General features: G+C 33.4%; 8 protein-coding genes across 10 annotated transcripts; 4 read left to right on the forward strand and 4 right to left on the reverse strand.

The window, feature by feature from the left end:
* The first annotated feature begins 6,841 nt into the window (after window positions 1-6,841).
* LOC107403267 (cellulose synthase-like protein D3) lies at window positions 6,842-11,981 on the forward strand. Its single transcript, XM_016010134.4, has 4 exons — window positions 6,842-7,302; window positions 7,605-8,398; window positions 8,907-9,714; window positions 9,974-11,981. The coding sequence occupies exons 2-4, from the start codon at window positions 7,623-7,625 to the stop codon at window positions 11,735-11,737; spliced, it is 3,348 nt and encodes a 1,115-aa protein (XP_015865620.2). The 5' UTR covers window positions 6,842-7,302; window positions 7,605-7,622; the 3' UTR covers window positions 11,738-11,981.
* A 1,731-nt stretch (window positions 11,982-13,712) lies between these two features.
* LOC107403271 (probable xyloglucan endotransglucosylase/hydrolase protein 30) lies at window positions 13,713-16,779 on the reverse strand. The gene is made up of 4 exons (XM_048464625.2): window positions 16,482-16,779; window positions 16,259-16,359; window positions 15,718-15,926; window positions 13,713-14,401 (listed from the first exon to the last, which is right to left on the reverse strand). Exons 1-4 carry the CDS (start codon window positions 16,699-16,701, stop codon window positions 13,873-13,875), a joined length of 1,059 nt encoding a protein of 352 aa, XP_048320582.2. The 5' UTR covers window positions 16,702-16,779; the 3' UTR covers window positions 13,713-13,872.
* A 5,016-nt stretch (window positions 16,780-21,795) lies between these two features.
* LOC107403269 (UV-B-induced protein At3g17800, chloroplastic) lies at window positions 21,796-25,060 on the reverse strand. The gene is made up of 3 exons (XM_016010138.4): window positions 24,832-25,060; window positions 23,738-24,015; window positions 21,796-22,727 (listed from the first exon to the last, which is right to left on the reverse strand). The coding sequence occupies exons 1-3, from the start codon at window positions 24,970-24,972 to the stop codon at window positions 21,932-21,934; spliced, it is 1,215 nt and encodes a 404-aa protein (XP_015865624.1). The 5' UTR covers window positions 24,973-25,060; the 3' UTR covers window positions 21,796-21,931.
* Window positions 25,061-25,772: 712 nt separating this feature from the next.
* LOC107403268 (bZIP transcription factor 16) lies at window positions 25,773-32,574 on the reverse strand. 2 transcript variants are annotated; one of them, XM_048463668.2, is made up of 13 exons: window positions 32,180-32,574; window positions 31,645-31,754; window positions 31,490-31,546; window positions 31,312-31,386; window positions 30,996-31,082; window positions 30,824-30,883; window positions 30,515-30,687; window positions 29,876-29,930; window positions 28,971-29,013; window positions 28,612-28,769; window positions 27,086-27,163; window positions 26,857-26,982; window positions 25,773-26,232 (listed from the first exon to the last, which is right to left on the reverse strand). In XM_048463668.2, the coding sequence occupies exons 2-13, from the start codon at window positions 31,717-31,719 to the stop codon at window positions 26,116-26,118; spliced, it is 1,104 nt and encodes a 367-aa protein (XP_048319625.1). In that variant the 5' UTR covers window positions 31,720-31,754; window positions 32,180-32,574; the 3' UTR covers window positions 25,773-26,115. The 2 variants fall into 2 exon arrangements, with proteins under 2 accessions (XP_048319625.1, XP_048319624.1); XM_048463667.2 differs by having other exon boundaries at window positions 28,612-28,895; window positions 32,180-32,573.
* A 10,591-nt stretch (window positions 32,575-43,165) lies between these two features.
* On the forward strand, window positions 43,166-50,485 carry LOC107403270 (ATP-dependent zinc metalloprotease FTSH 11, chloroplastic/mitochondrial). The gene is made up of 17 exons (XM_016010139.4): window positions 43,166-44,114; window positions 44,396-44,549; window positions 44,804-44,896; window positions 45,242-45,327; window positions 45,460-45,583; window positions 45,956-46,075; window positions 46,296-46,346; window positions 46,450-46,511; window positions 47,152-47,209; window positions 47,945-48,070; window positions 48,151-48,231; window positions 48,630-48,759; window positions 48,885-49,033; window positions 49,132-49,413; window positions 49,621-49,710; window positions 49,795-49,848; window positions 49,944-50,485. The coding sequence occupies exons 1-17, from the start codon at window positions 43,360-43,362 to the stop codon at window positions 50,100-50,102; spliced, it is 2,574 nt and encodes an 857-aa protein (XP_015865625.1). The 5' UTR covers window positions 43,166-43,359; the 3' UTR covers window positions 50,103-50,485.
* An 806-nt stretch (window positions 50,486-51,291) lies between these two features.
* LOC107403264 (uncharacterized) lies at window positions 51,292-53,823 on the forward strand. The gene has a single exon (XM_016010132.4). The coding sequence runs from the start codon at window positions 51,462-51,464 to the stop codon at window positions 53,391-53,393; it is 1,932 nt and encodes a 643-aa protein (XP_015865618.3). The 5' UTR covers window positions 51,292-51,461; the 3' UTR covers window positions 53,394-53,823.
* Window positions 53,824-54,040: 217 nt separating this feature from the next.
* LOC107403272 (putative disease resistance protein RGA3) lies at window positions 54,041-58,108 on the reverse strand. Of its 2 annotated transcripts, none has more exons than XM_016010141.4 (2): window positions 54,406-58,108; window positions 54,041-54,297 (listed from the first exon to the last, which is right to left on the reverse strand). In XM_016010141.4, exon 1 carries the CDS (start codon window positions 57,891-57,893, stop codon window positions 55,179-55,181), a length of 2,715 nt encoding a protein of 904 aa, XP_015865627.3. In that variant the 5' UTR covers window positions 57,894-58,108; the 3' UTR covers window positions 54,041-54,297; window positions 54,406-55,178. The 2 variants fall into 2 exon arrangements, with proteins under 2 accessions (XP_015865627.3, XP_015865628.3); XM_016010142.4 differs by having other exon boundaries at window positions 54,380-58,108.
* An 8,713-nt stretch (window positions 58,109-66,821) lies between these two features.
* LOC107403262 (uncharacterized) lies at window positions 66,822-68,336 on the forward strand. The gene has a single exon (XM_016010130.3). The coding sequence runs from the start codon at window positions 66,822-66,824 to the stop codon at window positions 68,334-68,336; it is 1,515 nt and encodes a 504-aa protein (XP_015865616.3).
* The last annotated feature ends 2,594 nt before the right edge of the window (window positions 68,337-70,930 follow it).

The raw sequence follows: 70,930 nt of genomic DNA on the forward strand, positions 1-70,930 counted from the left end.
AGATTCTGCAATGAAGCCCAGTTTTAGCCCAATCTAGTTTTACTTCAATGCAACAGTATCATACCGAATTTTGGCACTTGACCAATTTCATCATGCATAAATCAATACCTTTTTAAAATAAATAATAATAATAAATTTTCATTTATTTATTTCAACCAAAAATAAGTGTTCACACACTCACACTATTGAATGGTTTACAAACTAGATAATTTTGATCATAAAACAAAATAAAAACTATGTCCAAAAACAAACTGAAAACTATGTATGTCCTCCTAAGCAATATTTTTTAACAACTTTTATTTCCTTTTTTGTTAGGATGTAAAGAAGATTTTGTTTTTGTTTTGTTTTTATTTTTGCTATTGTTTTTCTATTTTTATTTTTGTACATTATATATATATATATATATATATAGATAATCATAATATCAAGATTAACTGATGATTTTAATATCAGATTTTTCTTTATTAATATTGAAATGCATTAAGAATAAGATTTAAAATTTAAATGATCAAATATAAATCTAATGATATATTAAAATATTTAAAAAATAAATCCTATTAAAATTCTATGACTAATAAATATAATTAATTTTAATGTTAATTGAGATATTAAAGATTTAATTTTAATATTTTAATATTTATATGTGCATATATATATATATATATATATATAGTAGCGGAAATTCTATGGTGAGGACGGTCTGCATGAGGACCGCAGTATTAGTGATGGTTTTTCATAGTATTAACGATAGTTTCTTAAAAAATCGCCACCAATACTATGAAAAATCGTCACCAATACTCTGGTCCGCATGAGGACCGTCCGCATCATAAACGGATTGTATATAGTAGTTCTACTGTAAGGGCAGCATCAAAAGTCGATATTTTTTCAAAAAAAATACTGATTTTGCTGTATACGCTGTATATATATATACAGCAAAACTGATTTTTTTTTTTTAATAAAAATATCAATTTTTTATACAGTCTCATGTAGATAATTCGCACCATAAAATTTCTATATGTATTATATGTGTCATCTAATGACTCAACGACACGCTCTCCACCCTGACCATTTAGCTAAGGATCCGGTCCTTACATTTTCTTATGCATCTCATGACTCAACGACACGCTCTCCACCTTGACCATTTAGCCAAGGATCCAGTCCTTACATTTTCTTCTTAGCCATGAATTATTCCTTGTTTCCTCAATCATGAATCATGCACAGCTTTAATATCTTAAAATATTATTCACTTTTGACGCCGTATTTTAGTAAGTCTATATATATAAAAAATAAGAACGAAAAATAATGAAAGAAGGTAATTGGGTAATACGGAAGTTTTTAAAGAACAATACTGAGGCATATATAAGTGTACCAGAATATGAAATCGGAAATTAAGAAATTGATTTCTTTTACATTTAGTAATAGTAATAATTGTAAGATGTTTTGGTTGATAGTAATTTGCTACTTCAAATCACGTTTAATTCTCTCTTTTATTATTATTATTGGACTTCTGGGTTTCTGAAGCCAAAACCTTCCATTTGGAAGACTGCAGGAAATACAATACCGGTCTTAGGAAACAATATTCTAATGGCGGTTCAAACATATTATATATTTTTTTTAGATTTTGAGTTTAAATTTAAAGGACACAGGAAAAAGAAATCGAAATTAGAATTCAATTAAATTGATATGTAATTAGTAGCAATTATAGAATAAACGCACCAACAAGTTGGTGGGGTGGTTGTCGAGTTTTTCAACATCAGTCTTTAGGTTTCACATGAATTATGGTAAAAGCATTTGTAATCATCACTTTTTAATTTTAGTCAGTTATTAATTCTATACTTTTTTTTTTTTTCCCCATCTTCTTTCCAAAAGTGAGAATGAAGGAGAGGTGTGAATGATTTTGGTGAATGGGAGGGACACACTCAATTAAGAAAGTGACTTCTATATTATTAAATGATATTGACAAAATAATGAATATCCTATACAAATAATTAAACTTTCCAAATCCACTCAACAAATCACACTTATTACATAATTATGAACAAATCAGTAATAAAATTTGGAAAAAGAAAAAAAAAAGTTCAAACTGCTTGAGTTTTACTATTTACCAACATTGTTAATGGATTTTAATAGAACTTATAGGCTGAAATGATAAATTCTAATAGAATGCATTAAATAATTTATTGATTTTCTACGTTAAAAATCTAATATGAAAAAAAAAATGAAAATTTGTGAGACAACCAATTCAATTATCACAATGTATCATGATTTCTACTATATAGAATCATTATTTTCTTATACAATAATAATCTCAATCCCTAAATCAATAAGAAAAAAAAATAATTCCTGCATAATGCAAACATCTATATATACACATTTCAAGGCATAATAACAAATATTATTAAAATCATATACGGAAGAAAAAAAAAATCAATTAATTTGTATCTGTACGCACACTAGAAGGGATGCAAATTGAACCAAAAAAAAAAAAAACATCTCTACTATCTTGTACATGCAACTCCCAATTGTTAGCAATGTCAGTAGGGCAAAACGGAATTAGTTTTTAAAATTCTATTTTCGTTTCCGTGAAAAATTTTTCATCCCATATTTGTAGCTTTTTCCATATCTTTACAGACGAGATGGGAACGAAGATTTTTCAATTGAAGATGGAGCAAACCCATACCGCCATCTTTTTTTTATAGTTAATATATATATATATATATATATAAATTTTTTTTTTGAGAAATTTATATAAAAAAATTTTCTTTTATGAATGCCCATGTATGGCTAACTAAAAAAGTTAAAAGAATCAAAAAAGAAAAATGTAAATAAAAAAATATTAAATTTAATTACATAAATGAAATTAAAAAAATAAATATAATTAAATGAAATTATTAAAAAAAATAAATATATATCCACCGGGTTCGGACCATAATTGTTATTCTTCGGTCCCGACTCAATCCTGATTTGGGCTTTATAATTTTGCTTCAAGCCCATCTCGCAACCTTTATTTTTTGGGAAAGAACCTCCTCATCAAGGGTGATACAATGTAAATTTCAAATTATACGAATAAATTGTCATCCCTACCGGTTGTCCTAGTACAGGCATAAAAAAAAATTCAAAAAACAAAAAGAAAAAGAAAAAAGGTATTGATTAAGAGAGTGGAAAAAGAGCAACCGAAATACCGGACAGGAAAAAGCAACGTGGTGCACCTTCTTTGCCTTCCCACGGGTGTTGCCCAAAATCACGGCTGGCCGCCCGGCCCAAAGAAATGAAACCAAACTTCATTCCCGCAATTCACATGGGGAAATGACTAGGTGGACCTCACGCGGTCAATTTGGGGCCCACCAAACATGCCGGGCACGAATCGAATCTTTTTGTCTGGATACATATTCTAGTCCCCAACACGACTTCGTTTTGGATTCACGTTGCCCATGTGCTTGTTGCCACGCGGTTGGATCGAATATTCTCTCTCTCTCTCTCTCTCATGCGAACGACATTCCCACGCCGTTTTTGGCATTTGATTTTCTTTTATAATAATTACATCATTTTAAAACCAATATTAAATTTATTTATTTATTTATTTCTGTATGGAATAAATTTATTTGTTTTTTCAGAGGACCAAATCGAATCTTAAACCGTGTCTGTCTTTTTTCTCTTTGAAAAAATTAAATTTAAGGAAAAAATATTATGTAAGTTTATGTACGATCATCACAAATTAAGTCACATCTAATATGTTTACAATATTTTTATTCTTCATAAAATATTTTTATTACATGATATAATTGTTTGTTGTCAGTATTATTCTTTGTGTACATTTGTCCAAACAAAAAAATTATTGTTTTAGATTTCGGTCTCAGTGCTCTCCAAAAAAAAAAAAAAAAAACATTTCGGTCTTAGTTTTTATTGATTGTTATTATTTTTATCTTGAAATTTATTGACCGGGACTAATTTCTTTATATTTTTTGCAATGAAAACATTACTCCTCGAAAATCCTCAACTTGGGGATAAAAATAAAATAAAATAAAAAATTAAGGATAAAAATGCCATTTTGTCACAGATTGCATCTCATATATCCTATTAAATAAAGAATGTTTCTCTTATGTCCATATGCAAAAATGATTGCATTGAAGTAACATTCACACCACCTAGATTTGACACATTCACAAATTATTTATTTATTAAATCCTGATAGGGATCCTAAGCTCAATATATATGTATATCAGAATTTAATGATTCATTCTACATTGGCTGCTAGTGCCTCCTCGTTTATATATATTGACTGAACTTTTTCTTGTTGGTACTTTTTCCCTTTTGATCTTCTTCTTAAATTGTATCTTTGTTTGTGCTCCTAGTTTTTGACATAATATATAGACAAAATAAATATGGATGCAAAAGAAAGAGACAATAAAACCATGGAGCATTAGAAGAGGCAGTGCAAAATCATTTAAATTTATGAAAACAACAAAATAAGGGAAAATTTGATATTGTATTTCATGGCTCAATCACACATTATTATTATTATTATTTTTTATTGACCAGTACATTAAATGTTTTTGGATTTTTATCTGTACCAACAATAATAAATTGACAACAACAAATTAAAACGAGGAAATAATTTTTACACCCTCTTTTGCCTTTATAAATGTTAATTTCTTATTTTTATTTTATTTTATTTACAATTCATTAAATATTTAAAACTATAAAATATTAAATATGCTATGATCACCTTGAGAAGGAAACAAGTACATTGAAAAGTAGAATAAAAGAAAACAAAGAATTGATCTAAATGAAATATAAATAGAGGCTGCTGTATGTGACCCAGCTGTAGATTTCAAACCACACGTTTATGATTTTTGGACTTCAACTTGAAAATTGTAATAATGGCTTCCATTTCTATGTACTTCCTAAACACTGAACCAAAACCAAAACCAAAGTACACCATTTTGATTTGGCTTCTGGTCAAAATGTGTGTTTGGCTGGCCTAAGTTTCATCCAATATATTTTTGTTTGTTTTTTTTTTTAAAAAAAAAAAAAAATTTGCTAAACAACATTGTGGAAAACTTTTACCAAGGACCTAAATTTGTTGGTTTTAAGAAGTTCCAATTAGATTAGGGACAAATTAAGGTCAGAATTAAATATTAATCAATTTGCTAAGACCCAAGTTCGAAAATTTGCAAGATTAGGATTGTTGCACCCTAAGAAACAGAAGGTCAACAATCATGATATTATTTCCTTGTTTTAGGAAAAGGATCAAATTCCTGGAAAAATCGCACACTGAACATAGCTTAATTTTTTGAATTTGGTACGTCCCAACTTTTAGTAGCTAGAACATTGGAATTGATGATTTCCATGAAGGAAAAGAAAAGGGCAAGTGGGTTTCCATAATAATTAATGTGTATCTTGTAGGATAAAATTAATACCACCAACATTGAATTTGAACAAGAAAAAAAAAAAATGGTTGACCAGATTTTATTTAAAAAAAAAAAAAAAACAGAAAGAAAGAAAGAAAGAAAACCAGAGACTTCTAGCAAGGTGGTTTATTCACCCAATTTTTGCAAGACCACACTTGATAAGGGCAGGCATAGGATAGTTACAATACGAAGAAAGATTTTGTGACCACATATACACAAATACCTTCCATATCAAGTTTGAATGTTACACAATGTTTTGACCCTTTTTTTTTTTTTTTTTAAGTTTCAGTACCATATAAAATATAATAATTTCCTAATGATTTTCTTTCCATGATGAGTTGTTTTTCTTCATTGAAAATACATCTTTTCAAACACGGTAACTTTTTATAGATATTCTTCTACATTTTTCAAAAATTACAGTGTATCCCAAACATTCGGAATTCGTTTCATTTTTTGTACAAATGATATATAAGCAACTAACATTTTTTTTTTTTATTTTTTAATTAATTTACCCTTTATTTAATTGAATAAATTTATTTAAAAGTTATCCTTCTACAATATTTTCTTAAATTAAAGCTAAGAAATCTTAACATAGCACTATTTGTAATCATTATATATAATACCAAAATTAAAACAATATACACGGTGCATGTTATTTATTCACTTCTATATTTTGCACCCGGAATCTTTTATTTCTTAGTTGAAAAAATTAGTTTAATTCTCAAATTCTTTACTTAAATTGATATATATATATATATATATATTTTTTTTTTTCATCTTAATAACTTTTTTAGTTGTAAAAATATTAATTTTATATCTTTTTATGGCTAAATTCCGTGTATATTTTTATGGGGATATATATAGATTCGTTCTTATTCTGAGAATTTATTTACCATAAACGAAAAGAGAGAGAGAGAGAGAGAGTGAGAAGGCAAGTCGATGTAATTAAATAAAAAAGTAAATCAAATCTCCTAGAAAAGAAAAAAGAAAAAAAAAAAAAGTGGCAAAGTAGCCGTAGATAAAACCGAAATTAAGGGCATTTTTGGAATTGAAGTGTATTGGACAGCCTTTCAAGTGAAAGGCGTGAAGCAGTGTACATACAGTGTGCGAAACAACACGAAACAGCTCACACAGTTTGCCGCGTCAAGGATACTCTATGGCGTCAAAACAAAACAATCAGGAATCAGAGCCATTCAGTAACTGACACGTCATCGTTGAAAACATTTCCTTGTCTTTTAGTTGGCAAAAAGACAAAATAGTTTGGAATACAAACCGATTGTAGCATATGAGAATGTTCAAGCCGCAGCATAATATATTTTCACCACCGCGTAAGCAGATCTTTGGAATTCCCGAAATATCCTTTCTAAATTCTCAAATCTCCAGAGTGAACCATATATATATATACAACACAAAACTTGTACACTTTCTCTGTGTGATCTCTCTGCCTTCTGTCAACTAAAAAAACAAAAAAAAAAAAAAAAAAACTCAAAAGGTCTTCGCAGAGAAACCAAGAAGGCTCATTGTCTTCCTTTTTTCTCTTTCTCTTTCTTTAAAAAAAATTTACAAACCCAGAAAGATCGTACTGTCAAAATCGTAAATTTACTGCTACTTCCATTGGTGTACAGTCAAGCTCTACACCAAGGCCTCCATGAGAGAACTTAGTAAAAATTATTTTCTTTATACATATATAAAATTGTGAAAGAGAAGCTTGTTGAAGAGCCGGCATTGGTAACTGGGTCTGCGTTGGAATTGTTAAAAGGGTTTGAAATATTGTGGATTGAAGCTGGACTTGGTCCTTTTGTTTTTTTGTTTATTGGATTTCTCTTGTTTGGTGGGGATTTTGAAAGCGTCAGAAACATTTTTTTGTCTTTGAGAGTTGGTATTGAAATAGGTACGCTTCCGAAGAAACTTTGTCACCCTCTCTCTTTCAATTTGCTTTTATTTATTTCATCAATTTTCTTCTCTATCCCTGAATGAGAGGAACATATTCTGTATCTATATTCTAAACGATTTCCAAAGTTTTGCTCTTTTTTTTCTTTTTTTTTTTTTTTTTCAATTGGAAAAAAAAAAAGGAAAATGAAACTTTTCGTAATGTAAGTGTTTGAGAGATAAAAATACTACAAAAGGGTTGGATTTTCGAACTCTTTTGATTTATTTGGTCTTTTTTTGGTTTTCTTTATGTGAAAATTTCAGGTTCTAAGCTTCACAACAATGGCGTCCGGATCAAAGCCAACTTCCAGAGTACCTACGGTTCATCACATGAGTGAAGCAAGCAATGACCTTGACAGTGAGATGGGGAGTATTGAATTTGCTTCATATACAGTTCACATACCTCCAACACCAGACAACCAGCCCACAGAAATCTCCATGGATCTAAGATCAGCTTCGCAGAGAGTTGAGGACCAATACGCTTCGAGTTCTTTGTTTACAGGAGGTTTTAACTGTGTTACGCGGGCCCATTTGAAGGAAAAAATGATTGAGTCAGAAACCAGCCATCCACAGATGACTGGTGCAAAAGGCTCTTCTTGTTCAATTCCTGGTTGTGATTGTAGGGTCATGACTGATGGGAGGGGAATAGATATAGTCCCTTGTGAATGTGATTTCAAGATCTGTAGAGATTGTTATAGGGATGCTTTAAGAACTGGTGATGGGATTTGTCCTGGTTGTAAAGAACCTTATAGAGAGACTGATTCGAATGAGTATGCTGTGGCTTTGTCTTCTGCTTCGATGTCGAAGATGGATAGGAGGTTGTCGTTGATGAAATCGAAATCTATACAATCGAAATCGATCGTAAGGAATCAGAGCAATGAGTTTGATCATGCGAAATGGTTGTTCGAGACGAAAGGAAGTTACGGATATGGAAATGCTATGTGGCCTGTCGATGGTATGAATGGTATTGAAGGTGATCCTAAAGTGTTTCATGAGAAGCCATGGAGGCCATTGACTCGCAGATTGAATATCTCTGCTGCAATTATTAGTCCTTATAGGTAAACTGTTTTTCCTATTTCCTTCTATTCATTATTATTTTGATTTACCATTTTTTACCACTTTATTATTATATTTTTCAACGAGAGTTTTACCACTTCCTTTATTCATCTCTATAGACCCCTTTTGTGAGATGATTATATTCAAGTACATTGTACACTAATTTAAGTTAGATCAGATATATGCTTGAATAAAATTAAAGTTTTATTGTCGTAGACAAACTGAATTAGCCTAATTATTTGGTTTTTTTCATATGATCATCAGTGTGAATAATTCTTCTGTTACTAATTTTATTGACCGTTCATAATCACTTTTTTGTAAAATCTGGTTCCCATTTGACCAATCATCTTTGGAACAATAGTTTCACTATCAACTTTTTCTTTAAGCATGTCTGATCGCCAATTTACTATTTTGTTCTCTTTGTAATTGCCATTTGTTACTTGTTTGTCATGTGATTGTTACTAATAATTGTATTTTGACATTCCTTTGCCTTTTCTTATAATCACTCAGGCTCTTGGTATTAGTTCGAATGGTAGTTCTTGCACTTTTTCTGCAGTGGAGAATCAGAAATCCTAATGATGACGCAATCTGGCTGTGGCTTTTGTCTGTGATTTGTGAAATCTGGTTTGCCTTCTCTTGGCTTCTCGATCAACTTCCGAAGCTCTGCCCCATCAATCGAAGTGCTGAACTTGATGTTTTGAGGGAGAAGTTTGAAATCCCTACACCAAGCAATCCTTATGGGAAATCTGATCTTCCGGGCGTTGATGTTTTTGTGTCTACTGCGGACCCAGAGAAAGAGCCTCCTCTTGTCACTGCAAATACAATTCTCTCTATTCTTGCAGCTGACTACCCTGTTGAGAAGCTTGCGTGTTATGTTTCTGACGATGGAGGGGCACTTTTAACCTTCGAAGCTATGGCAGAAGCTGCTAGTTTTGCTAACTTGTGGGTACCATTTTGTCGTAAGCATAACGTTGAGCCAAGGAATCCAGAATCTTATTTCAATTTGAAGAGAGACCCATACAAGGATAAGGTACGACCAGATTTTGTTAGAGACCGGAGGCGCTTAAAGCGTGAATATGATGAGTTTAAGGTTCGGATTAATGGTCTTCCTGATTCTATTCGAAGACGCTCTGATGCCTATAACAGTAGGGAGGAGTTGAAGATTTTGAAACGTAGGAGACAGGCTGGAGATGATGAGCCTTTGGAGAGTTTAAAGGTCCCAAAGGCTACTTGGATGGCTGATGAAACCCACTGGCCTGGAACATGGACAATTCCTGCACCTGAACACTCCAGGGGTGATCATGCTAGCATCATTCAGGTAGTTATTTATGCTTACAAATTCCAATTGATTTTGATTACTTTTTTATTGTTATTATTACTTATTTATATATTTTTTGTCTTCAAAAAGTTATTTTAAAACTTGATTGTTATCTGTAAAATATCAGTTCAAGTGCCTATTGATTTTATTTTTAAGAACTATCTTTTTAAAAAAAAAAAAATTTTTTTGTAATAATTTTTTATAATTTTTTTAAATGAGCTTAAATGCTGGTTAACTAACTCATCTCTTTCTAATGTAGGTGATGGTGAAACCTCCTAGTGATGAACCTCTTAAAGGTGCAGAAGGGGATTCAAATTTCATGGATCTAACTGAAGTTGATATCCGTCTTCCTTTGCTTGTTTATGTTTCCCGTGAGAAGCGACCTGGTTATGATCACAACAAGAAAGCCGGTGCAATGAATGCCTTGGTTCGAGCCTCAGCAATCCTATCCAATGGCCCATTCATTCTCAATCTCGACTGCGACCACTATATCTACAATTCCCAGGCAATCAGAGAAGGAATGTGCTTCATGATGGATCGTGGTGGGGAGCGCATTTGTTATGTCCAGTTTCCTCAGAGATTCGAAGGAATTGATCCTTCTGACCGATATGCCAATCACAATACAGTTTTCTTTGATGTCAACATGCGCGCCCTTGATGAGGTTCAAGGTCCTGTGTATGTTGGAACTGGGTGCCTTTTTCGTAGGACAGCACTCTATGGCTTTGATCCTCCTAGATTCAAAGAACGTAATGGTTGTTTTGGTCGTTTCTTTGCTGGTCGTAAGAAGGCTGCTTCTGTTGCTTCTGCCTCTGATATTTCCTCACTGGAGGGCCAATCAGCTATGGAAGACTATGACGATGAAGAAATGCATATTGCCCTTATTCCTAAAAGTTTTGGAAACTCAAGCATATTGATTGATTCCATCAAGGTGGCAGAATTTCAAGGCAGACCCCTTGCTGATCATTCATCTGTCAAAAATGGGCGGCCACCAGGTGCTCTCACTCTTCCTCGTGATCTTCTTGATGCATCTACAGTTGCAGAGGCAATCAGTGTCATCTCATGCTGGTATGAAGATAAGACAGAATGGGGAGGACGAATTGGGTGGATTTATGGGTCAGTGACAGAGGATGTTGTAACAGGATATAGGATGCACAACCGTGGATGGAAATCTGTGTATTGTGTGACCAAGAGGGATGCTTTCCGTGGTACAGCACCCATCAATCTCACTGACCGGCTTCACCAGGTTCTTCGTTGGGCCACTGGTTCAGTTGAGATTTTCTTTTCTCGTAACAATGCTCTTCTTGCCAGCTCTAGGATGAAGTTTCTTCAAAGGATAGCTTACCTAAATGTTGGAATATACCCTTTCACTTCCCTTTTTCTCATTGTGTATTGCTTCCTGCCAGCACTTTCACTCTTTTCTGGTCAGTTTATTGTTCAGTCCCTCAACATAACCTTCCTTATATACCTTTTGGGCATCACATTGTCCCTCATAGCTCTCGCTGTGCTTGAGATCAAGTGGTCTGGCGTTGCATTGGAAGACTGGTGGAGGAATGAGCAATTTTGGTTGATTGGTGGCACAAGTGCTCATCTTGCTGCGGTGCTCCAGGGTCTCTTAAAGGTAATAGCAGGCATTGAGATCTCATTCACTTTGACATCAAAATCAGGAGGAGATGATGAAAACGATGAATTTGCCGATCTATATATCTTCAAATGGACATCTCTAATGGTTCCACCCATCACCATTATGATGATAAACTTGATTGGGATAGCGGTTGCAGTTTGTCGAACAATATACAGTGTCATACCAGAATGGAGCAGCTTGATTGGAGGTGTGTTCTTTAGTTTTTGGGTCTTGGTCCATCTTTATCCTTTCGCAAAAGGTCTAATGGGAAGACGGGGAAGAACACCGACGATTGTATTTGTATGGTCTGGTCTTATTTCAATCACCATTTCCCTGCTTTGGGTAGCTATCAACCCTCCGTCAGGTAATAATGAAATTGGAGGGTCATTCCAGTTCCCATGATACAATTTTTTTAGAAAGTTATTGAAGAATGTGGATAGGAGTGTGCCTCTTCTGAGATGTTCATATTACAGGGATAGGATTTTCTTGTTATTCTTGTGAGGCCTCAATTGAAAGTTTGATTCATTACGGGGAAATATAATAGTTTAGTATGTTCATATCATTCATTCTTTTCAAAATTCTACTTGTAAGTACACAACTGGAGCTGAGCAGTTCAATTTATTGAATCCTCTGATTTCATTTCTAATTGTCTGAATATCTGAAAAGCATTATGCATGAGATCCATTTTCGGGACTTTGGCTACTTTGAGGTTGAAGTTTTCAGCAAATGTTGTGTTTCATTGGAAACGTTCAACTTCTAGAAACTAGAGACCAAAATACATGGATGAATTGTATTTTTTATACTCTTCTATTTTAAAAATCAGTGAAACACGTTGAGAAACATGAAGGAAAAAAGAGACTATATCTTGTATAATTCGTTTGATTCAAGAATTAATACATCATTTTTTTATTTCCTCGACCAATAAAAGAAAAATAATTATCTTATAGATGGATTGCTATGTATGGTATAATCAATATTAGAACATATATTTAAATTTATTACCAAGAGTGCCAAAACAATTGCTCAATTTTTTATATTTTAAAATCTTAACGATTGACAAACAAGTAAAGTATTAGTTATTTTTATTATTGTTATTATGAATTTATATTGTGATGAAGCTGTTTAATCAAAATGAAGAGTGTCAACCTTGTTATTTATTTATTTTTCTGTGGAAAAATGTGTCCTGGGGAATATCTTTGGTGCATGGTGGTTGGACCAAATAAGTACCTAACTTTTGGGTCATGTGAATATTTTTTTTTGGTACATTAGTTGAACTATAGAAATTTATTATTGCAGATTAAACCAAATTGTGCATGCAAACTGAAAATGATGAGGGATGTTCTGGCATTTCACACCCCTTTACTCTCCTCTCAAGTTTCAACCTTCCACGCTCCCCTCTTTCTAATTTTCTAAACAAATTCAAAACAGGGGTCTAGCTTTCCAGTTCAAAATTTTGTACTTTAAAATAATATCAATTAAATATAACTTCTAGATTCAAGACGATGACTTTAATATATGCCAGCAAGTTGAGAGAGTTGATCAAGTCAGGTTTATTAGAACCAATTAAGAAGATAGCCCCAAAACATCACTTTCTATATATGATTAACCACTTAATATATAGTTGTATTGATAACTTCAAAGTTCTAATCCATTTTGTGCTTGTTTACATTTCAATTAATAATTAAAAAAAAGTGATAATGAGTCTAATAGATGCGACACAATTGAAATAAAAATCTGTCTATACGTACTCAAGTGACATTATACAGAAGTAGATAAATGTCTATTTAAGCACATTAAATTATGATTAATACTGATCTGACTGATTGCTAAATAATTAAAGATTTTCATGCAAAGGCAGAAAAAAATTGAAAGTTCAAAGAAATGAATCAAATTATAAAATATTCGGAAAGCAAAGAGGCATAGAAGAAAATCCAAAATACATAGAAAATACAGAATAACTTTCATCAGCAAAATAAATATTCGAAATTCAGCACCACCGGTATCATTATCAAAAAACAATTTGCTCCTCCATAATTGGTCTTAAAACATCATCATTAAAAATTATCGAAGCCATCGAGTCATCAAGTTCATGGTCCCAAAAACTTGATGACAATTGCCACTCTGTTTGTGAATTATATGTTTAACTAAGAAATTCATTGTCCCTTTGGAAACGGCTTTTCTCTAATAACATGATTCTTGAATCCCAAATGAAAAAAGAAAAAAATAACAAACATATTTGACAAAATAAAAACCTTTCTCACACAACCTCACCACAAAGTTAAACTCTAGCACAAGGATTGACAGAAAAAAAAAAAATATATATATATATATATATATATATATATATAAAGAGAGAGAGAGAAAGAGAGAGATAGAGTTACTAATTCAATCCATATAATCTATATATTTCAAATTATAAAAGTCATATAATCAAACAAAACAATTGAAGCAAAATAAAAAAGAATAATCAAGCAACATATATAAATCAAAGTTTATTGTAATTTACATGATCATCAATGATATATAAATATAAATGATTACATATCAAGCTGATCGTCCGTTGAGATAGGGCGATTGACTCGAGTATGTCTCCTCCGCCTCGACTGACGGCGGTGGCTGCCACCGAACTTCAACCTACCAGTGTCCTTAAACCGCTGCTTCTCGGATGGAACAATGACACACTCAGGTGGTGGCACAGGGTACCTCAATGTATCATAGCAATAGGAGTAGTACATGTAATGCTGCCGGAACTTCCTCATGGCAGAGCGGCGCTCCGGCGTGATGAAGTTGAAGTCTTTGCTTTGGAGTTCAGTGTCCTTGTCCGCACAAGCTATGGCGGCAGGGACTTGGTCAATAGGATCAAGAGGGCAGCCATCAAGGACTAAGTCCTTGAATTCTGCTACAAAAGGTGCATATTTATAGTTCACTTTATACTTGCCACCGGATGTGGCCCAATTGCTTGCATCCCATATTGTTGCATATAAGGACATTGGCTTTGATGGGAAATCAATTCCCATTTCCTCATTTCTTACAATCTCTCTAATTGGAACTTCATCAATGTAAAATCTGAAATATACATACCAATAAATAAATAAATAATACCCACATAAGATATTAAAAGAAAACTATATATAATATATAAAAAGATCAGAATTTTACATGTATTAAAAATATTATTGATTAAAATATTTATATAAATTAAAAATAAATAAGTAAAATTTTAAATGGATAACTGAATAAAAAAATTATTAAATATTATTATGTTATATGTCAAATCATTCAATAAATGATTAAATGAAAATCAAAAGTAAATTGCAGCTAAATTAGTCTTATTATGATAAATATGGAAAAGAGTGAGTTGGATGAAAAATTTGGGAATTGGGTCAATGGGTTTGTATGGAAATGTTTGAGCTATTTACATACCTATCTTTATCTTAGTTTGGTATAAAGACTAATTAACGAAAAACTTGTAGGTGTCGTTAAAGAAAGTTGAATGCACCAGTTCCTCACATGCTTTTTTATGATACCACACAGACTATGTTTTACTTTTTAAAATATGTGGTCCAACTCCAACACAACCCTCAATGCCATCTACTTTTATCATTCATCATTCATCAATTCTTTTTGTTTTGGCCTAATATTCATGAATTCAGTCAAATTTTGTCAGTTTCAAAAGTACTATGGTTCCCCGTTTACTGCCAAAGAAATCTGCGGATGTTGAATCTGATTATTTAATTTTACAATGATATTGCAATTTCTAATATGGAAAAATATACCATTTTTCAAAGCCAAAAACTTAATTAGGTTCAATCCCAAACTAATTTACCAACTTCGTCATTTTCTGTTTATGGGGAAAAAACGCCAAAGATTTTGGACATTGCTTGATAAAACCAGCAAGTAAATATATGCATAATGCTTGGGTCCCACTCCCATCTCTGGATGCCACGTAAGCTAATTTCACCCAATCAAGAATTGTTATAATAAACGTAGAAGTGATGGAATTAAAAAAATGGAAAAAAAAAATAAAAAAAAGACAAAAAGGTTGAAGGAAAAAACAACAGAAAAATCAAAAAACCAAAAGACAATTCCCAACTAAAAAAACTAGCTTTATTATTTTTTTTTTTAAAGGTTGAAAAGTAGAAATTATAAACAAAAAAACAAAAGAAACGAAAGCAATACCCTAACCACACGGACTCGTGGAAACAACAACACACGGAATGGCTTTCTTTACCTCACATCAGGTCAAAATACCATGTTTAACAAAGAACCATTCATACGGTACTTCCCAAAATTAAAAAACCACTATCCCAAAACAGTAAAAGAAAATTCAACCCCGAAAAACCAAAAACAAGAAAACAACAGAAGCAAAAAGAAAAACTTACATGATGATGTTGGCCGTCCAAAGAATGCTGTACCGGTGGAATTCCTTTGTAGGATCGAACCAGAGACGATAACGCTCTTCCCTACCACGACTCGTGCTTCCGTTTCCGTACAGGTTGGTTTGGAACCTCCACGGTTTCCCTTCGACGTTTCCTAAGAACTCGAAGTCCAACTCATCGTGGGTTTTCTCGAATACGTCAGCGTTTGATGTCTGTTTGAAATTTTGAAAATATCAGAGCCATGTTCGTCATAATCATCATCATCGGTAATCATGGCGTATGGTGTGCTACTTAATGGAACAATCAATATATATATATATTTTGTTAATTGTGGCCTTTTGGGTGAATAAAAACGGAAGTGATTGATAGGCAAATATTATGTTATATATGTATTTCATAAATTCCAGGAAACAATAAATGAAAGCATGATTTAAAAATTGTAAATTTGCAAACCAAATAAAGCTTAAACGATTGGTAAATCTTTTTCATTCATATACATATAAAAACATGAAATTATACAACCAATAAATAAATAATAACTTACATAGAAGGCAACACAAATTCCTGCTGTATATTCCGCCGGCAACTTAATCCTTGCGCTAAAGAATCCATGCTGGTAATGTCTAGTGGATATGAAACCAGACCCTTTTCATCCAAAACAATAAATTATATAAGCGAAAACAAACATGACCACGAAAAGACAAAAAATAAATAAAAATTCATGAGCTTTTATGCTCACTATAGCAAGTTCTGTACATTTAAATTACCTGTGAAGCGATCGAGGAGGAGACGAGCAGCCTTGCCGTCGGGTGAGCGAACGAGATTGCCCTCACCGAAGAGATGAGAGAATCCATCATTGAAAGGAATGGTGTTGAGGTCGAAGGCTGCGTTGGCTAAACACAAACATAGGCTAAGAGGGAGGAGAAATAGAGAAACCAAAGTAAATGTTTTCGTGCTTGAAACCCCATAACAACGTAAACCATTCATTTGCCGTTTTTTTAAAAAAATTTTTTTTTTCTCTCTCCTACCCTTGGTCTTGCCTTTCTCTTCAAGATTATATATACATATATATACACAGCAATAGGGATTCAATGCAAAAAAAATTTATAGGAGAGAGAGAGAGAGAGAGAAGACTTCTTGGCTGCTGGAGTTTCGAATATGGTAAGTACAGGAATACCCTTAATTTGTTTGGATATTATGGGAAAGCCACTAGAAAGTTTTTGCAAATTCTGATTATACATTTAATGTTTGAGCTGTTAATTAATGATTGATTGTAATTGATTTGAATAGGTGTTTTTTGGATAATATCTTGGGAGCTGCCTATTCAAGAAAGGATGTGTCATTGGTGGCTTGAAAGTCAAGAGGATATATATTTGGCCATGACAACTAAGAAGATGATTATTATTTTATTATATGGATTGGGGAGGTTATAACTACTATTTTTTGTGTAAAAGATTCCATGCAAATTGGTTTTTATTTAATTAATTTGTTCTTTCATGACTCATGCACATAAGATCATATCCATAAAAAATATGCTAAACGGTACTAAACAAACTATATAGTATAATCAATTATTATATGGGTTTTTTATGTCAAAAAAAAAATTAATTTTACCTTTCAAAGAAATAAAATAATAATAATAACAATACAGTATAGAAATTAATATGATAACCCATATTAAAAACATTAAATTGATTAAGTTTCGGAATAATATTTGATTATATGTTAGTTGAGAAATTTACATACAAATTAAAACTGTACAATGTTGCATTTGATAGAGTAATTTGACAATTACAATGTTGTTGATTTATCAAGGTTGATCATTCCGTAACTAATATCATTTTACAATATAAGAAGCTCAGACCAAGCTTTTCTTGAACAAATTAGCGCATGCATGGTAAAGAAACAACTTTATATTAGATTGTAATTACATTGTAGTTTTTTTTTTTTCATTGGTAATAATAGTTATATTGTAGTTATGTGTCCCTTAGCTTATAAGACACACTAGACATGTTTTCGAATGCTTAGTTTACACTTAATTACCACGTAATTCCCATCAATCTCAATCATATATTCATACTAGCTTTAATTTGTCCACCCAAAACCTTGGCCTTAATAATGTAAAAATGAAACGTTGTTTCAAACAAAAAGGTTGTCTAAATATAAAAATATTGTTTTCAATATCTACGTGAGGCCTATTCCCAACTTGAAAAACTAAAGAAAATGGAGAAGAGGAATAGACTTAATTGCTGCCCATTTGCATGTATTGTAGTTTGGATTATATATATATATATATATATATATGATGGATTTAATAAATTAAATTAAATTAATAGGACTTTATTGCCCATTTGCAAGTATTGTAGTTTGGATTATATATATATATATATATATGATGGATTTAATAAATTAAATTAAATTAATAGGAGTTTATGCTTTTGAGAGAGTGATGATTATAGCCTGTCCCTTTCAAGAAGTTAACGAATAGCTGTGAACTATGGACTGCATAATAATTCAAAATGAAAAAGTGGGTTAGTGAAATTAATCAAAAATTCACACCTTTTTTTTTTTTTTTTTTGGGTAATAAAAATTAAGAGGTTGGGGAAGTTTGGAATAATCAAGAGAGGTTGGTAAAACAAACAGGAGCAGGTGGGTGTTATCGTCCACAAAAAAAAAAAAAAATTAAATAAAAATAAAAGCGAAAAGACAGTGAGGAGGCGTGAAGGTACATGTTTCGTAATTAATTAGTAATTCAGAGGGTAGTTTGGGAAATTAAGTTTCAACGTTTTCTTAGCGGTCTAAAAAGTAAGGAGGAAGCTAAGAGGAAGAAAACAATGCGTCTCGCTTTGGGGGCCGAAAAACAGCGTCCGAGGCGAACGGCGACGTTTCGATGCCACGCTGTCTTTACTCTTGGCCTCGTTTTTTTCTGTTCATTTTTCTCACTTTAAGTAGTAAAAAAAAAAAAAAAAAAAAGTAGAGTTTCATCAACTTCTTCTTCTATTTTTATTTTTCCTTTTTTGGTTTTTATTTGACTCTACTTTTATTCTATCATAATCTAATTTTACTATATTTTTGTTGTAAAAACATGGAAATTGATGCTATGTTAAAATTTCATCTTATGAAAAGGTGTTGGATAAATTGGATATAAATATATATATATATATATAATAAAACATTTGTTTACGCATAAATTGATGATTTAAGTAGTAGAAGTTTTCTATCAAAAAGAAGAAAAAAAGGTAAATGTACCAGAAGTTTGAGTTATACTTATACCCAAAATAAAAAAATAAAAAAATAAAAAAAATTATATAAATTTAATGCTTTCCAACTAATTTTGGTTAGGAGGATACCCTATTTAATTATAATCAATTGATTTATACACTGACTAAAATGATACTAAGATTCGAAATAAAGATATATATATATATATATATAGATATATATATATATATATATGTATTGAAACTAAATTAGAGTGCTATATATGTATATATATTATAATTACCAAAAAATACATATATGCATATATATTATCCTAATATTGATATTAGAACCAAATTCTTTTTTTGTTTTTTTTTTTTGAGAATATTAAAACTAAATCTATATAAATAAAGTTTAGATGATCTCACCCACATGGCCATTTAGTCTACAAGATAGGACCAATAATTTTAAATCACCACCATCACCCTAATGCCCCAACAAAAAAGAAAAAAAGTTAATTAGATACCTTCATGAAGACTGCTTAACAACTGTTTTATGAATAATATCTTTTTAATTGCGTCAAATTGAGAGATCAACCTTTTTTTATATATGTCCTCAATTTGATATATATATCCTCGAGAAAGACGCACAAAAAAAAGGGTTGATGACATATATATAACATATATACTTCAATATTTGTTGATTTCAACAGTATCTTTTACCTTCTTTTAACACCTACCTAAAAAGGCTAATAAAAAATAATAATAATGTATAATATGTTTTTAAAACAAACTGAGAAAGAGTTATTTTGTACTATAGGTATAGAGTAATGCTTACTTGGCAGGTATTTTATTTGGAATTTGTAGGCATATTTTAGAGGATTTTGCATTGAATTAAGAAGGCTTTAGATACAATTCATAGAAAGATAATGAAGGCTAGCTATGCCTATGACACATGAATGATATGTGAGCTTTTGTGAGAGAGAGGACAATTGGACAGCTTTCATATGAGTGTTGTTGAAGGAAAGGTCTCCACTTTCGCCACCAACTTGGAAGCGATAAATATATGAGGGCAAGGGCCCTCCAATATACATATACATGCAAAAAAACAGGTAAAGTGGATAATTGCTTATGGATATATGTTAATTATCATCTTTAGGATCACGAATCTCTCTCTCTCTCTCTCTCTATATATATATATATATATATACACACAAATATATTTAAGACTGTTCTTTTAGAAACTATTTTTAATTTATAATAAATATTATGATAATGTGAAAATTCTTATAGATAACATCTTAATTAATTATTAATATTCTCATTTTCTCTCTAATAAATTGTGAAATAGTTTTCAAAAAGGTCAATTTGTATATGGAGGTATATTATATATATCATTAATTCATTACACCAGTGGATGTAACTATCCACTCAACTACTTGTTGTGGACAAAAGCTTTTGTTGGATGATCTTTAAAAAATAATGATTTTTCTTAATTTTCTCTGCTGTCTGTGTCCCTATTCTTAAAGTACTTGTACCACCATATAGCATGTAGATAAGATAAATTTTAAGTTTTGAAGTTAAATTTAAAGTTGTACTTGGTAATTAAATAAGAGACTTTTTGGTGACATAATTAACCAATCGGTCGTTTATTCAAAGAAATTTTCTGTCCTGATTCAAACACAAGAAATACATTTGGATAAATAGAAGTTTTATTCTTTTTAAGTAACAATACAATACATTTACCAAAAAAAAAAAACAATATAATCCAATACTTTTATAGTTGAACTCCTCAAAATTTACCTTACAATTATTTGATATGTGCATAGATTCAGCTATATAAATTGTTGCTGACTGATTATACTGACATATTTGTAACTGGGTCATAAAACAAAATTGAAAAAAAGAGGCTTCAAATGAAGATGGTGATGAGCTTGTCAAACCTTTCAAGAGGGCATTAATGAAGACCAATCATATCGATGTATGAAGCAAGTAGAGACCAAGTCCGTTGAAAGCATATGCTTTCAAAAGTCATCATTTAAAAGGGTGAAAAATCATCAGTTTTGAATTTAAAGGTTGTATAAGCAAGAATATTCCTCACCAAAATATCAATATAGCCACCAATATATAACCAAAATTGATAAAATCACAGCTGAGCAGTGAAACATCAGCCAAAAGAAAGATATAAAAAATAATAAAATAGCACGAGAGTCAAAGGGTGCAGAAAGCAGAATGGAAAAAGATTGCTACCTAAATCAATACAATTACCACGCTACCCAAATCAATACAACTACTATCACAAGGAAATTAAAAGTGTTATGAAGCTGAAAAATGGAACAAAAACATTGTGTGCTTTTTTTTTTGCTTGAACAAAGTATAAGAGCTTGAAAAATGAGAAACAGTAGTGGAGCAATTTTTTCAGCATAATAAATGAATAATGGGAAGTGGTAGGCATCCAACAGAAAAAAAAAAAAAAAAAAAAAAAAAAAAAAAAGGGAAAGGGTGGGCAACCATCAAATTCTGACCATACCCAGTCTGCATTTCTAGAAAGCCTGACTTTTTAACATCCATGGGTTTCGTACACAGGATGATCTTCCTTTTTCTGTAAAAGACAGCACAGGAATTTTCTTCTTTTGCAACTTTTCCTATACAAACAAGATTTTAATAAAATGGTCTAGCACTTCGTTTCGAAAAATTTTAAGGCTTGTTCTACAAAATAATGTTAGTTTGTTTTGCATATTTGATGTGGCAGTTAGGTAAACATATCACAGGTTGTCCTACAAAAGATTCATGCTCTATGATACAATGATTTGCAATGCAAGAAGAGTGGGAGAACCGTATGACTTAATTCTTTGTAAAGTTTTTCAATGGACTGCGAAAATGAACAAACAGTATACATTTATATGGAAAAAAGATGCCTAAATCACATATTTATATGTACTTTAAATCAATTAGAACATGCTCATTACATTACATATATACAGCCTCAAGAGTGTACACATAACAACAGGGTGTTCTTAGCTTTTTACAAAGTGGTATTTGGATTCAACATCGCTTTCAGCATCCCACAGGAATGATCCAAATGCAACTGCCTCCAAGACAAGCATTGTCAACCCAGAGAAAGTAAGTGCAATCTCGTCATCATTGGATGTGTCGATTGAGCCATCCTCGGCAATCCTAATGTCAGGCCTGCCAAAAATGGCTTGTGTCTGCTTTTCAATCAAAGAAATGGCTTCCTTGGACCTTATGGTAGCATATCTCTGAAGAGTATCTGCATCTAAGTACATTACATAGGATCTCAGCCTATACGATTTGCTTATGCTGTCACTATCATAGTCATCATCAGGCGGTACCCTGATCAAGGAATCAGGATCCCACAGCCAGTTTGCTGGTGATGGATCTTCAGGACCTTGGTCTTTGGTGAAACCCTCAGGAAGTGTTTTCATGGTTCTTTCCAGCTGAAACCGCTGATCAACTCTTTTAAGAAAATAACCATACATTATTGATGCAGCATACAGCTTTCCCAGTTTAATTTTGCTGATCTGAACAATGGTATCTAAGGGACCGACAACTCGCTCCCCTAGTACAAGAGATAAATGGTTCTGTATCATCTCAAATGCTTCAGGTGAATGAACAACTTCTAGTTTCCTCTCTTGGTTTGGCCAAAAATCCACCCGACCAGCAGGATCTGAAGTTGGTGATATCTTTGGAATCATTGAAATGTCATTCTCCACAAACTTCCAAACAATCAAGCAGTACAGTATTTCTTCCAGTGCATTGCGCCTCTCCTTTTCTTTAACTTCAGCAATTCTCCTAAAATTTTATGGCTAAACTTAAGTTACTCTATTAACAACAAGCAAAAAATTTGAAAGAGATTGCGAAAATGCAACCGTATAACAATACTAATGTAAAACCACATTCCAACTTTGCACAATCTATTTGGGACCAAAATAGTAGATTTTGATTCTCTTCCAAGAAACACCAGCTACCAATTATCTTACAATATAACTGGCTTTTATTGACAAGTTGATTCTCCTATAGTGTCACGTGGAAAAATGACTCAAGAGTCAAGATTGATCTATTCCTACATTGATTTCACAAGCACGTACAGGTTGTATAATCTTTTATTGATGGACTACACCTGGATCATCTTGATGGCCTTAGACTTTAAGAGCTATGATTCCATATCAATCATTGTATTTGGAGGCACACAATTCATGCTGGTGAAATAACTACAGATTAAGTAAAAGAAATAAAAATCTTCACAAATATACAGGGTAGAGAGAGAATCATCAGCACAATAATTGAAATCAAAGAAACTATTTTTGTCAAAGATTTAATTATTTAAAAAGCAAGTAGGAGGATTTCATAGAGTAGAACGGTTACTAAAAATCCATACATTAATTGAACATTTCAGAACATCCAGTTATGAGACACATGAATACCAGGAAAATTCAAAGCCAAAAAAGGACGTGGATATCTTGTCCCTCAAGTTATGACATCTGTCCCTCGGACATTATTATACTCAACCGACATTATTAAATAAGCATTCCTTGGTTAAATCCATTCCAATTCAAACTACTGACACTCCTAACATAATAATATTAAAACATTATATCAGTTTGACCATGCATCATTTTTAGGATCAAAGTACCAAAATATGTGTGACCAAAAAGGCAAAAAAAAAGTCCCAAAATATGGTTTAGAGTCTTTGTGATTTACATAAAGGCTGTTCAAAATCTTAAATAACTACTGTTTTTCAACCAGATTAACCGTTAATAAAGAGATAACAGTCAGGGAGTGAAAGAGACATTGAAAGTTACTTGTAGAGAGAATCTTGCGATGAAGGGGGAACTTCTTCTCTCTGGGCATCTTTATCAGCTTGAAGGTTCTCAAGCTGCTGATCAATGGCTGCAGGCAATAAATGCGGATTGGTTTGCAATATTTGTGCAAGAAACTGGCCAATTGGGGATTCAAATTCAAGAGGAGCAACTGGCACCAAATTATCACTTGAACCCTCGGATGCTCTCACAATCATGGACCTTGCTCGACACTTATACAGTCCATTCCCAAGCTTGGGAATGTAAAATGAACGGCCACTCTAGATTACAAACAAGAAATAAGTAAAAATTTTAAGGGAACTATCATATTAAAAATCAAAGCTTTCTCTTTAATACATATTTTAACATGTATTAAACTGTGGCAAGCCATTTACACGAGCTTCTAATGCAGAGCATTGATTGGTAATAAATAAAGCAAAAGTAAAACCGTAAAAAATTATAATCATGCCATTCAAATATCGTTAATATGGTGTCTCAGGACATACAGATCCATATCAACTTTTTACACAAAGGCTCCCCTCTACCATTTTCAACATCAAATTTATATAAATTGCTCGAGAAATGGAGTTTCAACTCTTGAAAGATCGAATTTTTTTCTATTTCCCGGGGAAAAAAAAAGGGGGATTTCATAAAAGAAAAAAATTTCATAAAAAAGAAAGAAAGGATGTTTGCCTCCAATGAATGGAAAGCCCCTATTTCCTAAATTCCTAAAATTTGAAAAATAAAAATAGAAAATTTCAAATTCTTTTCTGTTTCTACCTTTTTATCATCAATAAACAAATAGCCATAACACTCAAGTTTACTTCCCGCTTCAAAGATCCACTCCCCAACACCCACCCCACCCCCACAACAAAAAAGAAAAAAGAAAAAAAAGAACTGTGTAATGAAACACTATCTGTCTTTTCTCTAGATCCATCCAACAAAACATAAAACAATTCATAGACACAACACTAATTCAAAGTAAAAAAATTCTAACTTTCCAACATTTTCTTGGCAACCAAACGCATATATACAGCGGAAACGGAATAAGATCATCAACACTTGAAAACCCACACAACAGCAATAAGAGAGCATACTCTGAAAAAACCAGAAGAATTAACAAAGGACTTGGAATCGGATAGTGAATGAAATTGGAATTGCCTCAACTCCGGCGACCTGAGACCACCGCTCTTCGGAACTATCAACGACACGTCGCTTATTACACCTGAAACTTGCATTCTTCTTCTTCTTCTTCTAGTCTCTCTCACTCAAAGCAAAGTCTGAGCCTTTTGAAGAGCTGTGTTCGTGTTTCTCTTCCTCTTTTCTTCTCTTGCTTACGGATATTTCCAGCCCTCAATCTTTCTGATTGGCTCCCGATGTCATAAACGACAAATGGAGGCCCAAGATGTTAGTATTGGGCCTAATGTTGGGCCCCAATTAATCCAGCCCAGAGTTTTTTACCGATTTAGTGGGCCCTTTTTTTTCTTGTCCTTTTTTGAAATGGGTCCATTCCAGCCTTAAATAGTTAAAAAGAGATTAAACATTTTTTAACTTTCAAATGACATTTTTTCATCTTTTTACATCAGTTATTTTTTTAATTTTTTTTTTTTTTTAAATTTGGATAGACCTTAACCATTTTCACAAAGCCAATAAATATATTTTTTCCAAACGAAAATATTGTATTTTATTTTTCTTTTGCCATTCTACATCTAATTACTATGTAGATGTTAGTGGGAGGATAAAAACCCTCGGATTGAAAAGGTTTCTGATTTCCAATAAGACATATCCCAGAAAGATTCAAGAGTAGAAAAACTTTTAGTGGAGGATATTATGGATGATATTCAATCTAGAGTCTTATACGTGAATTTGTACATTTCAATTTCCCCTAGATCCTATAAATATTAAACAGGCCACTAACCGACTCTCATAATCATGCTGGACTTTATTTTCTTGTCTGATTTAGCTATATGGAATAAATTAACTACTTTTGACATCTCAAAAAGAAATTATTGAAAATTAAAAAAGCGTGCGACCAAACTTTATAGAATATGCTTGGGAGTTAAAAACAATTCTTCCCAAACTGTGCATTCATCAACCATAAAATACATTTAAGTATGAATACCACCCTTTTTTTCTTTTTTGCAACAAACAGGGGTATATAACATGAATTTCACACTCTACATATCATCCAACGGGCATCGACTAATTAAGATAAGGCCGAATCATAATAAGGGGTGATACCGAAAATAAACATATCCTAAAACTATCAAGGTTAACTTTTTTAATAAAAGTCAAACTACAAGCTATGCAGATAAAAATTCTGTTGCTAAATGGTTAGGTTATTGCTCCTTTTGAGCTGCATGTAACAAGGGTTACCAGATCTAACGATCACTGGACATTTCCGTTTGCGAACCAGTTTGCTGAGCATCATTACTCAAATGTTGATCATTCCTGCTGGATCGTAAATCATCGTGTGCAGGAACTTCGCCAAGCCTCTCCTGCAGAAACAAAGTTTTCAAAAAAATACATTTGACTAACAGCTGATTTAAGCACAAAAATCATGAAGGATGAGAGCTTTCCTCTTATTTATATATTTTGGGAGACAAGCAGAACAGAATGTTTCATTCCCTTTCATTTCATGAGTTATAATACCCATTCTTTCTACATGGTACTCCACTCGTCCCAAACAAATGCCGTAGCAAAGCCCAAGTTATACACCACTTGCATAGCTTATTCCATTATGAATTACAATGTCATGAGGTTGTTTTGACTTTTGGGCTACAAGCTTGCTTGTTCCTACCCAAAAACTACACACTAATGTAGATTAAATTTAATATATTATGTACTTTAATATAGGACCAATATGATAAGAACATGAAATCTTCGTATCACCAGTTTAGTGTATTGGAAGAATGACAATGTATCATGTTTTAAATCGGATGATCCTGGATTTCAGTTCACTAAGTTACAGATGAACTATGTTAACTTCAATCCATTTCTTAACACATGACTGAAATATGAACTACTCTTTTAGTGACATAAAGTTGTGCACAAATGGGATTCATATGAGATGAGGAAAGGACAATATGGATTGTGCAACTAATTAAATACTAAAACATCACCTTGAGAGAAGCATTCTCTGAAAGAAGCTGCTCATACTCACTCCTGATCCGGTTGACTTCCGATCTAAGATTGGCATTTTCTTCTTTTAAAGCTTCTGCTCGCTGGGCCAGCTCATCACATTCCGCCTAAGCCAAAAAGGACCCTCGCATTACTTATGAGGTCACATGGATGCAGGCGACGCAAAGAAACCACATAGAACTTACAGATTTAAAAAGCCACATCATTTACCTGTTTACGCAACCTAGACCGACGAGCAGATTCTCTATTTGATTGCTTCCTTCTCTGTCTTTTAAGCTCCCTTTCGTCCTGAATCCAAATAAACAGTACATCAGTAAACTCACATTACATATAAAGAATGATTTATTTGAGAATGAAAGAATTAAGTACAGCTCATGCAATTCAAGTTATTCCAACTCAAAACCATAAACAAGAGCCTAGGTGATAACTACAGAAGAAACGTGAAGTTGCATGCATAAGAGAGAGAGGGAATCAAACCTAAAAATCAGAGCTAGTGTAACAAGAGAAGACCAAGAAACAAGAAAATCCAATAATATATTTAATGGCTATTGCACAGAAGTTGTATATTAGGTACGATACAAAACTGAAATCATTCATTAAACTTGCATTTATTGTTGATCAAAGAATGCATCAGTGACAGGCATCAGCGACATAGGGCTAAATAACATAACTTCACTGGAGTGAGATTTTATCAGTTCTATATTCAATATGAAAGGATATCGCACGTACAAAAAGTTGAGGTGGATCTGCAGTAAAACCTACTAAGTATAGGACACTACTCACTCCTTCTAACTGACAAGTAGCAATTTACCACCCAAATAACATCAATAGCAAACATACCTAAGGTTCACAAACACTCATTCCAGTCCTATTACTCAAAACAGTAGTTGTCCTTTGGGGTTTGAAGCATCATATCTGAAGCTATAAACGAGGGTACAGTTGTATCATGTTGCTTTTTTTTTTGCTTGTGAATCTAATCTTCGTTTGGCTCCTATGTAACATTCTCTTTATGAAATAGAAAACCACTGCTTTACCTAAAAAAAATGTCTACTTGAAATATCTACAGAAAACATTGATTTACTATGCCCTTCCCCTAAAAAGGAATTCCACTTTAATATTTTCATTGAAGTACCTACATCGAAACAGAACAGGACACGTAATGCATTTAACAGCTGTGAGTTAATGGAAGATGGGCCTCAATAGAGCAATACTGGTCAATATTTAGAAATGCAAGTCCTTAAGCAAAGTATCTCTCCATTTAGATTGGTGCAATTTCAATTGATAATACCTCTTCCATTAACCCAGCTAAAACCATACTCAGAAAACAATTTTCACATACCCATATCACAATACAACAAAGTGATAAAATTGATCTCAATAACTAAACCCTACTAAATAGCATATGCAGGCACCAAGTTTCAGAATAATGCAACCTAACAGTTTGAACTTCAGCCTTCAAAGGGAATTATCACTGTCCAACGATTTTGTAACAAAGAATAATAGATGGAGCCAAATAACAATATCAAGATGTTCAAAATATCTAGTATTATTTTCTCCTTCTCAATTTGAAACTCAACCATGACAACCAACCAAGTGAAGTAATCTAATATGCAGCTGTTAAGTAAATTAAGAATTCAAAAACCTTAAGCCTATAGAAAATAGACCAGATATGTACATAAAACCAGCATAACAAACAATTAAAGCTTAAAAGCAATAACTTAAGAACTACAATAAACCTGCAGCCAAAGCTGTGCACTATCACGAGATCCAGCAGTAACTATTCCTCCAGCAACTGGAGTAGAAGGAACCTTCCCACGCATTGCAGGGATAGGGGATGCTGCTTGAGCACTCCAATAGTCCATTCCAATATTTAAGTTTGTTGCAGGACCTGGAACTGCACCAGGAGCAGCAGCTGCTGTTATTGGCATGATAGCCATTGTTTGGTTAATCATTGAATGAGGAGTATTTGGTCCTCCATTCTGAGGACCATGCACAGAATTGCCATTCTGAGATGGATCACCTACAATAAGAGTATAGAAATTGTTAGCACATATCACCGTATAAAAGAAGCAAATCAGAGGATACATAATCTAACCTTCAAGAGAATCTTGCCCACATCCCGACTTCAATTGAGAATCCTATAAAGGTCAATCAAATAAGATAAAATGAGTATAAATAATAAGTTTTAATCCATTTATTAAAAAAAGAAAGCAAAATGCCCTTCTCACTAACCTAGGCCAGATAAAGAGGCGATTAGGGAAGCATAAGTATAATATTCGACTTACTATCAATGGTCTCATATACTTCTACTAAAAAGTCTGCATATATATTACCAGTTTCACTTACTTATTCCACTCTAAAAATTCTATCGGTCCATATCATTCACATCGTACCCATCACATTTACCAAACTAACTAGGAAAAATGTAGTATGCTAATATTAGCAAGAAGAAAATTTAACATTAGAAAACAAACACACAGAACACCTGCCAAGCATAACAAGTAGATGAAACACATTTTTACAAGATGAATTATGAATTGCCTCATTGTTTTAGCAGCAATGCCTGATCACATACTAGGATACTTCACTTTTGACCCAATTATCATTGTTAAAAGGAAATTCTTAAATTTCTTTGTTCTTCAATATACTGGTTGTTGGTTATAAGACAACACTCAGACATATATCTAAGAACTGATGAGGCAAAGTAAAATTAACAAAAGACACATCCATACAAAGCATTTTGGGCTAGGATAAGCTAATTCCTTCCAATCTTACCAGAATAAAGTAAAATCTAAATGGATATATGAGCAACAGGCCCAAAAGATACTGTCCAATAAATTAGGTATACTCGTAGCTTTCCCATGTTTTAAAATGTAAAACAGTGAGCAAGGAGTATAGAGCATAAAGCATAACAACACTCAACAACACAACTCAAAATACAAACATTCAAGTCTGGAAAGGCATGTGTCCAATAATCAACTTAAATGGTAAGGCACTCACATCCTGCGAGTTTACATCGCTTCCATCACTTGTTCCTTCACTTCCACTCTCAGCACTGCAAATCCAGGTTCATCAAAGTATTAGCAAAGGTAGAAAGGAAATGAAGATCAGTATTAACAACGCACCAAAATGAGAGATGGCATAGTTAAAACACATATTCAATTAGGTGGTAATGAAACGTCCACCTTGGCAGTATATCAAGTCATGATCTTGATCATCTGAAGTCATTAGGAATAGCCATATACTATTTCTTAGGCCTCATTCATAATAATTATCTAAACCAACCCACCATACAGAGTTCACTAGTAATTGTATGGCCAGTTAAGTATAAGTTTCACAGAAACATATTTTTAAATTAATTATTGAAAAAGGACCAATTACAAGGTAAAATATCAACCAGGAAGTTCCATAAAGAGAGAGCTTTCCGAGTTACTGGCCTGCCTTTACTTTACAATAGAGTTCTTCTAACTGTAGTTGCTCCCACTAACACCTTCCCAATTTCCCTCACTTTTTTCCAATCTGAAACGCCAATAATTTAAACCCATACCACCATATTTTATAACCACCCTTAATGCAGAGGCCAACACGTATTATCACTAACATCAGCTACCAAAGCATTTTTTGGCATATCCACCATACCTTTTAGAATAAGCTCCATTAGCAGAGGCTCCTGATGTTTTACCATGTTCATTATTCTTCCCCGTAATCATATTTAAACTGCCCAAGCTTCCTTTTGATCTTTTAATGGGCAACTTTTCCTTTACCTCAGTCGGCCTGCCATCTGCTTCCATGCTGCCAGGTGTTGTGTTACCCTGCATGCAAATTTACATGCTAAGTGTCATCTCTTCAAATGAGCAAAATCATGTCATTTAACAAAAAATATAATGTTTAGATTAAAAGGAAATATATATATATATATATATATATAACATAGAATATAGTACTCACCGAAGCCTCAGCAATGCCATTTGGTGAAGGCATAGCAAAAGGGCTAAAAGGATAAGACCCCTGAGATTAAAGAACATGGTTAATGGCATATAGAAAATCTTAGTAGAGTGAAAAATTCATAAATGCAAGTGAATAACAATAATAATAAAAACATATATACACATATATATACCGGAGGCATGGATGGGTGGGCATATACACCATGGGGATACATTGCTACATATGGATGAGGAGGGGTACCATATGGAGGCATAATATGCTGCAAAAATATATCAATATTAGAAAATTAACAATAATAGGTGGCCTAGACTCTCTTTGATAACAGTATGGCTATTCAAATGTTATTGTCAACAACAGCATTGAACAACAGTTTGGTATTGCTGCGAAAAGTTGCTTGAAATAAGCAAAAGCAATTACTTAAAAAAATAACTATATTTCACAATTTTTTTCCGACCAAAAAAAAAAAAATAATAATAATAATAATATACCTGAACTCCCCACATATATGGGTGAGCCTGGGGACTTGATGCCAAGAACCCAGGTGGAGGTATAGGAGAATATGCCTGTTAATGAAATAATAAATCCACAACCAAAAAACAAAGAAAATTAAAGGTAACTGAAACGATATCAATAAATCTAAAAAATACAGGATCATCGCTATATAACCTGAAACCCCGACCAATCAGCATTAACTGCACCAGTACTCGTTGCGGAAGACTGCTCCTGCAGTACATAAAAATAACAAGAAAGTTTTAGTAACACAGCCCATGGTGAGAGCACTTCAATTTATATCGCAGTCAGCGAAAGAGACACAACTAGACCTGTGTAGTAGTAGGCGCAGTCTTCGAATCCTTCTCTTTTTCTTTAGCTGGTTTATCCATCTCGCTGCTACCCATTATCCGAACACCTTCCAGAAACCCTTCAAACCATCCTACAAGTCAAAACACTACTTGCGTCATTACTTCCTCAAAAAAAGTTTAATATATATACGTATATATATATATATATATATTTCCAGTGTTACAAGAACAAGACAAATAAAAAAAATGAAGATGAAGAAGAAGAAAACTCCCAATTCTCATTATTTTACGTAGGACTAGTACAATGAAAACGATACAATCCCTATAATTTATTCAATTTGACGCATTATTCACCAAAAATGAAAGTCATCCTCTACCAGTTCCAAAAGAATGAAAAATCAAGCAGGCTATAAACATTATATATATATCTAAACGACCGTACAGACATGAAAGAAATCGAAACCCTAAGAAACTAGAAACAAATTCAAACAACGAATTAAGGTTGTAGAATAAGATATACATACATAACATACGTAAATAACAGAATTCCGATTACCTCTTGAGATGAAATCGGAATTTGATCAGAGAGAAGAAAGATGAAAGAGCCGGCGCTGCTGTGAAATAGCTAAAACCAAAGCTTGACTTGGAGGAGCAAAACAAAATGCACGAGAAAATATAAAATAATAATAAATAAAAGCTAGGGCAAGAAAAAGGTTATTTTGTGACCATTCTGAAAATTGAGCAGGGATGAGAAAGCGGGAGAAGAAGAAGAAGAAGAAGAAATTGAGAGAGATCAGAAATTTGGGAATCGAAAATTGGGAATTGAAAAAAATTAGGGTTTGGGGGTAGAGAGAGAGAGAGAGAGAGAGAGAGTGGGTTCAGGGAGCCGATCCTGTGGGTCGTCGTACGGTGACGCTGTCTACGTGATTTTCCATTCCCTTTAGCTATTTCCATTTTTTATTTTCTGTCTTTTTTCTATTTCTATTTCTATTTTGCACGCACCTTCTAATTGTTAAAAAAAAAAAAAAAATTATATTTTCTGTTTTTTATTTTTAAAATATTATTTTTAAAAAACTGTTTTTATTTATTTTTAAAAATTAAAATTTTTAAAATTTTAAAATTAAAATATAAAAAAAATATCATTATAATATTTTTTAAATTTTATTTTTTTAAATTTATGTTTTAATATTATTTTTAAAAACTGATGATTAAATTGATAATTTTTTATTTTAAAAATAATTTTTTATTTTATAGAATAGAAAACAATAGTAAACAGGTTATTTTTCTTTTAAAACAAATTAAAAATAAAAATAATTTTTGTTTTCCTTAATTTTTGTTACGGGAAGTGCCCATAGTAATTCAGCATTTGTCTGAAGCCCAGCCCCATGTAATTGGGCCCTGTTAATCTTCAAACCAAACCCACCTTTTTTCTTTTTTTTTTTTAAAAAAAATCTTATTCTTATTTATCTTATTGTACTAGAAAAAGGAAACACACAATTTGCATGTCAACAATTTAATACTTTTTTTACATTAATAAAGGACAAAATTCCTTTTATTTTTTTATTTTTTTTATGAATGGACAAAATGCATTGAGCATCATTGATATTTGTCAAAATTATAAAAACTATCCTTCAACAGAAAATAAGTACACAATATTATTCTACTATTTACTATTTTTTAATGATATATGTAAAAGAAACCAACTGGAGTGTATATATATATATATATATATTTAGTGATGAATTACTTCCTTCTTTCATTCACCCATATAAATAAAATAAAATAAAATAAAAAGATAAATTGATTCCTTCACCATCAAAAAGAGTACTTATTTAATAATTCACTGTTTTTATTACATAATTAAATCAAATTTCTGAAGACAAACTATGTATAACTAAAAATAAACTCATTATTCTGTAAAATTTTAAGAAAATAATTTTCCAAAATAGTCCTTTCTTCATCATCAAAGTTCTCCACTTTCACTTCTATCAAGCCATGTATCCAACTCTCTATATTCGCATCCTTATACTGAAACTACATATTCCACGGTATATAATAAAAAAACATTTGATAAAATTGGTTAATTAGAATTTGAACACAGTTAATCGAAATATAAAAATATTTGGTAATAAAATAATTAACTCCAAAGTACTTGGAAAAGAAAAAAAAAAAAAAAAAGTATACCAAATTCAATCTCAACCTCAACCTTACTAAAATTTGTATGCTCTAACTCCAAAGTTTTTGGATATTCAAGATGAAACTTGATTATTTCCTTGCATTTAAAATTTCCTCTCAACTCTAAAGTCTCAAGATAACCAAATTCGAACAGGTTTTCTTTAATCCATATGTTTTGGTACGTCTTCATTTATCCATTAGTTTGGAACATCATCACTTGTCCATTTAAGATGTTTGAGACTTTGTACAAGATGAGCTGTTGAAGTTTAGCTTACTTGGAACTGAAATTTCGTTATCTTGAGACTTTGAAGTTGAAAGGCTGCTTCCAATTCAAGAAAATCACGTTTCATCTTGGATATCTAAAAATTTTGGAGTTACAGATTGCACATATTTTGTTGAGGTTGAAACTGGAGCTCCAAATCTGGTTTCCTTCAAGTATTTTTCTAAATCTTCTGGACTTCCTGAAATTAACATAAGCAGGGTTTAAAAATCTCAAACATCTGCTATTTCGAGGTAATGATCAGAACGATGGATTAAAAACAACTTTTCTGAATTTCATTTTATTGAGACTTTGGAGCTGTCTAGTTGTGTTAGATTGAAGAAAATCAAGTTGGTTTGTTGTGTAAAATTGTCTGAAGCTGAGATTGAAGCTCCAAATCTTATTGTATTCATGTATGAGGTGAATATTAATGATAATGATGCATCTCTAAATCACTTTAACCTCCAAAGCTAAACCAGATATTGTGATCAATGTGTTCAACAATCGAGATCTGAACTGCTTTCTATGTTTTTGGAACTTTCTAGCATGCTTTGCTCAATATTGCAAAACATTGACTCTGCATTACATGACTCTAACATGATGTAAGTGTACGCAGAATAATATGTAATACGCAGAATTACAGTTCTTATAACGGGGTTAGAAAAATAATTAAATAAAAGAACTTGGATTTTGTCTGTACATGCAAAATTGCTAATCCATTGCAGATGAAAATTGTTTTTGAGACATTAGGTAAACAGGAAAAGGCCAAGGATTTATATAGGATTTTTTTTTCCCCTCAATACAAAAAAAAAAAAAAAAAAAAAGGTATTTTTTTCCTCCTTCTCTTTCTTTCCTCTGCTCAATCAAAAACATGTCTGAACAAAAAACATAAAAATCCATACATCTAATTTCAAACTTTCAACTTCTTGTTCTACAAAAAAAATAAATTATAATAAACCAGTAATTTTTTTAGTTTTGCTTAGTAAGTCTTTGAAATTTTACCTTTCATGTTTATTATTCTATCAATAATAAACCATCATCTAATTTTACTTCAATTGCTGATTTACTGAAGCCAAAGAACACAATTTTAAGAAAAGAAGAGCTAACGATATTGTAAAAAACTGCTTAACATGTTTTACTCTAAATTAAATCAAATTTATGAACACACCTATGACAAAGAGGAAACAGATTCTTCATTGCAATTTAAGAAAATAATTATGTAAAATAATCCTTTCACTATCTTCAAAATTCTCCCCTGTCACTTCTTTCAAATCATGTTGCAACTCCCTGTATTAGTGACCAAAAAAAAAAAAAAAAAGTGATCTATCGTCAATTTAAGCAAAATTAATTAATCTGTTAATAAAAAAATTTAAGTCAAAAGTTATTAGCATCTAACTAAAATAATCATACCTTCAACGATTTTACTTGTGAATTAACAACTATGGATATAATATTTGGATGAGTGGCAAGCCAAAGCAAACTGTCAACCAAAGCCAGAACTGACCTGATATTCTTCAATCTAGTCAATTGTACCTTGGGATGCCTTATGTTATATAATGGAGTAACCAAGTTCTTTTTTAGCTCCTCAGGACAAATCAACCCTTCAATTTCCTATTTTCCAAAGAAATAAATAGACAAATAAGCAAATTAAACCACCCACATATATATATATATATATAAATAAATATAGATATATAATTTTGCTATAGTAGATTTTTATGCATACCATAAAGTGGAAGTGGGCGTGAGCCCTTTATTATGTGTTAATCTGTGTATACTTACATCATATTGAGTCATATAATGCAGAGTTACTATTTTGCAATGTTGAGTAAAACATGCTAGAAAGTTCCTCAAACATAGAGAGCAGTTCGGATCTCAATTATCAAACACATGGATCACAATATCTGGTTTTGCTTTAGAAGTGAAAGTTAACAAAGGCACATCATTATCATTAATATTCCACTGATACATGATTTTAACCAGATTTGGAGCTTCAATCTCAGCTTCAGACAATTTGACAAAGCAAACCAACTTCAAACTTTTTAACATCTTGAGAAGAAACTTGATCTTCTTCAATCTAATACATCTATACAGCTCCAAAGTTTCGAGAAAAGGAGATTCAGAGAAGTTGTTTTTAATCTATCTTTCGGGTAGATCTTTGCCTTGAAATTGCAGAAGTTTGAGATTTATAGACCTGCTTATGTCAATATCAGAAGGTCCTGCAGATTCAGTACAATACTTGAAGGAAACCAGATTTGGAGCTTCAATCTCAACCTTATCGAAATATGCATTTTGTAACTCCAAAGCTTTTAGATATTCAAGATGAAACTTGATCTTCTTGGATTGACAGCAGCCTTTTAACTTCAAAGTCTCAAGGTAACGAAATTCAGAGGAGTTTTCTTCAATCCATCTGTTTGGTATATTTTTCCTTTTTGCCAGTATACTTATTTTTATTATGACAATGCAAAAAACACCGAAGCAAACTAGCTGCAATATTTTGAGACTAGTATTCTTCTTTCCCTCATGCATAAGAAGTTAATTAGGATTTTGATTCCATGAAAATTACAGTTGCTATTAAATGGTTTTAAAAACAATTAAATAGAACAATATTGTTTCAACAGACTATACAAATTCTTGTTGCATTAACATGTAAGAACTTGCCCAACTAATATTGTGTTTGGCAGTAGATTAATTCCAAGCTCAAGCTTGGGAATATAAAAGGAAGGAAAAAAATAAATAAAAATTTAATATATCTAATTCCAAACTTTCTTCAACTTGTTCAAATTTCCTTACTTTGGAAGAAATCTTGTTCAGACAGAGTATGCAAATTCTAGTCACAATAACGGGTAAGAAATTGCCACAGCACTAGTATTGTTCTTGGGAGCAGATTGATTCCAAGTGGGAATAGACCAAAAATAAAAAATAAAAATTCCAACATCGAATACTGAAACATGATCTATGAGTAACAAATAACTAACAATTTCAGCAACAATGATGGTTTCAATGTAAGAACTTTAAGAAAGAAAGATATTAACAAGGAGAACTATACATAAAATTGTATTATGGTATTAATAATTCAGTGATCTTGAAAAAAATCTTCATTCATATGAAAATGAAAGCTACTCAGTGTCATTGATCCCATACAGTAATGTTCCCATTACCGTTAACCATCCATATCAACATCATCAGGAGGAGGTCTGTTTCCTTCATGATGGTCCTCTGATGAAATACTAGTAACTGATGCTACCAGGTCATCAATTCTAAGAGGAAAATGCCGAACAGAATACTGAAAAATAGCCTTCGAGTAAACTATCTGCAAAACCTCGTCTTCAAACAAATAAAAAAAATATTTCTATCTCATTTTTCAAACAAATAGCTTATTTAAAGAATAATTTTTATTTTTTAAAGAATATATTTAAACTTAGTTAATATTTTTATATCATTTTTCAAACAAATAAAAATATATATATATAAATTATAAATATATATAATAAACAAATAATAATAATATTGTTTATTATTGTATTATTAACGGAATATCAAATATTGTATTGTAAAAAGGTTTAGAAAATAATTAAATTGAACAACATTGTATTAACAGAATATCAAAACTCTTGTTGCATTAGTGTATGTGAAATTGACTAACCAATATTGTTTTTGGCAGCAGATTAATTCCAAGCTCAAGCTGGGGAACAGAAAAGGACAAATAAATAAATAAATATCCATATATCTAATTCCAAACTTTCTTCGACTTGTTACTTGAACAAAACACAATTAAAATGAGCAACTTTGCAATTTTCCTTTGGTTTTAAGGCTTTGAAATTTTGACTTTCATGTTCATCAAGTTTTATCAATAATAATTAATAAACCAACTGTTTTTACTTCAATTGCTGATTCGTTGAAGCTAAACAAAAGAATTATGCTGAGCAAGAAGAGCTAATGATATTTAAAGAACTACCTGGCATATTTTAGGTAATCCAATGTGTAAAGCTGACAGAAATTAGAGTTCCAAGCAGGTTTCCACACCATATTTCCATAATGCATATCGTCTTACAGAATTATAATTACTAATTTTTTTTTTTTTCCCCCTCGGTGAGCATTAGAGATTTTAGAGATCTTAATCCAAAAACATAATTTCTAATTACCGAAACGTGATTAAAATTCAAAACTTAAACTAATAGAAATTGAACACTTTTATATGTTATGTCAACTGAAAACAAAACAAAGACTTAACGCATCCTCTGACAACGAAAACGAAATAATATTTATGAATAAACATAGAAGAAATTCACTTCTTCTTTACAGAGATCTCCATTTTATCTTCTTCCAAATCTTGTTACCAGTTCTCTGCATTCTCTTACTTGTAAGAGAAACTGCAAAATCCAATGAAACAGTCTAAGCTTTTGATAAACTTAATGACAAGAAGAAAAGGAAGTACAGTAGTGTTTTGCTCAAATTTTTTTTTTTTTGGCATTTTAGTTAGTTAGAACTTGAGCAGGATTATATACAATATCCACGATAATAAATATTAATTCAATAGTAATCTAAATTGAAAAAAATAATATAGCTTCAAGGATTTTATTTTTGATAGCAAACTGATGGGGATGGAGATTTCATTTAGATAAGGAACAAGCCAAGCAATGAGTCAACTATTTTCACAGTAAATCTCTTCCTCAATCATTCCACTTTGTATAGTCAGACGCTTGAAGTTATATAATGGAGGAACCAAAATCTGTCCTGACTCTTTGAGATAAATCAACCCCTCATATCATCACTTTTTCCCACACAAATTAGTTAAAAAACAAACAATGAGAAAAAGAAAAATAGAGCAAAAGCAAGCAAATATATATACCACATCCAATGAATACATACACCACCAGTAGTCCCGCGGCAGAGTGTCAATGTTTTGCAATGAGCAAAGCATTAAATTAAATTCCTCAGATTTTGAAAATGGTTCTGGTATGGAACATTTAACAGATTCAGCATGACATCTAGTTTAGTTTTGGAGTTGAATATTACATGAGGTGGATACAAAGTATTAGTTTTAGTTTTATCTGTCACATATATGAACGAAACCAAATTTGGAGCCTAAATCTCAACTTCAGACAATTTCTACACAAGAAACCAGCTTCAAACATTTTAAGTACTGTAGATGGAACTTGACCTTTTTCAATGTGATGCATTTATGCAAAATCAAATTCTGAAGATAATGAAATTCAGAGAAGTTTTGCTTAACGCATCTATCTGGTACATCTTTTCCTTTGAATTGCAGACATTTCAGACTTCTAGAGCTGCTTATGTCAATGTCAGATGTCCAGCAGAATTACAGCTATACCTGAAGGAAATTAAATTTGGAGCTTCGATCTCAAATTGTTCAAACTTGACATGAAGCTGCTTCATAGTTTTTGGATATTTATGATGAAAATAAAAGATCTTCTTGGATGAAAAACATTATTCAAACAAGTTGCTTTTTAAGATTGCTGCAATACCGCAGATGTTAAGATTTGGAGAAGTTGAGCTGTTGACAATGCGTTGACAAGTCCATGAAGGTGATAAACCATGAGAAAGATTCAAGGAATGCAGCTGATTCAACACGAAATTGTTGGAAATAATGTATGAATATATATGTAAATACATGTACATATAATATAATAATGTAAAATAAAATTACATAGATATTCAGAGAATTTAAAACCTATATTTTCTTAATTGATCTGTTTTCTGGAAGTCTAACTTAGGTCTGTGTGATGCCACAGTATTCTTAAGACATTTTACACCTACCGGTGTAGGATTTTGGGACGAACATCTTCCAGGATAAAACGGTTGCAAAAGCTTTCAGATCTACTACCTTCTAAGCTTTTTTTTTTTCAAACTTTTTTCTCTGTTTTTCACATATTTCTCAAAATTCTTTTTTTTATTCTTTGTATTTTTCCAAAACTAAAAATAACGTTTGAAAAACATGTGAAGAGATAACTCTCCACTCAAAAGTCTTTTTCCCGTCAAACTCTCAACTTCCCACATTCAAAAATATTCTTTTGTTTTATTTCATAAAAAATATCAAAATCCTCATATTTTCAAACAACCAGTAAGGGAAACAAACATTTAAGGCCCAAAGCCTACTAACAAATCAATCTCACTCATTTTGGGCCCAAACTCTAACAGAAATCTCGTTGAGATAAAAGCAATTTTGTTATTTTTACAGCTTTGAGTTTAGAATTAGATGCCAAACTAGTACTGCTGACATGAATGCAACTTTTGACTTATACAGCTTGGATTTTAGGATTAGACAAGACAACAAAGTAATACTTAACAAATCATGCCAGGAAAGGAGAATTAGACTCTTACCGGATTCATACTTAACAAAGAATAGTGCTTAAGTTCAAAACTTGAGGCTGCACGGATTGATATCCTTTGAGCTTTACATATTTGATTGATGATTCAGCAGGAAAGATTGCTGAAGTTGGTAAAGTATACACGTATAAGAAACCAGAAAATTTTCCAACACGTGATGTTAATTCAACCAATCCAATGTTTTTTGTTTCTTAGCCAAAACAAAAATACAAAAAAACTATTGATCCTTCTTTTTGGCCTCCTTTTGTCTCCAAGTTGCAAGCTTTCAAGATTTGTAGAAGTCACCGGAGCTACTAATGATGTTGAGTTTACAAGGTTCATTCATCGTCCATGAACATTTACATGAAAAATATTAAGCAGTAGAGATGCTTCAACAAAAATTTCCTGAAGATCAAAGCAAGCTTCGATTTCTATGGCTATGAGTTTTGAAATAGAAACCAAAATAACATTTTCAAATCGGGTGCAATCAATTAGACTCAGATTTTCCAATAAAGGACAGCTCAAGAACAAACACTCATATGTTGATTCAAACCCTCTAAGCTTCAAAGTTTTGATTGATTTGGCACAAGAGATTGAAACGTGGAAAAGGGTAAATTTTAAAACATTTTTTTACCTCTAAAAATTCCTTTTAAATTGAGCTCTTTGACATTGTTGTCCATGGCGAAGTTTACCATCTTTTCAACCCCTTGCATCATATTCATAACCGCAAAGAGAAGCAACAAAACTCAACCTTTCTAAACAAGTATTAATCGCACGATAACTTTCAAGAGAATTAAGTACAAAATCCAAAAAGAACTCAATAGCTCTCTCCCTAAATTCACCAAATTGAAGTCCACAATTGGAAATGAACGCGATGCGGACGATAAACTTTTTGACAATACGCTCATTCGTGCTGGTTCTGCACTGGGAAGGAGAAACATGATATCATGGATGTTGGGTTCAGGCAAGTCAGAAAACTGATCCATGCCTGAGTTTTCGGTGCGTTCCACTTCTATATTATATATGGAAGCCAAAAAATAGAACCAGAAAAAGAATGAAACAAACAGAATCAGAAAAAAGAAAGAAAGAACAAAAATGAACCAGGAGCCAATTGAGGTGGTGTAATTTTGATCTTTGTTATTCATATAAATATATATATATATATATATATATATATATATAAATTTGAAAGACTACTTCTAAGAATTTTGGTTTTCCAAATTGGAAAAATGAAAAAAGAAAGGAAGTTTGGGTTACTAAAAAGCAGGACACTTCCCCAATAGCCAAGTCAAAAGTCAATGGCCAATGCAAAAGTCCTTATAGCCAATGGAAAAGTCCCATATGTTGGTTTACAAATAAGAATTCTAGATTATGATAAAAAAAAAATAATAATAATAATAAAATAAGAATCCTACATTGTAAAACAACAAACTTGCATAACAAGAAAACCAAGAAAAGTCGCGATAACCTGGCGCTGAGTCGGCTTCTATGATTTATGCATATGGAACACTATACAACCTGGATAGGCTCTGACATCCAACAATATCTAAATGGTAGTGGCTTATTTTTATTTTTTTTTCAATTTTTTTATTGGCTTAGAAAATATCTAAAAAGAAAGAAAAAATAAAACACCGACCACTGACGTTTCTCGAATTCTTTTATAAATTCAAAGTGCGAACAGAAAAGTTAAAACTGTCGAAAAACTTTTTCAATTTAAAGAAAGTTTTATTATAATTCCACTTCATAAGAAAATGAAGCTATTAAAGCAACATAAATGGATTGAAACCTATATTTTATAAACAAAAAGTAACAAAAAAAAAATATATATATATATATATATATACAATAAAGATATAAAATAATTAAGAAATACACTTTGTTTTAGATTTCAATGTGTTTAAATTGTATACATCTACTCCTTCAAAAAAAAATAAAAATTCCTCTAGCTCTCAATTTTATCTGCGAGCTTCCAATTTATCTGTATATATACACCTTTATGAGAATGTTATGTATATATATCTATATATCTATAGATATATTTATTTATTTATACGTATGAATCAAGAGATAAAAGGTGTACTTCTAAAACACCATTTTCTTAATTTATTATTCAAATATAGAGTACTAAAACAATTAACAAAACAAATTAATCAATCTAGACTAACTGGAGCAAAGTAATCAATGAAAATTACCGAAATACTTTTTTTTTTATAATCATATTTTAGTATTTCAAACTATGATTTTTCTATCATAAAAGTGAATAGCTTACTAACTAAATTAAACTTATTTGATAAATTTGTAAATATGCAAGTGGATGATATTGATATGTTTTTATATAAACAAATTATAATGATCTACTTTTTACATATATATGTATATATATATTTCTTAGCTAATATGTTTAACTTACATATAACAATGGGAAAAAACACCAATTTATCATATGTTAAAAAAAAAAAAGAAGAAATTTTATTCAAGTGATTATTTTTTTTTTGAAAATCAAGTGATATTAAATAAATAATAAATTGAAGTCTTTTTTTTCCTACCAAATTAAAGTCTTCTTAATTTTTTTTTAAGTTTAAAGCCTTCTTAATTATTATCATTATCATATTAATTATAAGTGCTAAATTAATAAATTTACTAAATATAATTTTCAGAAAAAAAAAAAAAGTTGAGCTAAAAATTCAAAGCCTAGCCGAGTTAGAAACTCACCGAGTCTGGGCGTAAGAAAGAACTACGACTTGAGAGAGTCACTGAGTCAGAACTCAGAAAATGCCACAAATTACAAGCAAAGCCGGCGCCAATTTCAATCCCCAGGATAAGGTTTTCTCTTTCTCTATTCCCTCTAATCTTGTGGCTCTCAGAGCTCTCTCTCTTCCGAACTCATCACTCTTAACTCACAGAGAGAAAAGAGAGAACAGCCCGAGGCTTACAAGTGAAACTGACCGTCGTTTCCATTAATCCCTAAAACAATGGCTACTCTCCAAGCTTCCCTTATCCTCCACCCTTCACTCTTTGCCTTTTCTTCTTCTTCTTCTTCATCCTTTTGTTCTTGTTCTTATTCTTCATGTTTTTGGAAAAGTTTTCACTTTTCTCGCTTAGCTTCTCATTTTAAGCATAACCCGCTTCGGCTTCCTAATCTTAATCTCTCTTCGCCACCGGGATTTCGGGATTTTGGATTTTGCCGGCACCCTTTTCTTGTTTCTTGCACATTTCATCAGGATGATACGAATTTGAATACAGAAGCGAGTTCTTTTGATGGACATTCGGTTTCTGAGAAAAACGATTCGAAACCCAATGAAATAGATAGTGGGAGTTCGAGTTTGAATGGTGATAGTTCGGTTTCTGATGTTGGGGTGTTGGAAGCCAATGGGTTGAGCGAAAGTTCGGAGACTCAAGTGAAGAGTGAGTTTGCTGAGTTGGGTTTGGATAATGGGGAAGTGGCTAGGGAAGAGAAGAGCGAGAATGTGGTGGAAAGTGAGGGTAAGACTGGAACTTTGGTGGGGAAAGAGGGTGATAAGAGTCGAATACCATTGGTGGTTTTCTTGATGGGGGTTTGGGCGACCGCTAGAACAGGATTTGAGAAGTTGTTGATGATGGATTGGTTGAGTTGGTGGCCATTTTGGCGGCAGGAGAAGCGGTTGGAACGGTTGATTGCTGAGGCAGATGCAAATCCCAAGGACGCAGCAAAGCAGAGTGCTTTGTTGGCTGAGCTCAACAAGCAAAGGTTAGTCTGTTTTGTAGTCTGTAGTTTAGTTTTCATGTATGATAATCTTGGTGACGGAAACAATAAATCTTCAAATGTATTGGGGTTTTAATTTCATGTTCGAAGGATTCAAGTTTTTTCCTTCTTTTTTGTTTGCCATTTTGATGTTAATTCATGTTTTAGTTAGTCAAGTAATTTGTTGAGGTGGTAGGACATATTTGAATATAAAGGGTAGTTCTGTTAGAATAGAGGTAGTTCTGTTAGTAAATTTTGTTTCTTACTTATTTTTTCTTATTCTCCAGCCCTGAGTCTGTCATCAAGCGCTTTGAACAAAGGGATCATGCTGTAGATAGTAGAGGAGTTGCAGAGTATCTTCGAGCGCTTGTGGTAACAAATGCGATTGCTGACTATCTTCCTGATGAGGAGTCTGGAAAACCTTCTAGTCTTCCTTCATTGGTAAGCATGCAGCTGCTATTTCCCAAATAAAAGCTAAACCATGTTGGGGCAAAACAACTTTTATCAAACTATGTCAATTCTCTTAGTTATTCTCTTGCATCTGTTTTTTTATTTGTACTAATCATTTCAAGTTCTTTCTTTGCTGAAATTTCTGGTTTGTCCTTTGCATCCTTTTGATTTGCCTCATTTATCTTATTGTCATTTATTCTGTGCGTGAAAAGTATTATGTGGCTAATTTTTATTTATACATGTAGTTACAAGAGTTGAAGCAGCGAGCATCAGGAAATTTGGATGAGTCATTTCTCAATCCTGGCATAAATGAGAAGCAACCATTGCATGTGTTGATGGTAAGGTTTGATTGATAATGTAATCTTGTTGCCTAAATTATTAGAAGAATATATTGATAATGTAATCTTGTTGACTAAATTATTAGAAGAATATTATCAACTCCATGTCCATAGTACCTAATTTTAGATGATTTTCATTCATAACAAAGTGTACTGTTGGACCGTTGTGCCTATAGGCTATACCAGTTAAAGAATGTGTTCACATGCCTTGTGTTTCTGACCATATTTTAATTTGGAGTGAATGATTTTAATTTCGGTTTGTATTTAAATTCTCTGGCAGTTTCTTTATTTGTCTCCCTTTTCTTTCTTTTAGTTTCTAATATGTAGACATGTTTCATATTTTAGGTTGAACCTAAAGTGTCCAACAAATCACGTTTTACACAAGAGCTTGTTTCAACTATATTATTCACTGTTGCTGTTGGATTAGTATGGTATGGCCATTTTATATTCCTAGTTTCTCTTTCCTTCCTTCCTGCTCTCTTTCTCGCTTGTGTACTTTTTGGTTGTTTTAATGCCTGTAATCTTGAATTGTTACTCATACTATGTATGGAGATTGTCTTCAGGTTAATGGGCGCTGCTGCACTTCAAAAGTACATAGGGAGTTTGGGTGGAATAGGAGCATCAGGTGTTGGCTCAAGTTCTTCCTATTCCCCGAAAGAATTAAATAAAGAAGTTATTCCTGAAAAGGTAAAAAATATTCACTGCACTATGCAAAACTGAAGAAAGTTACTATAGTAAATGTAGTAAATGGCTTAATAGATAGAAGAAGATATAAGGGTTTGGATTAATTGAGGAGCAAATGTAGAATTATGGATGGGATGGAAACTGGAAAATGCTGATTACCAAAGGAATACTATCTGATTCATTTAGATTTTTCATATGCTGGAAGTTATAGCAACAATACCTGTCATCTTGAAATTGGAATAATCCAGAAAGACAATTATCATCCAGGTTTCATAAATGTTGTTTTTACTGTTTAGCTACCAATACCTTATATTTATCTTTATATCCTTTTGGTTTGCTGTTTCTGCATTTTAAAAATTACTTTTCTTTTTGTAGAATGTTAAAACATTTAAGGATGTAAAAGGTTGTGACGATGCGAAACAAGAGCTCGAGGAAGTAGTTGAATACCTCAAGAACCCAGGAAAGTTTACTCGCCTTGGGGGAAAATTACCGAAGGTGTGTTAGTTTTGTTTATTTATTTTCCCTGAATACATGTTATTCCGATGCAATTGGTCTTTTGTTTTTACTTTTTTTCCAAAATGTTCTCCTTTGTTCATGGACAGACTGTTAATAATACGAACATGGTTGTTTCTTCACCCACATAAATGGCCTTTTCTTTGATCTTTCTGTATAATTGTTCTTTGACAATCTGAGTTTAACATGTACTGAACTGCAGGGAATTCTTTTGACAGGAGCACCTGGAACAGGAAAAACTCTGCTCGCAAAGGTAATATGCTTCTCAATGTTCCTGTCTTTTTCTCTCTCTATAAAATTTCTCTCAGAGTTCTTATATGTTTTCTGACTATGTATGACTTATGTGGGACTTATAGGCTATTGCTGGAGAAGCTGGGGTACCTTTTTTCTATAGAGCAGGATCCGAGTTTGAGGAAATGTGAGTCATATTTCTATTCTTCATAAACAAAAGCTCACTAGGTCCTTTCTCAATCTGATATATTGAGATTTATCCTTTAGTTTAGTTTCTTTTGCTACTGGTGCCACTTTTGGCTTCCTGGGAATTTTAAGCAGTAGACAGATTTTTAGTTAGGGATGATTTCACAGTTATCTATAAGCAGCACAACAATTTCAATGGGGGTATTCTGTTACTTTTCAGCATCCAGTCTCTTAGAACTTCCACATGTATTTGAGTTTGAGTAGCATTCTGCAAAGGTGAAGCTATTTTATTTCTTACGATGTTGCTCTAGAGGGTTGATTATAAGGAAAAACATGAATTGTCAAGTTGTTAGCATTGTATCAACTTATAGTGTTGTAAACCACTATAAGGATCAACTTGTTCTGTGTGGTTGAATCAATTTAGTATAAATCTCATTTGTATTGCCAATTGAAATCTACTTTAGGTTTATTGTTTTATCTAATATAAAACTTTGCAATGAACCCAACTGAAATCAAATTTTTGTTTTCGCTGTTTAATGGTTGATCAGCACTTCAAATGAACTGATAGTGCTTGAACAAAGGAGATAAGCAAGTAGTTTTTCGTAGACATTAATGATCTTATGTTACCAATTGTATGGCAGGTTTGTTGGTGTTGGTGCTCGACGTGTAAGATCCTTATTCCAAGCAGCAAAAAAGAAGGTTTGTTGTTGATGATACAATTTAGCATCTAAAACCATTGAGAGGGAGAGGAAAGAGGTGGTTTTGAGGGGAATAATTTTCTTTATATATTGATATGCATTTGTGTAAACATTAAATATTATATCTACAGGTGAATATGGATAATTTATAAGCATCAACGTCCAAAAAATATTAGGGGAAAAAAGTAGGAAACATAGATTTAGGGAATAATTGATGAGTGTTTCAGATTTTTATGGAGGTTGGCATGGATAATATAAGAGCTAAACTGACAACAGCTAGAAGAATACAGATTAACATCGATTCAAGCAGAAAAACAGGGACATTTGGCTTGTATATTAGATTTTGATTTGTGATTTCTAGTTTTTTATGTGATGGACCCATACCTGAGTTGTAAATACAATCAAGATGGTTAAAATATTTTCCTACCATGATGGACACTGGAAAATATCTATGTTCATGTAATACAGAAAATGTGTTTACTTATGCATGTAGCATTCAACTGGTTTTAGCATATGTAAGTGTCTATTGTGAAGGTCTGAAAATTCACAGATCTATTTGTAAGTTCTCAAAGAACGTTTATTTTTCTTTAGTTTGGTTATATATGTTTTTTCAAGTTCTTTATTATGTTGATTCCAGACTAGCGGTTGCGTATCAAAATAAATAAATAGTGATTGTTTTATGCTTCGTATGCATCTCCGAATCTGATTGTCTTATGCATGCTTTTCATTTTCATAGGCTCCTTGCATCATTTTCATTGATGAAATAGATGCTGTTGGGTCCACACGGAAACAATGGGAAGGGCATACAAAGAAAACATTGCATCAACTGCTTGTGGAAATGGATGGTTTTGAGCAGAATGAGGTATGTCCAGAAATCTTGTGCATTGTTATGTTCTCTTCTGCATTTTCTAATTACTTATTTTATTTTATTTTTTCCTGTAGGGAATAATTCTGATGGCTGCAACAAACTTGCCTGATATTCTTGATCCAGCTTTGACAAGGCCCGGTAGATTTGACAGACATGTAAGTTACTATGTCCTTATTGTGTAACTACCATATAATATATATGTGTATGTCTGCAAATTTATTTCTTTTGTGAAGGGCTCTCAAGTTTAACTGAATGTGTTGGGTCTATTTCTAGAAGCAGTTTGTTGTACTGGAGCTTATGCCATATCGTTGTTTTCTCTTTATTATATCCAGCCAATCATGGCATAATATTTACTTTTTTGTCTTTCGTATTGTTTGTTTTTTTTTGTTTTTTGGTCTTTTGGGTTTTTCTTAGCTATGTAGTGAGTCTTTGGACTGAATTTATTCACAAGCATTTGCTACAGTTAAATATGGAATTGTCATCAAGTTTATTTGTTGAATTGTTTATCTCAGCTTTTAAAGAAAGCAGACTACTTACAAATCTCTGTATTTAGATTGTTGTTCCAAACCCAGATGTTCGAGGTCGTCAAGAGATATTAGAGCTCTATCTACAGGATAAACCACTGGCTGAGGATGTAGATGTTAAAGCCATTGCTCGTGGTACACCAGGATTCAATGGAGCAGGTCGGTCATCATTTTATTAAAAGTGCTATTTCTTAAGTTGAAACACATTTCTTTCTCTCACTATTTATTCAAGTGGTCCTGAATGACCCTACCCCCACTCTCTAATTTATTTTCTTCTCAATCAGATCTTGCAAACTTGGTGAACATTGCTGCAATTAAAGCTGCTGTTGAAGGTGCTGATAAGCTTACTTCTAGCCAGTTGGAATTTGCGAAGGATAGAATAATCATGGGTACAGAGCGGAAAACAATGTTTTTATCTGAAGACTCTAAGAAGGTACTAATATCATTCATGACTCATGAGGCAATCTGGTATTGGGTGGTGGTCACCTAAAATTGCATTCCCTTTTGCTAACATCACATAACATCTTTCAGCTCACTGCGTATCATGAAAGTGGCCATGCAATTGTTGCTTTTAATACTGAGGGTGCCCATCCAATTCACAAGGCGACTATAATGCCTCGAGGATCTGCTTTGGGCATGGTCACCCAGCTTCCTTCAAATGATGAGACATCGATTAGCAAGAAGCAGTTACTAGCCCGTCTTGATGTATGCATGGGAGGAAGAGTCGCAGAAGAGCTCATTTTTGGTCAAGACCATGTAACTACTGGAGCAAGTAGTGACCTACACACAGCTACAGAGCTTGCTCAATATATGGTATTACCTTCAATATGTTATTTATTGACTCAGTTTTATAGATAATATTTTGTTTAAATTTTATTGTTATTTCTCTCATTCACTCAAAGGATACTTGTTCAAGATCTTTTGAACTCATTATTCCAAACAAGAAGTCTGCAAGTGTTGGGCTTGAAATGAGCTTTGCAGATATCAAACATTAATGCTATTATCTTTTTCTTATTCAAGGTATCGAGTTGTGGTATGAGTGATACAGTTGGACCAGTTCATATCAAAGACCGACCTAGTTCAGAAATGCAATCACGTATTGATGCTGAAGTATGTATTCGGTATTTGCTGTCTTTTTATGATGGTAATCGTGATATATGAGTTGGAATCTAAATTTTTATATTGATAATGCAGGTCGTGAAACTCTTAAGAGAAGCATATGATCGTGTTAAAGCCCTTCTAAAAAAGGTTTGTCCTTAAGCTTTTTACTAATGACAGCGTTGACTGTTTTGGCATTTCATGAACTTGCCATGCTGATTCTTTCATTCACGATGTTTTTCCAGCATGAGAAGGCATTACATGCACTGGCAAATGCACTTCTAGAGTGCGAAACGCTTAGTGCTGAAGAAATTAAGCGGATTCTTCTACCATATAGGGAAGGGCGGTTGCCGGAGCCTCAAGAAGAACAACAACAAGAAGAAGGAGATCTTGTATTGGTTTAAATTCCATCTGCTCTTCTAAGACTGTTCTTCTGGTTCTAGTCTGACTGTTGGGGGAGCAAATGTACAGCATATATTATGAGCACACTGGGTAATCATTTTACAAAATTCTTTCACTCGTCTTCAACTCCCTCACCCACTTGGCACCAGCCATGGCTGTGTTTTCCATTTTCCCAAGATGTAATATAGGAAGCCTCTTTATACCATCCTCTGAGCTTTTAGATTCTCTTTTTGGCAACCAAAACTCTTGTCTACAGACAATACGATGGATAGGAATTCATGTATTATTTTGATAAAAACAAAGCTGTATATTATTTCAACTTTAAAACCCAAATTAAATATGGGTGAATTTTTGAAGAATACATTGAAGGAAGTCAATTTGTATACCTTTCTATGTTCACTGTGGGATTCTTTTATTCACCTAAGGTGCTCTATTACCTCTTTTATGTGGTCCCCTAAATAATGGTGAAATTCATTATCAAATTTTCAGTACTTTGTGATTGAAATAAGGCACCGATAGGGTTCTATTCCCCGATTGTTCAACTGGAAAATGTTGATATTGAAATCATGGTTTCGATCCATAAATACGTACAAATGGAGAAGAAAAAGAAACAAAGACAAAACAATGGTGGTTATATAATTATGGACTGCTGGATCATTAGCAGTTATTGGCGACATAAAAACATAAAAATTTTCTTAAACAATATTTCTGGTAATCAATGATTTGTTTTTGATGGTAACTACAAAAGTAATGATTTTTAAGTACATGAATAAAAGTGGTGGATTGACACTTTATTTCATTTCTTATTTTGGAGTGGAAAGGTTCATACTTAAATTCAAAAATGATTTCATAATATCCAAAGGACAGGATCTTTTTTAAATCTTTCCTATCCATCCATATCCTTTATTTTTATTTTTATTATTATTATTATTTTTTATATCTTCTTTAAAATATACGATATATTCTATATCTTATTTTTAAATTCTAAATTATTCTATTTATGTATATTTTATCTTATAAATCATAATAGAAGTATTATTATTTTTCTTTGCAATGCATAAAAATAATCTATTTTAGTCGTTAAAAAAAAAAAAAAAAAGAGTAAAAGCAAACAGGTCGTAAATTTTGGCTCAAGTGCGTGTCAATTGTATTTATTTTTATTTTATTTTCCCAAAAGTCGAAGAAGTCCCATTGAAATCTTTCATTTTCAATAATTTTCTTTTCCTTCATAAAACTTTTTCCCGGAAAAAAAACCCATCAAACTGTTAAAACCCTCCCTACTCTTTTCCTTCCTTCCTCTGTTTCTCTCTCCCTCACTGAAACACTGTACAAAGAAAAAGAAGAAGAAGAAGAAGCAGAGGATGGAAGAAGCAGAAGAGCGAGAGCAAGAAGCCCAGCGGTTGAAAACACTAGCAGAGACCAGGTACAACGACTCCAACCTCAAATCCGCACTTAAATACGCCAAGCGAGCCCAAAAGCTCTGCCCAAAACTCAACGGTATCTCCGCCATGGTCACTTCCTTGAATATCCTCCGCTCCTCTTCAAAGTCCAACTCTACCCCTGACTGGTACAGCGTCCTTCAGATTGAACCCTTTTCCCACCCCAACACCATCAAGAAGCAGTACAAGAAGCTCGCATTCCTCCTCCATCCCGACAAGAACCCCCATGTGGGTTCCGAGGAAGCTTTCAAGCTCGTCGGCGAGGCTTTTCGTTTCCTCTCCGATAAGATTAGGAGGAAAGAGTATGATATGAAGCTCAGGATTCGAATTCAGAACGAGAAGATGAAGGAAAGCGGTGGATTGGTCGGTGTGAAGGAGACTTTTTGGACTGCTTGTACCACTTGCCGGCTTCTTCATCAGTTTGAGAAAAGGTATTTGGGTCATAATTTGGTTTGCCCAAGTTGCAGGAAGAGTTTTAAGGCTGTGGAGGTTGAGAAGGGTGAGGGTGTTGGTGGGGAAAATGAAAATGTTAGGGTTAGTGTTAGGGTTAGAAGTGAGAGGTTGAGGATGAAGAATTTGGGTGGTGATAAAGGAATTGGTGATTCGAGTTCGAAACCTAAAATGGGTAGTGTGGGATTGAGGAGGAGAGTTGGGAGTGGTGAAAAGGGCAAGGAGAGAGCAAAGGGTGGGGAGCTGAAGAAGAAGAAGGGTGAAGTGGGTAGTGGTGGTGATTCGGAGAGGGAAGCCCATGGCGGCGGCGAATGGAGTGGTGGGAGACTGAGGAGTGGGGGATTGAGGAAGAGAATGAGCAGTGTTGGGGAGGTCTTGGAGAGGTCTGAGTCCAAGAGATCGAAAGCTAATGAGGAAATGATGACATTGGCTGAAATGCAGTTGGAAGTCAAGCGAAAGTTAAAGAAGGAAAAGGTCAAATTGAAGTTGAAGGAGAAGGAGAAGTATGAAAGAGAGAAGCAGAAAAAGAAGGAGAAACAGGAGAGACGAGTTGATTCAAAGAGGAATAAGGATTCTGCAGTTGAGAGCCAAGTTGTGTCGAAGAAGAGTAAGGACTTAGAATTGGAGAAGTCTGGTGCTCTGGAGAAGAATAGGGATAATGGTAGGAGCAGGACGAGATCGAATAATGGGGACTTAGAGATAATGGCAGTGGAGGATTCAGATTTTTATGATTTTGATAAAGACAGAGTGGAGAGGAGTTTTAAGCAAGGGCAGGTTTGGGCCATATATGATGATGATGACGGAATGCCAAGGCATTATGGTTTGATTGATGAAGTTTCTGTAAATCCTTTTGAGGTGAAGATGAGTTGGTTGGATCTTCAGAGCAATGGGGATGAGGGGCTGGTTTGTTTGGAGAAAATGGGATTTCATGTATCTTGTGGAAGATTTAAGGTTTCAAGGAAGACTTCTATTAATTCAGTGAATGTATTTTCTCATGTGGCAGATTATGAAAGGGCGGCAAGGGAGGTTTATAGGATTTATCCCAAGAAAGGTTCGGTTTGGGCACTTTATAAGGAGGCTGCTAAAGATGCAGAGCGAAGAAATCTCTCAGTTAGAGATGAACGGAGTTATGATATAGTTGTCCTCTTAACAACTTACAGTGAGATGCATGGTTTGAGCATGGCTTATCTCGAGAAGGTTGATGGGTTCAAGACGATATTTAAGAGATGCGAGATTGGGGCTCATGCTATTAGATGGCTGGAAAAAGATGATGTTCGGTTGTTTTCACACCAAATTCCTGCAAGGAAGCTATCTGGCGATGAGGCTGCAGATCTTTCTAAAGACTGTTGGGAACTTGATCCTGCATCTCTGCCTCCAGATTTACTTGCAGGTCAGGGGAGATAAACTCTTACTCTAGATTGTAATGCTAAAGGGTTGAAGGCTGTATGTGCCAATGTACATGAAGTTCTCTACAAGTAAACTCTAATCAATTTTCTTATTTTGTCACCTTGTTTTTGTTGTTCTCTATACATATGAATTGAATGTAATTAGGAAGATGTAGTGGTATACAATTTGAGTTGACTGTCTAGACTGTAGAATTTAGTTTCTGTTGTTTCTGGGGATGAACATGCCTTCATCTATCCACGAAGTTTGACTTGTGGTGGTTGGGACTTTGTAGATGGAAGTTCTGTCTTGTTTGAAGCTAGTGAGTGTTGGGGAGCTCAGGTATTAGGTTGCTTGAGCTCTGCAATGCTGTTGTTTCTCTTTTTGTTGCCAATGATAGACTCATTACTTTTCTATTTTTAATAGATTCAACAAAATCTCTTTTTAATAAGTTGTACTTGATCAGTAATTATCATGTTCTATCAAATATCTTCTCTCTCATTCATTACCTTAGTCCTCAATGTAATTATAATGTGTTAATCGAATTTCTTTTTCATTTGTTTTTGCTACATGAAATTTTGATACTCACATGTCATATACATTATGATCTTTTGCTTGAACTTTTTCTACTTATTTGTCCCAAAAACAAGTTATTACAGTTTAAGGTCTGGTAGAAATATATATATATATATATTATATAGCTTACAATAATAATTTAAACAAAGAAAACGTTGAAGGATATAAAATTTCAAACGTCAAAAAGGAATAGCGAAAATCAATAGTCAATGAAACAAAAAGGAGCTCAACAACAAAACAAAACGAATTAGGAACAGTCAGTTTATCCTTCTCCTGTGAGTATTCTCCATCTCAATGCTCAATCTTTGGTTAATGATGGCCAACTCTTCTCCAGCTTCATTAGTTTAAGCTGCAGAGATTCAATTTGTCACTTTATGATAGTATATATCTAGTGCCAATGGTTTCACTTATTAAAAGAATAAGAAACTAACCCACAAAATGGACTTTTATGTTGTACCTCTCTAGTTGAAGCAGCAATTTTTTGACATCTCTCTTTTCTCGAAGAGTGGAGATGGGTCGGTGGCATGAACCTCCACGGTTGGAATGTGGGCTATCTTATGCCATTCTTCTCCCCATTCCTTTTCGCATTTCTTCATTAAATTTGGGCATGAAACAATCCATAATCCCTCCAAGTTGGAGAGATTTTGGATGCTGGCAGGCAAATATGTCAACTTTGGGCAATCTCTAATGGTCAAGTGCTGAAGAGATGTAAGGTTGCCGAGTGAGTCAGGCAGCGATCCTAGATTTGGGAAATGAGATATGGACATATGTCCAAGCGACGACAGATATTTTATGGTCTCGGGCAAAACTGCCAACTTAGAACAAGGATAATCCTTCCAATTCCAAGCAAAATTGCACCCTGATAAATACAAGCTTCGAAGGGAAGGAAGGTTTTTAAATCCATTTGGATCACTTTTCAGCTCTGATAAGCCGCCAAAAAGTCTTAAAGATTGAAGCTCAGTGAAAACTATAGAGCTTGTGTAGTAAGATTTGAACTTTATACAATTGATAATTCGTATAGTTTTCAGAGAAATCGATCCTCGCAATACTCCCATTTGAAAACATCTGAGCTCATAACAAGACATAATGAGTAAACTCTCCAGAGAACCAAGGCTGATTAGTATGTCAAAGCACAACTCTTGAAGCTTGGTAAACCGTGAAATTTTAAGCGATTTGAGAGAGTTGAGATTTTGTAGCATTCCATCAGGAAATGAAGTCATCTGATCATTGTCAGAAAGAGAGCCAAGTAAGAGCACTGAAGTTCGGAATTGATTTTAGTAGCACCTCATTGCACTCCCCTATGTACAAGTTTTTGATCGATGGAAGGCTAGGCAAGGTCAGTTTTGGGCATTTCTCAATGTTCAAGGAAGTCAAACATGGGAACATCTCTCTTCCTTCTTCCCTCGACAACTTTTCTAGATTTGGTAATGCTTTCATCGTGAGAGATCTTAAGGACATGAAACTTCTCATCGAAGTTCCATCATAGGATTCATGGTCCAAATACCGCACAGAAATCATTCCTGATATTTCAAGTGATTTTAGAGACGGCAGTTTTCTGAGAGATGGTGGAAGCAGTGAAATATTCTTGCATCTAGCAAGTGTCAGGTTAACTATATTTTCAAGTATTCCAATATCGAACCAACGTGGGAAACAGAAACCTTCATAACTTTGGATAAGCAAATAACTCAAATTTGGAGGAGGTTCAAGAGCTTCAAGTACGTGCTCGGCTTTTTGTGGAGATTGAGGATCATTTTCACCCCAACACAGGGACAAAGAATCCAGATCCTTCTTACTGATCAAATTGGTTCTTTTGGCATCCATTGAAGTTCTCACTTTCTGAAGGTCTTGGATCTGAAGATCACCTCCTAGATTTAGACCCTGCAATTCGTCCAAGTGATGTCCTCTTTTTTCGTCCACAATGAAAGTGCTTAATGTCTTTAGACAAGTTAGTCGACCAATGTTGGGTGGTGTGTGAGATAATGAACAACAATGATAGATGTCAAGATGGCGTAAACTTGTCAAGCGACTTATATGCTTGGGTAGCTTTTGAAGCTTATGACAATGTGCTAAATCTAAAGTTTGTAAATTTGGTAAGGAACAAATTGCTGTTGGAAGGATTCTAATATCAGTTCCTGAAAGGTTCAAGTACCGTAAATGTTTATGATAACTGAGTATAGATGATATGGACGGTGAAAATTGACATTTTTCAATAGAAAAAGCACGCAGTGAAGGAAAATCGTTCAGGTCATATGAAAACTTGGGCCACTTTTCATTTGAAACTCCTAGCTGGTGTGCTGTCATAAAAGTTCGTAAGGTTGATTGAGCATTAGATATGTTGTCGAAAGGTCGAGCAAAATATGTACACAACATATGCCGAACTCTTCTCGATGAAGATTTAACTGGACTGCCACCATCCATTGATGCGTCCTCCATAATAGATTTAGCAAGATCATGTACTAGATCATGCATAATGAAGCTGTCAGTAGGTTTACCAGATTCATCATCGCGATAGTTCATAAAAAATGATCTCCAATATAGTTCATTACATATCTCACTGCCAATTTCTTCCACCTCTATTCTACCTTCAGAAGAGATGAGGCCATTAGCCATCCAAAGACGGATTAGTGTTTGCTTATGAATTTCAAAATCCTTGGGAAATAAAGCACAAAAAGCAAAGCATCGCCTTAGTTCAATTGGGAGATGAAGGTAGCTTAGTCTCAAAGCAGGCAAGATGGAATTTTCATCTTGAGGTAAATTCCAAATCTCACTTTTCATGACAGAAAGCCATTGACTTTCCTCTCTTTTGAAACGCATTAAGCTTCCTAAGGTCTTGGCAGCAAGTGGTACTCCTCCGCACTTCCTCACTATCCCCTTCCCTATTTTTACAAGATTAGTCTGCTCTTCACTTTCATCATCACCAAATGCACGTTGCTTGAACAATAACCAACAATGATCTTCAGATAAACCAGACAAATAATGCATTGAGGTTGTTCCCATAATCGACGCAACCTTTTTCAGACGAGTAGTAACAACAATTGAAGAACCATTAGATCCACAATCTAGTACATATTTCAACCTGTCCCACTCTTCTTCTTTCTCGTTCCACACATCATCTAAGACAATCAAAAACCTCCTGTTTCTCAACTTGTCTTGAAGGTTTTTCTGCAAGGGGTCCATGTCCAGTGAATCACAAGCACTTCTAGATACAGATTCAATAATTGCTTTTATCATCCTTTTCACATCAAATTCTTCAGAAACACAAACCCATAGTTTAAGCTCAAAATGATTGATCACCCTCTCGTCGTTGAACACAAGCTGTGCAAGTGTTGTCTTTCCAATACCCCCTAAACCCACAATGGGATAGATTGATACATTCTTGCTACCACAAGCACTTTCCACCAAAAACTCAACAATCCTTTCCTTATCTTCTTCTCTTCCATAGACTTGTGGTTGAGTAATGATTGAGCTTGTTTGGCGCATTTCTCTTATTCGTGTTCGCCTATCGACAACAACCTCTTGCAAGTGAAACTTCACTCGCTCGTTTGCTATTTCATCCAATCTATCTTTGATCTTGTTCAATTTTTTTGCAATCTTATGGCGACAAAAAGTGTTCATTAGATTGAAACATGACAAGGAATTAGAAGCAAGTACCTTTTGGGTTGATCCAGATCTTTGTCCTTCATACTCCATTCGAGAAGCCTCCGTCGCACACTCATCCAAAATGTCATCCAGCTCATAAGAAGCATCTCTAAGTTTCCGCAACCAATTCTTTATTGGTCTGTCTCTGAACTGCTTCTCCTCTGCATCTTCAAGAACAGCAGAGATTGTTGAGAGGGTGCTTGACAACTTTTCCATCTCTTTGTCGAAACCCCAAAGCAATCCAAACTCTTTTTGGATCAAAGAGTTCAAATTGTCAAGCATAGCTTTGACAAAAGCTTCGGCCATTATCAGTTTGAAAAGTGAAAATCCAAACAAAGAAAGCTTGTAGACAGATTGAAAAGCTTGCAAATTTGCAGAAGTAAATGGTTTTAGAGATATGGTTTTTGTTTGAGGAGACTATGAAGTCAGCGAGTCAATTCAATGAAAGCTCATGGAATTTTCAAAGAAGCAACTAAGATGTCCATTGTTTTCCTCTTCCTTGACTTAAATATTCATAAAAGAAAAAAGCAAAAAAGGGCAAAAAGAAAAAAGAAAAAAGAAAAGGTTATTATTAATTAACACTATTTCATATTTTAGCGGATATTAAGCTTATGAGCTAAAAAATGTACACCGCACTGGAGGAGTGATCAAGAAAAACGACATCGTTTGCTTTCAATCGTCCATGAAATTACTGGAGCATATTCACCAAAAATGAAATTACTGGGGTAGCTAATTTTGGTAAATTAATGTCAAATAAATACCTTTAAAGTAACGGGATATAAATAGTATACAACAACAATATTATAAATCTTTTTTAATTATATATTCTTTTTTATTTATTTTTGCATGAATATATATATTTTTTTTTTAAATTTTCTGAATCTTATATGATGGTATACACGTTTTTACCAAAGAGTCATCGACTTTTTGGTAAAATATTGAACTTGACGTTATCCACTGAAACTTGACGTTATCCATTGAAAAGGATGACCAAAAAGCGGTCAACTTTGCAATTAAATAAATACTATATAATAAAGTTATTCTTATTATTTTTTATTTTTATTTTTCTGTAAGCTAAAATTCTGAGCATTTTTTGTTGGGTTTTGTCGCTTTTGTAGCTGGAAAATGGCGGAAGCTTTTGTTAAAGCTCTACTTGAGAGTTTGAACTCTCGGTTTAAAAAGAGTTTGGATTGCTTCGGGATTTCAGCCAAGAGATGGAGAAGTCGTCAAGCACCCTCTCAATAATCCGTGCTGTACTCGAAGACGATGAGGTAACTTTCTTATAAGTTGGATGACATTTTAAACGAGTGTGCAATGGAGGCCTTTCGAGTAGACTACCGTGGACAAAGTGAGGGGTCCATCCTTTTTCTAAAAGTCCAACCTACTAAGATTTTTTCAAATTTATCTAGTGGTTAAGTTTATTTGATAATCATAGTTATTTTTTTTTTTTTAAGAAAACAACCTTATAAGTCTTATAAGCTAATAAATAGGTGTTAAATTTTTAGTTTTGTATTACAGACAATACAGATTTTTTAGGAATTTTAGAATACAACTTTTTTAGAAATTTTAGAGAGAGTTTCAAGAGAAATTTTTTATGTATTGATTTTTAAAGTGAAAAATAATATATATAATTTTTTTCTTTTCAATATTTTTGTATTTTTTTGTTTTCTTTATTTTTAGAATTTTTTTTTTGTTTTTTTCGATGTGTGTGTGTGTGGTAGAAGAATCATAACAAGTGGGCTCCATAGAACAAGCTCCAAAAGATTTAAGCATATCGGGTGGTAGATTTCGTTAAGACCAAGAGATTGAGCCAAATTGGACCTCCACACACCACCAAACATGCCATCACGCATCACGTGCTACGTTAAGATCTATAACCCATCAGTGGTGCCATGCCATCGGCCACATAAGCTGCCACAACACTGACATATCATCATCACGTTAGCTAATTTGCCTGTTAGCCATTATAAAAAATTTTTCAAAGATATAAAAATACCTTTATATTTTCTATATTTGCAAGTTTACTTTGAACTTTTGGTATTTGCAATTTTTAACCAAAATTCTTGAAAATTGAATTTTCATCTCAAATTTTCTATGATTTAGATTTTGATCCTAAAATAGTTAAATCTAATGTTTTTGACTGCTTTAGATGCATTGATGGATTTTGTTTTATCAAATTCAATTTCCATTTTTTGATCAAGTCATTGAAGTGCAATATGTCAATAGAAGACTCATCATCAGGAGGTATGATTAAGTTTATTACCACTAATTTTACATTTTGGAAACCTTGGATGGAAAATTTAATCAATTGCAAGGATTTGTTTGATCCCTTGGATGCTAAAGAAAATAATCTTAATCCTACTAAAAAAACTAAATGGAAGAAGTTGAACAAGAAAACAATCAGTGAGATCCATTATGTCGTGCAGGAGATAGATACATACGCTTTCTAGAAGAAGTTAGAGGACATGCATCAAGCCAAGATTGCTTGGAATGGGGCCTATTGTTGAGGCGTTTAATGAATTTGAAGTTAAAGAATTTTAGTCGAGCACACTTGTATGTTTCGGAGTTTGGCAGATTAGCTATTTGCAGTGAAGATATAACTAGGGGATAAGGAATAAACACTTTTACTTCTTAATTCCCTTCCAAATGGTTGGGAGACGCTAGTAGTCTTTCTTAGCAATTTGGTCCCAAATGACAAATTCACTATTGCTATGGTAATAGATTCCCCATTTAATATGGAGGCTAGAAGAAAGGACATGGACAATGATTAGTAACACGTCATTGTCATAGAAAAATAAAAAAGACAGCAAGAGGGTAGTCAAGATAAAAGGAGACGCAGATGCCCGAGTAAAGGCAAATCCACATATGGAAAGAGACTAATATACAAGTGCCATTATTAGAGTCGAGAGGGTTACTTGAACAAGTACTACAAGAAGATGTTGCAACAGCAAGAACAAAAATGTAATCAATAGAAGAGAATGGTGAGATATTAGTCACTGTTAAAAGAGAAGTGGCACGTTATTCCACAAATGAAAAAACAAGCCTTCACATTTCAAGCCAAGATGTTGAATGGGTAGTCGATACTGCAACATCTTACCATGTTATTCCACACAGAGTTTTTCAAAATGAACAAAATAAAAGGCTTTAGTATAGTGAAAATGGGAAATACCAATTTTGCAAAGAGAGAAGATTGTTGGAACTAGTGACGTTTAGATAAAAACTAACATTAGATATGTAATTACTTTAAAAGATGTCAACATGTTTCAGACATCAGTTCAATCTGCTCTTAAGAATAGCTTTTGATAAGGAAGGCTATAATAATCACTTTAACAACGACACATAGAAAATGATGAAGGGTTCCATGGTTGTCGCTTAAGAATATGTTTGTGGAACACAAGACTCATGTAAAAACTTATACAGACAGCCTTAATATTATAGAATGTGAGATATCTTAAATTCTATGGCACCAAAGACTTAGACATATAAGTGAGGAAGGTTGACAATAAAGAAGCTTATCATTGTTTTCAATGATGCTCTGTTAGATCTATGTAATCCTTATTTATTTGGAAAGTAACACAGAGCCTCATTTAAGTCCTCTTCAACGAGAAGATCAGAGTTGCTTGTCTGGTACACTTTGATATTTGTGCTCCCTTGGAGGTGGAATCACGAGATGGTAATAAATATTTCCTGACCTTTATTAATAATACTTCTCAGAAGATGTAGATTTATTTTCTGAAGATAAAGGATCAAGTTTTAGATTACTTTAAATAGTTCCATGTCATGGTACAGAATGAAATAGGAAAGAAGCTCAAGTGTCTTCACTCAGACAATGAAAATGAATATACTTTCAAAGGATTTGATGTCTATTGTAGAGGACAGGGTATTCGATATGAAAAAAATGATCCTTTACACCCCACAACATAATAAGAGTAGTTAAAAAATGAATCGAATGATGATGAAAAATGTCAAGAGCATGATCAGTATGACTAAGTTGCCAAAATGATTCTAGGGAAAAGCTGTTCATATTGTCTACTATTTAATTAATAGATAGCTATCAATACCAATAAATTTTTAAATTTTGGAGAAAATGTGGTCAAATAAGAATCTCTCCTACTATTACGTAAAAGTATTTGGATGGTTAACTTTTGCACATGTATTTAAGGAACTCATGTAGAAGCTCAATACATGGATTACTCCATGTATCTTTATAAGATATGGACATGAAAAATATGGATACAATGGAATCCAAAGGTAAAGAAGGTTATCAGAAGCATGGATGTAATATTCTATTAAAACCAGAGAATAAAAGACATTAAAAATGCTGGGAAGTCTTCAGTTCTAGTACATATGGTTCTTTTCCTAATTCAAAACCAACAAAAACCATCATAGATGACAATGAAGTGCATAGAGAATTGCCAAAAGTAGAACATGAGAGATAAGAATGTATTAAGTAGGGACAAACTTAATGACTAGAAGCTGTAAGACCATCATAGTGATCAAATGATGATATACCTCTTAAAAACAATAATTTATAGTTACAAAGATACGAATGAGACCGCATTTCATTGAAGAAATATCCGGATTCTTAACATATTCTATTTACTGAATAGTGGGATTTAAAGAGTTTCCAAGAAGCCAAATCCCATAAGGACAAAGATAAATGGCTTCACATAATACAAGATGAGATTGAGTCATTAAGAGAACCAAACTTACAAGTTGATTGAGCTTTCAACAGAAAAGAAGGTACTAAACAATAAATGGGTGTTCAAACTTAAGAAAGATGGCAGTGGACGGGTGATAAAATGCAAAGCCTGGTTGCTAGTTATCGTTTTTTTCATAATAAAGGAATTGACTTTGATGAGATTTTCTTACCAGTGGTGAAGATGATTTCACATCGGATTATTCTCAGTTTAGTAGCTAATTTAGACCTAAAGTTTGAGCAAATGGATATGGAAACAACATTTCTTTATAGTGATCTACATAAGAAAATTTATATGGAGCAACAAGAATGTTTTAAGAGTTAAGAAAAAGAAACCCTAATTTGCAAGCTAAAGAAAAGCTTGTACGGCCTCAAGCAAGTATCTAGACAGTGGTAAGAGAAGTTTGACTCTTTTATGGTAAGTTAAGGCTGTAAGAAGACTGATGTAGGCCATGGTGTTTATATTCAGAGATTTCCAGATAAAAACTTCATTATACTTTTGCTGTAATATTGATGACATGTTGATCATTAAACAAGATGTAACGGAAATTAGAAAGTTGAAGAAGGAATTATCCAAGTCCTTTAATATGAAAGACTAGGACTAATTCAACAATTTTAGGAATGAAAATAGCTTGAGATAGGAAGAATCACAAGTTATGGCTATCTCAAGAGAAGTATGTTGAATGAGTCGTAAAGAGATTTGGCATGGATAACACCAAACCAATCAGCATTCCACTAGCAAACCATTTTAGGTTAAGTAAAATATCATGCCCCTAATCCAAAGAAGAGATAGACGAGATGGCTTCAGTGCCTTATTCTTTAGCAGTGCGAAGTCTAATATATGCAATGGTAAAACTAGACCAGACAATACTCATGCAGTTGGTACTATGAGCAGATTTCTTTCAAATCTTAAAAGAAAACACTAGAAAGCAGTTAAGTGGATTCTCAAGCATCTTAAAAAGACATATAAATTATACTTGTCTTATGGGAGAAGTGATCCAGTTCTAAAATGCTATATAGATTCAAATATGGCCAGAGACCTTGATATCAGAAAATCTACTTCAGTTTATTTTTACACTTTTTTCTGAAGGAGTTGTGTCATGACAGTTAACAATAGAAACTGAGTACATTGCCACAACGAAAGCTGGTAAATAAATGTTGTAGTTAAAGGGTTTACTTAATGATTGAACATAAAGCAAAAGGACTAAAAGATACATTATGATAGTCAGAGTACTACAGATTTAAGCAAGAACTTAGTGTATCATTTTTTGACAAATTACATTGATATTCACTATCATTGGATAACCAATGTGGTAGAGCATAAACTACTTAGATTGATGAAGATTCATACTAAGGAGAACCTAACAGATATGTTTATAAAAGTTGTTGCACCAGAGAACATGAAGCTGTGTAAAAACATAGTTGAAATAGATGGCAGTGACTATTAGTTTTGAAATGTGGCTAGAAGGGGAGAACTATGGGGTTCAACCTTCTCCTAAAAGCCTAACTCATTAGGATTTTTTTACTTTTTTTTATAGGTTTACTTGGTGGTTAAATTTATTTAGTGGTCATGTTGCTTTGTAAAAAAGGCAACCTTGTAAGCTTATAAATAGGGGCTAAGCTTTCATTCTTATATCACAGACTACACAAACTTTTAAAAATTCTAGAGAGAGCTTTAAGAAAAACTTTTTATGTATTAATTTTAAAGAGAAATAGTATATCTTTTTCTTCTCAATATTTTTGTGTTTTTTTCTCTTTTTTTTTTTTTTTTTTTTGGGTTGTTGTTGTTGTTGTTGTTGTTGTTTGGGAATCATAACACAAAGTTCCAGATCAACTCCAAAGCTATGCTCTTTGTCATTCATATCTTGTTTCCTTATTCCATTATATTTGTTGTTTTGTGGTAAGATTGCCAAATAGGAAGAAAGAGATTAGAAATAATTTAAATGAAATTTGCAAGCGAGAGGTTGAAGTTTCACTTGTGTGAGGTAGTTAAGGAAAGGCAAAACCATGTAAGAGAGAGACAAAAAATTACTCAACCACAATTATGGAGAAGAGAGGAAGTTAAAGAAAAAAAAAATTATCGAGTTTATGGTGGGTAATGGAGGGTTATTAAATATTTTGAGCTTAAAATTTGAGGTTGTGTTTCTGAAGATTTTGATGTCAAAAGGGCTGGAAAAGCAATTATAGAAGCAGCATCTGAAAGTCCTTATGATGTTTCTGCATGGATCTTCTCAAGAACGCCTTTAAGAGATATTGAAAAGGAAGTAGCATTTTAGATAACGTGTGGAATGAATATCAAGAGGAATGGGACAAACTGAATATGTATTGGATTGTGGGTCTAATGGTTCTTCAATTATTATTACCACCCGTCTAAAAAAGGTTGCAACAATTATGGGAACAATCCAAATGCATGAGTTGTATAGTTTGTCCAAAGATGATTGGATAATAGTTCGAAGAGATTGGGAAAAAATTGCATGTCTATTTTTGAGAAAACTAGAATATACAAAGGGTATGTGTAAGCACTTTGCAATTTGGATATGAAAGAGAAAAGCGACTTAAGCGGCTAATTTTATAAGAACGGAGATAGTAAAGAAGTGTTGGGAAGTGTCACTAGCTCAAAAGCTTTAGGAAGCTAAATGTGCTTGAATAGTGAGGAAAGTGGGTTTCTCTTAGTTATGAAAAGTGAACTTCGTAAATTACCAAAAGATTAAAATTTCCACCTTGCCTGCTTTAAGATTATAAGCATACAATTAACCCTTTGTTCTTCCAACTCCAAGAATAGCCCATGTTTTCACCAAAAATGCATGAAATCAAATTCTAACTTAGAGGCATGCATGAAATCCAATTCTAACTTAGAGGCTAACAAATTTTGTAACTCACATGATTCTCTTTTTCCCACATGTTTTTATTTGGTACTAAAGACATGTCCAGGTTAGCAAAATAGTCAACCAAATAATCTGATGCTTACTCAGCTCCTAACTAAAGGTTTTAGTGCCACATCACTCTCACAGTCTTTGTATAGAATCATATCTTGAATCATATTTCACTTTAGCTAACTTCAAAGCTTAATTTATTGTCTCTGAGCTTTCTTTATTGGATTTTCCCATAATTTTTAGATGGAAATTACTAAAGCTTGCTTATCTTCAACTTTGTGCATAAGATCAATGATCCTAAAAATTTAAGCCATTAAAAAGTGAGTGTAATATGTATATTTAGCTATGTCCACAAGTACCATTTCAACAACAAAGATGCTTTTGATGCGGAAGAAAAGCAGTTCCACAACAAACAAGTTTGAAATGGCTAGTTGGATATACAAATTATAAAAAATTAAAAAGAAGAGGAAGAAGAAGAAGAAGAAGAAGATAAAATTCATAAAAAAACTAAAAGAAAAATGTGTTTATGTAACACTCCACCTCCACTAGTGGATCTAATATTTTCTACTGATATTGTCCCTAACTTAGGATTGGTCTCGCTTGAGTACCCTTAGCTTTGAAGTTCATTTGATTCTTAAAACTAACTGTTCTGAAAAGGACTTGGCATTATAAGAGTGACCATTATTACTTTTGAATCATTTCCTGATTTACACTCAGACCATGTGGGATCAGACACCAAGTAGCCCATACTGGTTGTCACAATTTAACTTCATGTTCAATCTTGTTGACAGTAGCAGTAAATTAGTAAAGGAAAAAGTTGGTGGAATAAGTTTTCCTTCAACATGAGACGAATCGGTATAATTACAACACAATCCAAAGAATGTGTCCTTCCCAGAATCAAATTTAACCAAAGATTTTATGTATGTAATAAAAGTATAAAAAATATACTTTCAGGTTTACAACAAGTTAAGTATTTAACAAGACGCTCGATCTGAATCTTTTGCAATATTGAAAGCTTTGGAAGTGCGAAGAAGTTAGGGATGGAATAGAACAATATAAAATCTTTATGTAGAACTTATAGAGGACACCAAAAATTTTTCTTTTTTGTTCAAGTTTTGTGAATTATCTTGGATTCCTAGATCAACTAATCTTGTAGTCCATGAGCTATGCAAATGGGTTTGAAGTATAATCTTTGTGAAGCTTGTATTCCATGCATTAATCTCCCTTCTAGCTTATGTAAAGCTTTTTATTATGAAGGGAGGTTTTTAATCAGATTGTTGCTTGTAACTTTTGTTTGATGAAATTCTTATTCATCAAAAAAGTATTTGACTTTATGCTCTTGTAGGACCCAAAAGTGCCAAAGTATAATCACTATTACACATTACTCTTTAATATAAGAGTATTCTTTGCTTCACAGTCCAGTCAGTAATCCTTATATATCTCAGCTCCTCCAACCTACTCTGTATCGCTTTCTTTCTCCATTTTAACATTCTATCATTTGTTTTCTTGTCATTATATAATTTCAACATTCTTTTCTTTCTCCACCTCCTCTGTATCCCTTCCTTTGTTCTCTTTCGTTTTCTTTTGTATTCTTTTCATTTCAACATTTTTCATTGCAACATTATATATACATATATATATATATATATGGCCAACAAGCTCATGAAGCTGTGGGGTGTCTGGAATATCCCAGCCTGCATTCTCCTAAGCCTCTTCTTACAGGTTTTCTTAGTACTGTTTGCATCCTTGAGACAACGCAGTAGAAATTCTTTCCTGCGCTTCCTCATCTGTTTGGCTTACTTGAGCGCCGATTGGGTTGCGGCAGTTACTATCGGACTGATCACCAAATTCCTGACCGACCCTTGTCACTCTCGTGGGAAGGAAGATCTTTACACTTTCTGGGTTTCTTTTCTTTTGTTGCATCTTGGTGGCCCTGATAGCATTACTTCTTTTGCTATTGAGGATAACGAACTTTGGCGGAGGCACTTCTTTGGACTAATTCTACGGGTGGTGGGTGCTGCTTACTACTTCTTTCTAATACTTGCCAATAGCAAGCTATGGCTTCCAACAATTCTAGTCTTTGTTGTGGGAACCGTCAAATATGCAGAGAGAACTTTGGCTCTGTACCTTGCCAGTACAGATCATTTTGGAGCTATTGCTTTGCCAAAAAAAAGCAGAGCTGGAGAAGTTGTGAATAACAATCCAAACACAGAATCAGTAGTTGATGATGACATGGAGTTGCTGATGATCTCTTATGACCTTTTTGGAAAATTCAAGGGGCTTATTGCTGGATACTCTCTTGCCTTCGAACAGATAGTGAAAAGCATAGAATATTTTCAACGGATGCCTTATTTAGAAATGGGCTTTAAATTGATCGAGAACGAGCTGAGCTTCTTGTACGAGGTTTTCCACACCAAGGTTTGTGTTGTCGGTAGCAGAATTGGGTTAATAATTCGTTTGAGTAGCTTTTGTTTCATTGTTGGAGCTTTTATAGGCTTCCATTTTGTAATAGTTGACAATTATAAGAATCATGAGTTTGGTGCATTTGAAATGTCAGTGACTTATGCCTTGCTCATTGGAGCCGTGGGACTCGACATCATATCTGGAATTAGACTTATATTTTCAGATTGGATCGTGGCTTCCAATTATTATGGCTTCAAGAGGTACTGGAGAGAATATATCCCAAGATGTTTTCGAAAAAGATCAAAATGGTGTGGTTCAGTACCTCGGTATAATATAATTGATTATTTCCTGGATGAAAGTTGGATATTGAACACCAAGTTGCCCGGCTGGCTTAGGAGGGTGGTAGACAATATCAAAGGGATGTTGTTTTCATCGTCAGAGGATGCAAATGAGCATCTCAAGCGCTTCATATTTGATGAGCTCAAAGCTGCATCTTTTCAAACACATGGAACAGATGAGGATAGGCGCAATTATCTTAGTTCTGAACAGGAATCAGCAGTGGTGAAAGCGAGAGATCATGTAAACTATACATTACAATTTACATTCGATGTTGTTAGCTTGCACTTAGCTACTGAAATTTGTTACCAACTGACAGAGTTTGAATACGCAGACGAAAGAAAAGAAAGCAATAATTGCAAGGTGATTTCTGATTATATGTGTTATCTACTCATCATGAAGCCTGCAATGCTTGCTCCAGTAGCTATGAAAGACTGACATAAACAACTTGAGGAATTCTTTGCAGAGGTCAAGTGTAACACCTCGTCCCGAACCATGTCGGAATTTTCGCACGTTGACCGAGGTTGACTGTTGACCGTTGACTGAAGGGGTCAAAAGTTGACTTTTTGACCCGATTGGAATTCTAGGTTGACTGAGGTACCGTTACGAAGTACACGTTGGCACGAGTTCGTAGACTAGTAGCACGTTGAAAACGGAGCTACGGTTTGAAAGTTATGAGCAAAGCAACTTGAGGTCCAAACTGTCCAAGGGGTGCCATAGTTGACTTTTTATTCATACAAAGTTGAGCATTGACTCATACATGGTTGTGAAGTGCTCGTTGATATGAGTCCGTAGACTAGCGGCACGTCCGATTTGGACATGTGGTTTGGAAGTTATGGACCTGTAGAGTTTTTCAAACACCGTATTATTTTAATATTATTTTTGAACGTGTAACGATGTGCCACGTGTGACTTAATGAATGTGACCATGTGTCACCATGGTGAGATGCCACTTGTCAACCATGTATAATATCATGTTATTTTATTATTATTTTATATAATATTGTTTTTATTATTATTTAATTATTTAATTATTTTTTATTTTATTTTATTTTCCTTTTTCTTTTTCTTTTTCTTTTCTTTTTTCCCACGTGGGAAAACACCTTTCTCTTTTCTTTTCCCTTCCCATCTTCTTCCCCGAGCCCGACAAAGACAAAAAAGAAACACACAGACTTCTCTCTCTCTCTCTCTCTCTCTCTCTCTCTCTCTTTTGACTCTCTCCCTCGCTCTCTTTGACCGGCCTTTTGGCCGGATTTCAGTCGTCGAAAAGCCACACGCGCCGGCCACCGGTGAAGCCCAGCTCGCCGCGACCCCAGCCTCCAATTTTCCCGGCCAGTCGCCGTCGGACGTGCCCAGATCGGGCCGGTGAAGTCAGCGGCGGCCGGTTAAGTTTTTCCGGCGATTCTCGCCGTTTCCGACCAACCCAGCCCGACCCATACCTCTACTCCACCATTTTCGACCCCTCTGAGTCCATGTTCCAGGTTAGATTGCCCAAAATCCCCACCGTTTGAGAGATCCCTCAAGTTTAAATCCGGCCGAAGCTTTCCAGCCAAATTCCGGCCACCTCCGGCGGGATTGGGGTCGATGGAGACCGGATTTGTAATCCTCGTCGCTCAAGCTTCGATTTAGTATATTATTCGACTATTTTGGATAATGTTTGTGTTTGACCCCCCGAGTACCGGGTATTATTTACCCGAATAAAATATTAATTTATTTAACTGTGTGTGGATTGTGTTCTAGGAGCACCGGTGAGTCGTGGAATTGATCCCATGGTGGATCATGGTTTAATTGCGTGCTCCAGGTGAGTGATCCACCTTCAAAAATATTCTGGGCAATTAATTATGTTTAATTGGTATTTGAATCATGCTCATGTGGTACGATGTAATTATTATTTTATTGTGGTTTAATTTATTATTTATGCATGAGCAAAGTGTATTTCGGTAATAATCGTACGTGGTTTTAAGTATTATTTTTCGGGCATAATTGGGTTAAATATTTTATGAAAATATTTGTTTAAATTGTATAAATTATGCCCGCGGTATTTTAATTGTTGCACATCGTGTTACGAGAAAATTATGGTTTATTTTTTATCGATATTTACGTACCGTTTGTTAAATAAAAATATGTGGCATGGTATAAGTGTGAAAATTTGGTATATTTTCCACGGTAATTTTGGAAAACGGTACGGTTGGTTTAATAATTATTTTAGACGCATTCACACAGTATTGGTGTTCTGGTATATGTATATGTGGTTCAGCGCGCAAGTATTATTATTTCACCCGTGAGTTGCCATTGGACCGTGGGCAGGCGAGTTTGTTATTGGTCACAGCCGCCCCCCTCCTTGGCCGGGATGATGGTTTTAGCAGCGGTACTGTCGGGATGCCGAAGTGCCGTTTGCAAGTTTCTCTCTTTAATCTTCCCGCCAGTCGGTGCTCAGGATGCTGGGTATCGGAGGGCATCACTGGTATATGGTGTGGTGCGTCAAGTACAAATTTTTCGGATAGAAATTTCAAACCCCAAAGAGTACAAAATTATTTATTATAATTTATTGTAGTTTATTTATATTTGGGGTATTTATTTATTTATTTGTTGTTTATTAAATTATTTGGTCCCTTGGTTTTTGGAAAGTACGAATATCGGGTTTTGTGAAAATGTTTTAAAAGGGGAACATTTCCAACGGAGTGAATAGTGAGGGTTTTGAGAGAAAGTATTATCTTCAAATGTTTATTTATTTATTTATGTGATTGTTCGGTATGGATTAATTAAATTCCTTTATTTTTATATTATTAATATTAAAGGTGTTTAGTAGATAGGGTCACTCACTGAGATGATTAGCATCTCACGCTCTTAAATTCCGTTCCCCTAGGTTTAGGTTGGGAGACGTTGATCGTCCGGGACGAGCCCGACGTCTCAGCTCGTTGCCGAAAGTCCAAGAAGTATTTATTCCTTTTTTCCTCTTCATCTTGTATTGTTTCCGTATCTGTCATTGTATTAATTCATATTTATTTGTATAATGCTCTGTATACTGTATTG

The sequence above is a fragment of the Ziziphus jujuba genome, chromosome 6 (assembly GCF_031755915.1).
Source record: "Ziziphus jujuba cultivar Dongzao chromosome 6, ASM3175591v1".
Classification (NCBI taxonomy): Eukaryota; Viridiplantae; Streptophyta; class Magnoliopsida; order Rosales; family Rhamnaceae; genus Ziziphus; species Ziziphus jujuba.

Coding starts and splice junctions, on each gene's coding strand:
- LOC107403267 (XM_016010134.4), top strand. CDS start 7,623: ATGGCGTCCGGATCAAAGCCAACTTCCAGAGTACCTACGGTTCATCAC. Junction 8,399..8,906: donor GCAATTATTAGTCCTTATAG/GTAAACTGTTTT, acceptor ATAATCACTCAG/GCTCTTGGTATTAGTTCGAA. Junction 9,715..9,973: donor ATCATGCTAGCATCATTCAG/GTAGTTATTTAT, acceptor TTTCTAATGTAG/GTGATGGTGAAACCTCCTAG.
- LOC107403271 (XM_048464625.2), bottom strand. CDS start 16,701: ATGAATGGTTTACGTTGTTATGGGGTTTCAAGCACGAAAACATTTACT. Junction 16,360..16,481: donor CCTCCTCGATCGCTTCACAG/GTAATTTAAATG, acceptor TTGGATGAAAAG/GGTCTGGTTTCATATCCACT. Junction 14,402..15,717: donor TGGACGGCCAACATCATCAT/GTAAGTTTTTCT, acceptor TGTATATTTCAG/ATTTTACATTGATGAAGTTC.
- LOC107403269 (XM_016010138.4), bottom strand. CDS start 24,972: ATGCAAGTTTCAGGTGTAATAAGCGACGTGTCGTTGATAGTTCCGAAG. Junction 24,016..24,831: donor ATTCTTCTGGTTTTTTCAGA/GTATGCTCTCTT, acceptor TTTGTAATCTAG/AGTGGCCGTTCATTTTACAT. Junction 22,728..23,737: donor TCGCAAGATTCTCTCTACAA/GTAACTTTCAAT, acceptor ATAAAATTTTAG/GAGAATTGCTGAAGTTAAAG.
- LOC107403268 (XM_048463667.2), bottom strand. CDS start 31,719: ATGGGTAGCAGCGAGATGGATAAACCAGCTAAAGAAAAAGAGAAGGAT. Junction 31,547..31,644: donor CTGCGCCTACTACTACACAG/GTCTAGTTGTGT, acceptor TATGTACTGCAG/GAGCAGTCTTCCGCAACGAG. Junction 26,983..27,085: donor GGTCTAGGTTGCGTAAACAG/GTAAATGATGTG, acceptor TTTTTGGCTTAG/GCGGAATGTGATGAGCTGGC.
- LOC107403270 (XM_016010139.4), top strand. CDS start 43,360: ATGGCTACTCTCCAAGCTTCCCTTATCCTCCACCCTTCACTCTTTGCC. Junction 44,115..44,395: donor GCTGAGCTCAACAAGCAAAG/GTTAGTCTGTTT, acceptor CTTATTCTCCAG/CCCTGAGTCTGTCATCAAGC. Junction 44,550..44,803: donor CTTCTAGTCTTCCTTCATTG/GTAAGCATGCAG, acceptor TTATACATGTAG/TTACAAGAGTTGAAGCAGCG.
- LOC107403264 (XM_016010132.4), top strand. CDS start 51,462: ATGGAAGAAGCAGAAGAGCGAGAGCAAGAAGCCCAGCGGTTGAAAACA.
- LOC107403272 (XM_016010141.4), bottom strand. CDS start 57,893: ATGGCCGAAGCTTTTGTCAAAGCTATGCTTGACAATTTGAACTCTTTG.
- LOC107403262 (XM_016010130.3), top strand. CDS start 66,822: ATGAAGCTGTGGGGTGTCTGGAATATCCCAGCCTGCATTCTCCTAAGC.